At 42.9% G+C, this 72,089-nt stretch overlaps 3 protein-coding genes across 3 annotated transcripts in view; 2 read left to right on the top strand and 1 right to left on the bottom strand.

The window, feature by feature from the left end:
* LOC133896660 (uncharacterized) overlaps positions 1–10,177 on the top strand; it is a 15,157-nt gene extending 4,980 nt beyond the window's left edge. Inside the window, exons 3-5 of the mRNA XM_062337259.1 lie at positions 1–363; positions 707–2,145; positions 9,843–10,177. The exon at positions 1–363 is cut by the window's left edge and continues 842 nt beyond it. Of these exons, the coding sequence (XP_062193243.1) occupies positions 1–363; positions 707–2,144 (1,801 nt within the window). The 3' untranslated portion in view covers position 2,145; positions 9,843–10,177. The remainder of the gene's footprint in view (positions 364–706; positions 2,146–9,842) is intronic.
* Positions 10,178–21,588: 11,411 nt separating this feature from the next.
* LOC133897194 (E3 ubiquitin-protein ligase WAV3-like) lies at positions 21,589–27,351 on the top strand. The gene is made up of 3 exons (XM_062337829.1): positions 21,589–22,131; positions 23,700–23,792; positions 25,771–27,351. The coding sequence occupies exons 1-3, from the start codon at positions 22,003–22,005 to the stop codon at positions 27,118–27,120; spliced, it is 1,572 nt and encodes a 523-aa protein (XP_062193813.1). The 5' UTR covers positions 21,589–22,002; the 3' UTR covers positions 27,121–27,351.
* Positions 27,352–27,996: 645 nt separating this feature from the next.
* LOC133897195 (THO complex subunit 3-like) lies at positions 27,997–35,521 on the bottom strand. The gene is made up of 11 exons (XM_062337830.1): positions 35,355–35,521; positions 34,463–34,558; positions 33,661–33,790; positions 33,232–33,320; positions 32,346–32,414; positions 31,900–31,957; positions 31,646–31,745; positions 29,367–29,453; positions 28,988–29,066; positions 28,757–28,889; positions 27,997–28,306 (listed from the first exon to the last, which is right to left on the bottom strand). Exons 1-11 carry the CDS (start codon positions 35,484–35,486, stop codon positions 28,269–28,271), a joined length of 1,011 nt encoding a protein of 336 aa, XP_062193814.1. The 5' UTR covers positions 35,487–35,521; the 3' UTR covers positions 27,997–28,268.
* Between the last annotated feature and the right edge of the window lie 36,568 nt (positions 35,522–72,089).

Raw genomic sequence — 72,089 nt, 5'->3', positions numbered from 1 at the left:
ACTTCCTGAATACCCTTTCTCAGAATTTGATCGTGGAAAAGTTTTCCCTGACTACCCAAGGAGGCCCCTCCATGATCTGCCGGAAGATGATTTACACACTAGAACTTATCAATTTACTCCTATGCATGGTAGACATCACATTGATCCCTTAAGGAATATAACTCCACTTGTAGATAAACATAAACCATGGTGTGTTCAAGACAGTTTTGCTAGGAATTCAGGAGAAATGGGTAGATCGACTCCTGAACATCATGAGCCTGCTCTAAAGGGAGAATGGAAATGGAATGGTACAATAGCAAAGGGAGGTACACTAATCTGCCAAGCTAGATGCTTCCCTGTTGGCAAGGTCCTTAACTTCATGCTGTAAGTTTGGATTCTTATTTTTCCTATAATTTCCATGTTCTCTCTGAGCTACAGTTTACAACACAACATCTACAGCAGGGAATTTTCATTATCTCAGCAAGCATTTGTGATTTCCTTCATAAGTGACACGACACAGCAGATCTCTTAGACTTCAGATAGTGCATTGCACTTAAGACCTAGTTTTTTGAATGGAGCCATTAGTGCCTAGACTGCATGCTTTGGTATGCACATAATGAGATCACTGGGATATCTATTCATCGTATTCACATGATTCTACATCTGAGCATCACTAGTTCAACCATTAGAATGTTGATATTCACTCTATTGATTCTGTACTTTTCAGGCCTGAGTTTCTGAATTGCACTGCTAGGACAAGTCTAGAGATGCTTGCTAAGCACTACTATCAAGCTGCTGGCAGCTGGGTGGTATTTTTTGTTCCGGAAAATGATGTGCACATGGCAGCTTATAATGATTTCATGAATTACCTTGGTGATAAGCAGCGTGCAGCAGTTTGTAAACTTGGAGAGAGGAGCACCTTGTTTCTTGTTCCACCTTCAGATTTCTCTGAGCAAGTACTGAGGGTGCCAGGCAAAGTCAGCATATCTGGAGTCATTCTGAAGTTTCAGCAGTCAAATCCAGATTATAGCTCACCAAATCGCAAATCATCAGAGAAAATTCCCCCATCCTCTGCAAGTTATTCGAAAACTGATGTACACATTCATGAAGATCTGGATGCACCGAGAAGACTCAATCCATCAGATATCAGGGCATTCCCACATGGTCCAGATTATCTCCACTCATCAGCTGGAAGCTATACTCCAGATTTTATTCTGCCTTACAAGCCAGAGGGTGCTCCTCCATATGTTGGCTCTCAATTACCGCAAGAAAGGCCACCAGCTGACCACCGCATGGGTATAGCACAAGACAAACACCAGCAACTCTCGAACATGTTTCCCTCAGGATGGCCTAATAATAGTAATGATCCAAGTCCAGGTTCTGGTAATTTCAGTTCTTTGGCTCAGAGTGCAATCTCACACGCATTAAATAACAGGACAATGGAGCCAAAAGGGACGACACATGGGTATGCACCAGGTGAAGCATCAAACATTATGTCCTGGCCTCCTGTGGAACCCAAATCCCAGCAGGTTGCTAGACCTGATCAACCTCCTATCCCAGTATCACTGCCACCGGATCAACTTGCACAACTGGCCACCCTTCTTGCACAACAAAACCAACCTGGAAAAGAAATTGGTTTCCCTGTAGACTGTTCAAACAAACAATCCGGATTCATACAGAATTCCAATTCACATGGACATGCTATGATGATGCCTGGCAGCTCGAGTTCCATACTTGTTCAGAACTCTCTGCCATATGTTCCATCATCTGTGCCACAATTACAGGTCCATGCACCACCAATACAAGGCTTACTACCACCAAATTCACCCATTACGCTTGCAGCCAGTGCCCCTATACTTTCTAACTCCACTTTTCCTATACCACCCATGCATGCTTCTGTGAGTCCAGCTCATTCTTCCATGCCTTTGGGATCGTTTGTTCCTCCACTTCCTGAAGGTCCTCCGCCCTTTCACCAGCACACATCAAGTGCTCCTGCTGTGCAACCTTTAGTTCCTTCTGGCCAGCAGCCTAGCCAGCAACTATCCGCCCAAGAAGAACTTGTTGGAGACCCTCAAAAGCGCCTTCAAGCAACATTGCAGTTGGCAGCAACCCTTCTTAAGCAGATACAAAAACAATCAAATCCTGGTGGTCAGAAATATATATGAGGTAATTGTTTCTCAGACTATTTTTACTCCTGCTGTATCATTTAACAAAGAATGCATCGATGTTGTACTTGAACAAATTGTTTATACTAGTGTATTTCAGCGGTCTAGTTGCTACATGGTTTATGTATGTAGTCAAAACTCGTCCTTTATATTGCTTCATTTACACGAAGTTATTGCTCCATCATTTTTTTCTGGGGGCTTGTCATTGTACAAATTATATCTTGCTCTGCCTGCTAGAGAAAGACTTTTCTTTGGAATCCTGATATTTAAAATAGAAATCTTAAGGAAAATTTGAATTAGTTGTGGAAGCAGTTTGTGCTCCGATTCTCGAGATTTACAAGATGTATTGTTTTTGTAGCTAGTAAGACATGAGCAGTGGCACCTTTATTGCTCAATCAGATATCACATGTTAGTTTATATCTTCTCATGTTATGATCTAGGGTTTGTGAGCGAAGGAAATAGGAATGTCCGATGGGTGTTTGGGGTCCTGTTATGTGCAGGAATACTATCTGTGCTCGTGAATAGCTCCCGTGACACTGTAGCTCGGGATTTGGTGCATTAGATGGTTGTTATCTAGTCATCATAAGGATAGTTAGTTGAAAGGTTTAGATTGATTTGTTAGGGGCAGCTCCACATAAGGCACGGAATGTCATCCTTCCATTGCAGATCAATGAGAATGAATCTACCAAGCCTTCTCCTTCTCCTAAAGTCTCTTCCCACTCAAACCGTGCCATGTGGCCTCCATCTCTACAGTAGTCATCCCATGTTATGATACAAGGATTATAACAGGACTTGGTCTCGCCTTTAACTAGGAGCAGTGGCACGGCTATGAGGGTTGTGCCCTAGGCGTGAGAGAGAGAGGTAGAAGGGGAAGAGTTGCTTGTGATTTCTCCTTGCCTTTATTGATGAAAACTCCATTAAATGGAGGATTCCTAACAAGAATATCTGATGGATAGAAAGTAACCTGATCATATAGCTAACCTAACTTATACTTTCCTAAACGTAATGGACAAGAAACTTGGCTAGCCGACTGGCTATCCCTACCTGAACTCCACCATAACATGTTTTTGCAGTTGCTTTGGACGAAGTGTAAGAATTTTTATGAGATACTAGTGTTGGAACTATTTCCAGCTTGGCCGAGGGGTTCTATATCCGAATAAAGAGATGGATGGTGCATGTGGGAGGAGAGAGAGATCTCTCTTCCTCTTAACCCCTTGGGTCCTTTATATATGTGGGGGGAAGAGGTGAAATTTCCTCTCCAACCTTTGGTGGGATACAAATATTACAAGGGGGCCCTTGGGCCTTTACATGGGCTGCTTAGTTACATGGGTGGCTCGGTTACATGGGCTCCTTTGTGGGCCTGGGCCTTTCCCCCAACAGTAGCCCCTCAGCTGTAAGCTCTGATGGGACAACAGGGCGAATAGCTACAACTATGGAAGGGCCCAGGTTTGTCGTCGACATGTACACCTCACTAAAAACTCCATCCCAAAAACCCCATGGGAAAAAAGGGCATAGCGAAAAGAGCGCATACATGACTTTGGCTTTTCTTTACATGACTACTGAGCTAGACACATTCTTATAACTACGCTTCATTCTGCCAGGCGAAGGTGTCTTCGACGCTTGGCGAAGGTGCTTTTCCCTCCATGGCCGAAGTCGAAGGTACATGCTCGGCGAAGAGGATCTTGGCGAAGCCTATGGCCGAACCTTTGGCAAGCGCAGCCTTGAGGTAGCCGACGAAGCAGAGGTGCTGAAGTCAAAGGCTGCTGCCGTTGCTCGGAGGTCGAAGGCTGCTGTCGTAGCTTGCCGAAGTGAATGATGTTCTCGTGTCTGCTCACGTTCGCCGGCCAAACTCTTGGGACTCAGGACGGGATTTTAACCCGGGTACCCCCGTAGCCCCTCTGGCCGGCGTAGCCGAAGTTGACGGATACGTAATCGTCGCGGCCGGAGTCGACGTAGTCGTAACTGACACAGTCGAAGAACCTCTGGTCAACGTAGTCGGAGTCCAAGGAGGCGCAGACGTCGTGGTCGTAGCCCCTCAGGTCGACGTAGTTGGAGTCGACGGAGACGTAATCGTCGAAGGCCCTCCGGTCGACGTCAAAGTCGACGAAGAGGAGGTGGTCGCGGTTGAAGCCCCTCTGTCATCGTAGAAGAGGAGCAAAGTCGACGGAGGCGAAGTTGTCACGGACTCCATCCAGAGTCACGTCGACGTTGTCGAAATCGACGGTGTGGGCGACTCTATTTGAGTTGTTGACGATGCCGAAGGTGACGACGAATCGATGTCAAAGGTGCCAACGCAGGCGAAGTAATGGGCACTGCCATCGAAGGTGGTCGGCGATGCACCCTGAAGTTGAGCAGCATCCTGGTTGTTGGCCCTTCGCCCACCTTTTAAGTCGACTGGTGCGCTGCCTTTAACTAAGGTCCAGCGTCACTCCGACTTCCTATCCTGCAGGGCAATAGGTGCTTCGCACCCCTTTCTAGAGACGAAGTACACATTATAATCCATGTATATTCGTTATGTGCATATTAAAAACAAAATAATTAAATGCATTGATGTAATCCGAAGGATGATTTTTTGTCGCGGTTTTACACCCGTGTAAAGTCGAAGGGTACAATGTCCGATACATTTAGACATTCCGTACCTCGACTCCTTTGGCGAGGCTTCGGCTTGCCTTCCTTCGTCGATTGGTGTGCGTCCTTCCATCGAAAGCCTGCATCACTTTGACGATGAATCGCGCACGGATTCCACAAATGTACACGCTTTGGTGGGGGTAATATCATATATTAATAGGGTTTACAAATGTAACTGCCTCATCTAAAATCTCACACCCTGGCGAAAGGTACCTCTTGAGAGGAAAAGTACAAGCGAAGAGCACATGCTTTAGTACAATGATAAATATAGCAGCGAAGGGTAAAACCTTCGGTACATGAGGGATAAGCCTCATCCTGCAAAGATTAAAAAATTTCTGCATATGAGCAACAAGAGCCTCCTAATGCGAAGGTTAAAAATTTGTATGAGGAATAATTATTCCCTCAAGCGAAGCTTTAGAACCTGCATATGATGAGAATAAACATTTTCGACGCATTTATGTAACAAGTACACATGGGTTAGTGCTTCGGCATTCATGTATGCTTCGCGCGGTAACATAATGGGCGTATGGTAAAGTTAGGCGCTTCGGCACGTACACGTTTGTATGCGAGGGGTTGAAGCCTGCTTATTGCTCGAAAGGTAAGTACAAACCCTTCGATGCATTTATTGCCTTACCCGAAGGGTATTAACCTACAATTTAGGTGCAAAATCATTTTACAAATTTTCATTACCGCGAAGGCGCGTTGCCTCTTATTGAGGTCAACCGTCACTTCGTCTTACAATTTTTCAATGCCGCGAAGGAGCGTTGCCTCTTAATGAGGGCAACCATCACTTCGTCTTACATTTTCTCCTCGAAGGACTCTTTTGCCTTTGGTGCGGGGGCAGGCACTTTTAGTCCCCGTCTTTTGTTTCCCGAAGGACTCTTTTGCCTTTGGTGCAGGGGTAGGCACTCTTAGCCCCCGTCTTTTGTTTCCCGAAGGACTCTTTTGCCTTTGGTGCGGGGGCAGGCACTCTTAGCCCTCGTCTTTTTTTGCATGTATCAAATTAATGCAAGAAAAGTATAAATCGAAGAGTAAATGCTTCGGTATAAGAATAAATGTAGCGGCGAAGGATAAATCCTTCGGTATGAGGGTTAAGCCCCATCCTGTGAAGATTAAAAATTCCTGTATATATAAGCAATAAGAGCCTGCATATGCGAAGGTTAAAAACATGTAAGAGGAATAATTATTCCCTCGATCGAAGGGTTAAAAACCTGCAAATGCGAAGAACAAATGCTTCGACGTACAAAATAAAAGTAAATATTGAATAGAATAAATAATCCCTTTCGCGAGGGGTGAGATTCCTGTATCTGTATAGAATAGATACTTCGATGCAAATAAATAATGCAAGTGTAAAGAGGGCTTTGGCAACTATGCGAAGGATAAACGCTTCGATGCATATGTTATGCGAGCGTTCAAAAAACTAAACATGTGCGGAGAATAAATATCTCGATGCACTCATGCAATGCAAAACGTGCGAAGCATATGCATTCTCAAGTAATGATGCTATGCACATATAAAAATAGAGGCTTTGGAACACATGTAAATGGTGATTACTTTAGTGTGTAGATGCGGTGCACACATGCGTAAACCAACTCTTTAGCACGCATGTATACTCCGTGGAATGCAAGGGACGTGAGCTCGCTGTCTTGATGCAGTGCGCTAAAGCGTAGCAAAACGATGTCTCGAGCTCGAGCCCGTCTGACGCCAGATATTTTGCTTGAAATAAACGGGGACTTTTTTACCTCGTCCGCGGGCGCAAATGTACAAGTGCGCGGCGCAGTCCGATCCGGAGGGGGGGGGGCCTGCGAAGCCTGCCTGCTGAAGGGCCACACACGCGGTCCGAAAGCCCCCTTGCCAGGTGCGAAGCCTCCTGCTCACGGACCATTTTTCCCGCGGTCCGAAAGCCCATGTTGCGGTAGGCCTCCGCGCGCCTGCGCTCGGCCCGAAGGCCCAGCCGTGTGTCCTGCTTGGACCGTGCGCCGACTGGCCGAAGACCTCTGCCCGGCGCGAGGCCCGTCTGTCCGCCCAAGGGCCCATCGTGCAGATAACACTAGCGAATTGGAGATCTTGGCCTGCATGCGCGAAGGCCAACACCGTTGGAGGCTCGAAGGTCCGTGAGCGAAGGCCATCGCTGTTTGAAGCGTGGTAACGAGGCGCGGCGAAGGGACACACATGTTGACGAAGTGCAGCGAAGGCCGACGTGAACAGTGAATTCGCCGAACTCCGGGGGCACTTCACCGGTGAAGCCGTTGAAGAACAGCTGTAGCGACACGAGCTGCGTGGGGGACCGGAGCTCGGAGAGGCTGCCGGTGAGTGAGTTCATGGACACATCGAAGTACTGTAGCTTGGTGATCCTGCCGTACCCCGCAGGGAGCTCACCGCGGAGGGAGTTGTTGTACAACTCGAGCTGCTGGAGTTTGGTGAGCTTGACAATCTCTTTGGGTATTTCGCCGGTGAGGTTGTTGTCGGAGAGTTCGAGATTGAAGAGGTTGACCAGGCTACGGCGAGTGTGGCTCCGAAGGGCGACGCGGTGTGGAGGTACAACGTGCGAGGGCCGCCAGTCTTCCTGTCTGAAGACCCAGCGCGGGGACCAGACAAAGGCCCATGGCGCACAGCGCTAATGCGTGGAGACTCAACGCACGGCGCGAAGGCGTGTGAATGTTGATGAAGGCGTGTGTCTGCTGTCCGAATCCGAAGCTGGGCTTGAGAAGCAACAACTCGGCGGAGTCTGCAATCAACGAAGCCCGAAGTCCCTGCTGCGAAAGTGGGTCACTTTCAGGTGGAGTGAGCGGATGAAATCCGCCCGTCCGACCGAAAGCTGACGTAGCTCGACGAAGGCCCACTCGGCGAAGGTTTCCTGACGAAGCTTCACGCAGAAAGGTCACGACAAAGTCCTAACCGCGGCTTCGGAACGTACCAGCCTCCTGCTCGCCGAAGGGATATGTCAACCTTTGGCTCTTCCCGCACAGCCGCTTCTGCCTGCAGATGTTAGTGAAACAGTGGACTCTAATGCATGACTCTTTGTATCGAATACATCAGAAGGGTACACAAATAAGCTTTCTAACAGCAAACTAGCTTTCCGACAATTAGCACATGGATTATACAGTGATAAAGAAAGGAGTTATCGCTAGTGGCACTCTTGCCAAATGAGTAATACTTCGCAAGATAGAGAACGTGCAAGGATATGAATTTTGCGAACGGAGAGTGCCTTAACCGAAAGTCCCTGTCTTTTATGAACCATCGATCGTACTACCGACGTGCTTGCTCCAGGTCCAGGTCGTCCTCACGACTCCGAAGGGTCGTCATCATAGCGAAGGCCTGTCCGAACGACCACGTACGCGAATGAGGTCCGCGCGTCCGAAAGCAGGCGCGGGGCAAGGCCCGCGTGGTCGAAAGCTCAAACGTTCGAGGCGCGGGTGCGGGGAAGAAGCCGGCGAATGTCCGATGGCACAGGCACGAGGGCAGTGACAAAGCCTGCGTGCCCAGAGTCCCAGGCACGTGCATGTCCGAAAGGCTTGCGGGCGAAGGCGAAGTACGTGTTGTCGAAGGCTCGCACGCGAAGGGAAAGTGCAGTAGAGCGCGCGAATGCTCAGCGCGACAAGCCAAGGCTATGCCAGTCGTGACAGGTGGCCCGCGGCCTCGGCAACCGAAGCCCGGCTGGGCCTTCGCCCGCTGAAGGTTGTATGGGCCTTTACAGCAGAAGCTGTACCTTCGCCAGCCCAAAGACCAACTGAGCCTTCGCCTGCCGAAGGCCTGCTGGTGTTGCATTCCGAAGGCCAGCCAGACGAAGCCCGTGCGTGGTTCACAAATGCTTGGTCTGGCGCGGGGCAAGGCCCGCGTTCGGGGAAGCCCCAGCGAAGCTTGTTTGGTCCGAAGGCCCACTTGGGCGGAAGCCTTCCTCCGGTGGCACACCTATAAAATAGATTTGTAAAGCTGCCAAATCTCATCAACAACGGAACGAAGGTCTAGTGGTTCGATAGGTGCTATGATGTTATGAGCAGCCTACAGGTACTGAGTTTGAAACCCTCGCCTTTTTTTTTGCAAAGGGAATGTGCAGGGTATATAGCTTGCGAGCTGAGAGAGCGGTGATGAGTGCCGCTCCGAATGCCTGACGAAGGGTGTCATCCGACGAAGGCCCGATTGAGGGTTATTCTTCGACGAAGGCCCGACGAAGGGTCCCTTTTCTCGACGAAGGCGTGACGAAGGGTTGTTCCCTCGACGAAGGCCTGACGAAGTGTTGTTCCTTGACGAAGGGTGTTCCTTCGACGAAGGCCCGACAAAGGGCCTGACGAAGGCCCGTCGAAGGGTTGTTTCCCGACAAAGGCCCGTCGAAGGGTTGTTTCTTCGACGAAGGCCCGACGAAGGGCCTGACGAAGGGTTGTTCCCCGACGAAGGCTCGATGAAGGGTGTTTCTTCGACAAAGGCTCAACCAAGGGCCTGACGAAGGGTTGTTCCCCGACGAAGGCCTGACGAAGGCCCGATGAAGGGTTGTTCCCTGACGAAGGGTGTTTCTTCGACGAAGGCCCGACGAAGGGCCTGACGAAGGGTTGTTCCCCAATGAAGGCACAGAAGCGCGGAACGAAATCTGTTTGATCCGAAGACCTCCTCACTCTTTAGAACCCGGTCCCCACGGACGGCGCCAACTGTTGGAACTATTTCCAGCTTGGCCGAGGGGTTCTATATCCGAATAAAAAGATGGATGGTGCATGTGGGAGGAGAGAGAGATCTCTCTTCCTCTTAACCCCTTGGGTCCTTTATATATGTGAGGGGGAGAGGCGAAACTTCCTCTCCAACCCTTGATGGGATACAAATATTATAAGGGGCCCTTGGGCCTTTACATGGGCTGCTTAGTTACATGGGTGGTTCGGTTACATGGGCTCCTTTGCGGGCCTGGGCCTTTCCCCCAACTAGTAAACATCGTTGTAAATTCTCATGTCTTTATCAACGGGTCTTTATAGCCTAATTGTAAACTCACAGGCCCTTAATTTTTAGCATTTTTAGCAACAGGCCAACTGCTTGTACTTTGCAGCAATTACCACTCATTACCATTTGAATCACATCTTATTGCAGGTCGTTGCTAATGTCAACCTGCAAGGATCATATGGTGCTATTCCTTTTTGTCCTAAGGAGTCTGAAACTGATAACATACTTTTCTGTGGTTTTATACCATCACCTCCCGTGTTGTAAATGTGATATGATCGCCTCCTTGTATGCCATTAGGCATTATCTGTGGTCTCTTTCCCTATCTATAAACAGTCAAGCTTAATGATAGAATTTTGTTATTTTCTTTTCTTCAGAACATCTTTTTTATAACATGGACTGGTTTACAATGGTTCCAATGGCTCTGATGTCATATTGTCATGGCTTCCATGAACAACACAGTAATGCAGTTTAATTTTGAAGCTCGTTCACATTCTGTAGCTCTGTTGTCTTATCAGTGACTCGTGAGCTTTATGATGCCATTTATTGTTGCATGCGTCCCTGAATTGCTTAGTCGATGCCTTATCTTTCTCTAAAGTGCGGTTTGTCTGGTAATAAGTACGGCAATCTGATGTACTCAGTCAGGTTACATGACTTGTTTTGTTAGATTTATTTGAACTTTGCACTTAAGTCTTTGGTTCAGTTTAGGCAGTATAATAAGTTTTAGTAGCGTGTTAGAATGAACGACCAAGCCTTGCAGTTATCTTTTGAAAGTGCTTTAGCATGCCAGCAAGGGCTCAAAGCCTGGAACTCCTGCTGTGTAATCTTGATTATTGAGACTGTTTGCTGATTTCACCAATGTGTGTGCATCATTGCACTTGTTTCAGTGCCCCAGCTTTATCCTCTCTGCCTGTCTGCTAAAGAGCAGGACATAGGCTCTACCAGTAATGGCTTGCTAAAAGCTTTCATGGTATCAAGACTTTGGAACAATGATGGATGGCCTTTTTCTGCGACCTTGTGCTTTGTTTCTTGTTTATCTGATCCTGGTCTGTTTTGCTGGTTGAAGGCCAGACAGTTCTGTACGGATGATTCAGGTTGTGTGCTGGTGTTTGAATGCTCTGCTTTTGTGTTGTTTTGGAGGGAAGTTATCAGCAGCTCCTTTTTTTGTCTTAAATCAGCTCCACTATTTTGTTGCAAGTGGCCTGGTTGCCAACTACAATGGCATTTGTGTTGCTTCTTGCATCCAGGACTACAATGCCATTTGTTCATCTGTTAGAACCGCAACATCTGTTAGAATGCCAAGTGCAGAAAGTGCCACTGCCTACGTGCAGTAGCAGGCAACTTCGAATTTCAGTTTCAATCTATTACATATATTAAAGAGCCAAGAATTGAACCAATTCTATGGGTTAAGTTACTGTAACTACTGTTTATGCGGGTCTCATGTATATGTGTGCGTGTATATATATGTATATATGTATAAGTGTGTGTGTATGTATGTGTCTGTAGCATACGTATATGTATTCCATATATGCGTACACATAATTTTTTCGAAATTCCAGCAAATTAGCGAAAGGAATAATAGTTATATTGATAAATCAGCTGAAATAATCTAAAATACATAGAAAAATATCTAAAGCTCAAAAAAATATAAAATAAATTTAGTTAGGTTTGTATTACTATCATTTATATATTAAAATTATGTGCATGCATAAAAGTGTCACTGTTTTTTTCCATAATTAAATGAATGTGTTAAATATTGATAAATTCATAAATAAATATTGAGATATCCAAAAATGGTGAATCTAATTTTTTTAGATTTCTTTTGTCATGATCTGTGCAATAAAAATAGGCGTGGCGTATCCACCTAGTACTCTTGTAGTCACAAATATTTTGACGTTTTGGAAGAGGCTGGTTAAGCTTTTAAAACTTTGGCTATCAATATATTTTGAAATATTAGTTTGAAAATATGAAAATCACATGTGTAGTTTTGTCTTGAAAAATACTATCATATTATTATATTTTTTTATTTTATAAATATATTTTAATAAAAAATAGTAGTTAAAGGTACACATCAGAGATTGTGTAATGTTCAAAATGTTAAAAGTATCTTTATTGAGGTGAGTACGAACAATTTTTAACGGTGAAAATGCCAAAGTGGTAAATTATTAATCTGTCAAGATGTTGAGCATGTTCCAAATATCTACTACTCCCTTTGTCGTAAATACCTATGTTTTGATTAAGATCTAATTACAATTGTAAAACTTTAAATATTAATAATTTTTAAAATATTTCATTTGAAAATTAAAATTTATATGTATAAATTATCTTGAAAAATACTTTTATAATATTATATTTTTATTAGATATTATATGTCACACGCCCTTGTCAGTAACATTATTTCCCCTTCAAAAGATTTCCTAGAGCATGAGCAATTGAGTATTCATTCTAGTACTAAACTGATAAGTGTATATATAAAATGTGAGCCTTACGCGAGTTGCTCCTGTGCAATGGCGCGGGCCCCACCGCCGATGACGCCATGAAACGGGATGGATGGCGTGTCGGTGTGGTGTGATCTGGTCGATTTTCTCTTTGTACAGTACTACGCATGCTAGCAGCTCCATTGTTAGTGCTGGTGGGTCCCACAAGATTTCCATTTTCCGCTTACAGCGAAAGGCAACTATTTTAGATTCTTAATTAGGGCCAGCTCATTCCTACATGTGCTTCTGTATTTCATAGTCCGTTTGGTTGAATGCATAACCCTGGCTCGTATTAATGAGTTAGACTCATTTGAGTTGGATCGTATATATGTAATGTTTTTATTTGGTTGGCTGTATATACTCAATTTAGTTAAAAAGATATTATGTTTGGTTGGTCTGAGTATATATTGTATGAGATTAACATAAAAAACAAGTGCTAATATGATGGTTATTTTGTAAATATACTCTATAATATTTAATTTATCATATTAAGCATTAATCCAATTTAAAATATATTAGTATAAGTTAATACACGCTAATTATACGTTAATACTATTATTAACTGAACTAGACATATATCCCACAAGCTTGGTTCTGGAGAAACACAATCAAAATATGTTTCACAGGAACCAGACTCGTGCAATGATTTTGTATTGATAGAGCTAGATCCCGAAGGTGATAAAGACAACCAAACACCACGATTTTGCATCCCGTGAGTCACTCTAAGCAATCAAACACCAAAATTTTGTATCTCGTGAGCTTGATTGAGACATATACACTCAACCAAACAAGTCAAAAAAAACCATCATTCCTACTTAAAGTGATAATGATGTTATTATAGAACGTAAAGTGATAGTACGAGGCTCTTGCAAGAATTAATTCGAGCTGTTCTCTTTTTCCTCATTTTCTGTCTTGCTAAAAGTTAACCTTAAAACTTTGCTCGACATGGATCCATTATAAATAGATATAGTAAGTAGTAGGTTGGTCAAGAAAGCCCGTCCGTCAATCGCTTGTGGCTACTGCTCTCTTCTCCCGCCCGCTTATTCATTCAGGCACCTGGATTCGAAGATCGAAGATTTTCAAGTCCTGTGCTCTAACCACAAATGTAATGATATGAAAGTATACTTCACGATGAATATACAAATATCATTTTTCATGTATCCAATCATAACGATTTTATATGTATTAGTGACCAAATTTTTTAAAGTTTAACTACGCACATTTAAAACTATATATATTTTAGCACAAAGAGAGTACCGCCAAAGCACTCTGCAACGGTTTTCAGCGATCAATGGGCGCGTGCTACCGTAATTAACCTCCAAAAAAGAAGGCCGATATGCTCTAAGAATAAGTGTTTGCCGTCATAATAATATGCAGCAGCTGTCTAAAAATATGGTTCTTTTGCAGGCAAAAGCTGAAAAATAGATAATATATGCTACCATATTTGTTAAAATAGATAATATATCGATGTATTTATAAATTTAGTATACGTATTCGGTACTTTAAATACCGAAAAATTGATTCCAGTATCTGAGGCACCGAAAAACGATGAACTCGCCTGTATTTGGCAACTGAAGTGCCGAATACGATACTGTGCACCGTATTCGGCGCCTCAGTTACTGAAAACATCATGTATTCGCACTTGAGGTGCCGAATATGGTGAACAGTGTCATATTCGGCACAGACAGACACGACGTGAATGGACGTGAGCACCACGCCTGACCTGTATTCGCCTATCCTACCACCATCCATCATGGGAGCTCCGGCCATCATGAGAGTAAAAGGTAGTAAGCTTGCTCGTGCGAATGGCTTGTAAAATCAAGGGTCTAACTCCTTAATCGTGTGGACACTCCGAGCCAATGGAAGTAACTGCAAAAGGTATCCAATACATGTACTGAGTTAACAGCAAATTATCTTGACAATTAAAAAACACGTATAATCGTGGTACCTACTGCCCTGTGAAAATCATCCGTCCCCTATGGTTCTCGTCGTATGCTGCTGAAAAAGCTCCAGAAGACCAGCATGAGCCATGACAATGATTTCAAGCTACATGGTTCAATAAGTAGCTGAATAATAAATATAAATATATTACAAGCTTCGTGGTTCAATACGTACGTGAATAACAAAAAAGAATATACTACACTCTTCATGGTTCAATAAGTATGTGAATAACAAATTAGAATATGTTACAAGATTCATGGTTTAATAAATAGGTGAAAAATAAGCTTCATGGTTTAATAAAATCCAACAACTCTAAAACACTATAGTTTGATAGTGCATGATAGTTTACTGCCGGGTCAAGCATATCCTCCTGTTATGGTTAGATTGTTTGCAGAGTTTGCACTTGTGTATGTCGTCAACAACATCTGCTTCATCCATGTCACCTTGTAGCCTCATGGATCTAGGCCTTCCAGGATCCGTGCGTCGTGTTCGGGGATAAGGTATCCACGTAGGTTCCTCGATCGCTTTGTAGCTGCTTCCGATGTTGAAGGACAATATCTTTGAAAGCCATGTGCTCCACAATGCATCTATCGTGAAGTATGATGCTATATACTGTGATCTGTCATTGCCGTCCATGTCCCTACAAGTGGCTAAGACATGCGAGCACGGGATATGGTGCAATTTTGTCTTATTGCATGTGCACTTCACCTCGTTAGGCCTAAGTTGATATTACTGCACGGTGTCTCCTACATTATACCCTGAAGCATACCTACAGCGGCATATGATCTCAAAGTCATTGTTGGTCATGTTGTAGATCCTTGTTCAATGAAAGTGTGTCTTGTTTCTCCTTCTAGATAAGAGTGCCTTCACCATAGGAGTGAACCGCGTGCTGCAATTCATAGCAGTATTACCACGATGTCAAAAGTAATTCGCCATTTTATAAAATATGAGCTCAATAATGACACACAAGGGGAGGCCCCGTACTCTCTTTAGGATATTATTGAACACCTCCACTATGTTCGTTGTCAGGATGGTGTATCTAACATGAGATACAATAATTTTAGAAGACCTATTTGCACAAGATATGGTTCAATATGATCATTTAAACTCTAAGTGCTAATCTAGCACCGTGAGTATCATGGATTAGGACACAATGCTCCACCGGCTTTCCCGCTATCCACTGGCTAAACGTAGCATGTGAATGGCTAATGGTAGTTTGTCCCCCCAATCATTTACGTTCGCAGATGGTTCTCCTATTCTTGTTGATCAGTCATTATCTTGCAAGTGGTCTCATTTAACTCTCTCCATATCTCGTTGAACTTCGCATGTTGGTTCTGCAGATACAAACATTTGAATCTTTTTACAAGAGACTTGTTGTGGTACCTTGTATATAGGTTCACTCCCAAGTGACGCATGCACCACCTTATCTCCACATCAGGCCATGTAATGGAGTAGTTTGTGCTATCATGCAGCATGTCTAACGCATGCAGAAGGCCCTTGTTGGGTTAGAGATGATGCAAACTTGTTCCCTGTTGCTCACGACACGTGTCCTCAACAAAGTGAGGAACCACAACCAGCTATCATTATTCTCACTCTCAACCATTGCAAAGACTGGAGGAATGATCTGATTATTTGTATCCGTTGTCATCACTGTCATAAGGGTACCATGGTACTTGCCCCTTGGAAATATAGCATCAACGTATAGAACCGGCCTGCAATGTCTGAAAGCTTCGATGTATTATCCAAAGGACCAGAATAACCTAATGAGGTATTGGTTAGTGGTGTTGTATGACCCATCCTCTAACTTGATCGGCTCATTCACCATCGCCCACTGAGTCCCTAGATTCATCATGACAATCTTCTGCAGTAGTCTCGGAGCATAGTTGTAAGACTCCTTGAAACTTTCAAACAACATCTTCAACGACTTCTGCTTCACTCATCACGCGGTATGGTAATTGATCAGCATACCCGTCTTAGTCTGCACCTCCTCCATAATAGATTTTAGCGACATACAAATGTTCATACCAACAAAGGTGATGAGGAGTTGGGTTTTGAATCTCGCATCAATGGCGTGGCTCACATTCCTAATAGCATCTTCGCTGCATGTATGTGAAGTGTGTCTACTGATCACAAAATAGTTCTCATATTTTGACTTATGTGCTCGTACGAAGTAAGGACAAATCAGGTGCTTGATACACCTGATCTTACACTCCGTGGGGTTAGATCAGGCATACTTGTGGTCCCTTCTTATCATCACAACATAGTTGCTAATAAAGTGGATGACCTCCCCCTGTTACAAAACTGTTGTACAACCTAGATGTCCCTATTCTAGTATCCCTAGTCAGATAAGGTGTTATACTCAACGACAGCACAATCTAGCAAATCAGCACCACGAAAGTATTGGATCGCCAGTACCGGGTCATCATTGTTAGCATCTTCTTCATCCTCATTACCACCGGCTTCATCATCCATGCATCCTGCATCTACATTAGAAGGGTCCACTCTAACTCCCTCCCTACCAGAACTGCCCTCCCCGACATGCCATCCATCCTCTTCATGCATCACCTGCTGACCTGATCCTTCCACGGTAGTCACTGCATCACTATGCACCAATCGTGGCACTATACTTACGTACACCCCCATATCAAAGTTCTCCTCTAATGCCTTGCGTGAGTATAAAGCCTATGCGTTGTTCCTTTTCATCTCGAACAAACGTATGGACAACGATCGAGCTATTTGGAATAACCCATGGCCGCACACCCACCAGGATAACAATATGAAATTGCTGGTTTACACGCAAAAGACTCATAACATGTGATTTTAGGTCATTTAAGTCATTAGGTACCTCAATCGAACTCTCCATGTGCTAACAATTCTAAATTGTTACGAGTCTCCTATGCAAAACTGCGGGACATTCTCCATAATAAATACAAAAAATCATACCGTATCTGCTAAACAAAGGTACATCTAATAAAATTACTACTTAGATGATTGCACGATACACATGCTAAATATTTAGGTAATTAATAATGCTAATTAAATCATCATAATTGAATAAAAATAAAATAATTAATATTCAATAATGAATTAAAATATTATTTAAACTAACATTAAAGTTATATTGAGCAAATATTCAATCTCATTATAAATTGACACTGCACTATTAATCTATTCATAGATTTTTTTGCTGAGTGAGCCGAGGAGAGTAACGGTGCCTACGGTGAGTACAACACACTAAAAACATTCCTATATTTTATATCATAGCTGCTTCTTTTATTTAACTAAGGCTACGAGTTCATATGTGCATCACTATTTTAATTGATTACATTAAAAAACTAATTAAACCGACGCACACCACTATTAATTAAAAATTTCAATTTGATAATTTATCGATGCATTGTGATTTGAATCGAATCTTTCTGTACAACTCAAATTTTTTGACTAATCAAATTCACGCTAATTACTATTATACAATCTACTAACCTAAATAAATAATTATTATCACACATATCACGCTAATTATTATTATACAAATCCACGCTAATTAATATTACACTAACTAAGCAAATAATCAGATTCATATAATCAAACTAAGCAAATAATTGGACAAATATAATTAAATGGATTAAACACTCTATTTACTCTACTTACAATTATTGTTGCAAGTACTAATTAAAAACACAATTTACGTACTTATTGTATCTCACGCTGCTGCTCCTCCTCACCTCGGGCTGATTCTTCTCTCCTTGCGCTGCTGTTACTTCTCACCTCACGTTGCTTCTCCTCTCCTCTCCATGTGCTGCGCGGCTTCTTCTCCTCTCATCTCCTCCTTTACTCGCGCTTCTGCTCTCCTCTCACACTACGGCTCGTGCATGCGCTGATACTACTCCTCACGAGTGTGTTCTCATTTTATAGCGAAAAAGGCAACGCGAGGGTCACTAATTACCGTGGATAGCAGAGACATGAAGTGATAGCGAGACGACATGACGTCACCGTGCGCCGAAAGCAGAGACAGGAAGTAACGAGCGTAGCAGGCCGGTACGTATTCGGCGCATGAGGTGCTAAATACGGTACTGTGCACCATATTTGGCACCTCAGGTGCTGAATATAGCTCGGACCCACCATTTTAGGGGTTTTTTTTGGAATTTGAGGTACCGAATACGAGTGCTAGATTTGTAAATACACTGATATATTGTCTCTTTTAGCAAATACGGTGATATATGTTATTTATTTTTCTATTTTTTCATCTACAAAGTGACTATATAGTACCATGAATTTGACCTACCTTTAATTGCATCATGACCTTGAGTGCACACAAATTCAGAGAGAGAGAGATGCGTGCTGTTTGACAATCCGATTGCTTGCACGCATGCAGGGGGGGGGGGGAGATGCGTGCATGTTTGGTGGGTTTAGTTGGTCTCACGAAATTCTCCAACCTAAATTAAATAACCCACCAAATCGATGATTCTAAACTGAAAGATGTTTGAATATATTAGAGCGGCTAAACTGATCCTAGTACAGTTCTTTCAGCACATAGCACAAAAATAACTCCTGCCCTGGGCACATATAATAAAGTTTGCTTCGATTTTACTATCCTCATAAGTAGGGAAAACTGCAAAAATCCCCCTAAAAGTCACTTGAATTTTGACTTTTCCCCCCAAAAGTTGTTTTGTTGCAAAAAACCCCCAAAAGTTTGACTTTGTTGAAAAAACCCCCTAAAAATTCAAAAAAATAAAAAATTATAAAAAAACTAGAGACAATTCTAAGACCTTCTGTGAAATGTGTTTTCAAAAATAATATCCTTTGCATCATATTTCATGGAGAGGAAGTTTGGAAAAAAAAGAAAAATGTGCAGCTCATTTATTAACTCATGTTATTTTAACTTTGTCATGTCTACCATTATTTTTACTACACAAATAATTGTTTAAGTAAACTAATAAAAGTGGTTTCACTAATTTTGGGGTTGTTATGGATTAGTTATGAATTAATCTATCTGCAACACATTTACTCAATCCTGCACGTTACAATAACTATTTCAAGATTTCATGTATTTTTACAAGATAGAGGATCATGTAAGAAGACGAAATTTTTTTGTTTCATGATCTTTGGATTAGTAAATAATTAACTATGTATTTAACTCGAATTAATAAATGAGTTGCACATTTTTCTTTTTTTTCAAACTTACTCTCCATGAAATATGATGCAAAGGATATTATTTTTGAAAAAAAAAATTCACAAAAGGTCTTATAATTGTCTCTAGTTTTTTTTAGAATTTTTTGTGATTTTTTAATTTTTTTTTGAATTTTTGGGGTGTTTTTGCAATAAAATCAAACCTTTAGGGGTTTTTTGCAACAAAATAATTTTTGAGGGGAAAAGTCAAAATCCAAGTGACTTTTGGGGTTGCATTTATCCCTCATAAGTAAGAGTTAGATAAAGAGTTCCTCTTGGTGCATTACGATTTGAATAACCGTAAGTAGAATACAAAATTTTGGTTAAGTCACAGTGGCGGGCCCAACATTTTACTACTACATAGTAGCAAGCAGCCTTGTAGAAGCATATCAGCAACACTTTCTTCACCAATTGCTTCAACCACTCTAGAAAAGATCACCCAGCAACTTCTGAAAAAGATCAATCAATCCACACAACGTACACAATGCCATTTCTAAACTAAAACCCACCATAATCCACCTACTAATAACTAGTCCTATCACCTTTTGGGTTAAATAAGTACTAATCTACAGTTTTGTAACTGGTTGCAACTAATCCAACCACTGCAAATCAAATGCCATCCTCTGCATGTGCTCTTGTTGTCTCCTTACTCTTTTGAAATGCTTCCTTGCTCTTGCTCACACCACCTCCAATGGAAGCTCTTGAAATGAAATAAAGAAAAAGGCAAATAAAGGAACAAAAAACAAAAGCTCTCAACTGAAAATTTTGGGCGTTGTGCCACTCTGACTGTCTGACTGACTCTGACTGTGTGTGCTGAGTGAGCCCAGCACTTGTGACAGACGAGCGGTTGTGATCAGCTTGCTTGCCAGGGCTGCCGATCAATCAACGGCTGGTATGAGATCGCCGGGTGGGGTACGACTAGTGTGAGTCCAAGGCAGTCAAGCAGGCGTGCACGAAAAGGTTTTTAATTGTTGTTCCCGTGCCCAAAGGAAAAAGGGTGACAGGGCGTGGGACCATGATGAATTGCAGCAGCTTAGAGTATTTTCAACAAACTACTCGAATTACACCCTATGTATCTTTATATAAAGAGCTTTAAAAAAATTCTCCTTTCATATCTTTTCTTCTCTAACAGAGTATTTATATTCTATCCTTTATATTCCACTATTATATATTTTATTTATTTATCTAACTAATTCAACCTAATCTAACCAAATCTATGCACACATGAATGAATACATATTGAATACCTATATTTTCTATATGAAATACACAAGAGCATGATACATGTATTTGGAGTACTAAGATATACATCAAAATAGAGCTGCGCTCTCAATCTCTGCGCTCTCAATCTTTCTCCAATCTCCATTAGCCTCCTACCTGTAGGCTCCTGCTTGTCACTTAGCGCTCGTCTCTCTTCCACCTCCTACTTATCATCGTCAAAGCTTGCCTCCCCCTCTGCCACCTGCTTGTCACCCTTTGTTCTGCTCCATCTCGCCTCCTGACCTCCTTCTGTCTCCTCCTCTCCTCGTTCATGGGAGCACGGGCTCCCTAGGGTGTCTCCGTTGCCATCGCCATGTTCGAACTCTGAGCGGCTCCAAAATCTAAGTGGCAGAGGCTTAGATCTGGACGGTGGCAGCTCAAATTTGGGCAGCGACAGCTTAAATCTTCGAAGTGATAGCTCGGATTTGGGCAACGGCTGGTGAAAGGGGACGTACAGTGGAATCTAGATGGTGGTGCGAGCGCACGGGGAAAAGACAGTTGGAGATGGTGAGGAGAGAGGCACGCCAGTTTTGGTGTGCGAGAAACTAGGTATAAAAGCTGCTCCAAAATAACGAGTGTGATGAAGTATATGTTGAACAGCGTTTTTATTATTATTTTTGACTAGAGCTTCGAACTCAGAATGGAAGATATATGGAAGATTCTCTTAGCAACCAAGGTCTCTCTTTGTATAAAGATCCTGGAAACATTCTGAATTAGAGTTGCATCCTACTTTATATAGAAAAACATTTTCACGTTTGCAGTTTTTTATGAACAGTAGTTGGACACAAAATTCTGAGTATTGGCTACATTAATTTGTTTGTTCCATCATCAAACCTAAAAACTTTCCCTATTGAACTGTAAGAAATGTAACAAATTTTGTACAACGAATTTCTACAACACGAGCCTTATGACCATTTGGTATGCACGATTTCCATATGGAGCAGTCCTATATCCTGAACAGGTTCTGCTATTTCAAATATAGGATTAATTTGTTTAATCGATTGGTTATACGGAAACCAACACGTTGAAGTTCAATCTTTAGTTAACGTTAACTTATTCAACCTTTAGTTAACGTTAACTTATCCATTAAAGTATAGTCTGACCTAGTACACTCCTCCATGTCTTGCATAATAATGTCAGTTGGGATAGTAATGAAGCACCATTTGTTTCCATTTGATGGTGGGTTCAAAAAATCCAAATGAGAAAATGACAAGGGCTACATCGCAATTGCCAACTCTGCTCACCTCACCTGGAGGGGAGAGAGAAAGGATCAAAGGAGGAGAGAGAAAGTGCCATCACCTTGCCCACATTGCTCATGTACAAAGTCCACAGGGCAGCCAACCAGAAGCGTTTACACCTCCACCTTGCGCAGTCTAGGACTGCAAGACCAGAGAGAGGAGCAGGGAGGAGAGAGAGATTATGGTGGTGTAGGAGCTGAGTGGGGAGGGGAGCGAGAGGGAGCAATGGTGGGGGGATGCGCCGGCGGCGAAGGGACGCTCGCGAGGTGGCGAAGGGCGGCGGCCAAGCGGATCGGCCTCTCCTGCGCATCCTTCTTCTCCTACGCCGCTTCTCCCCCCTGGAAGTCTAAGACTGTATGTGCCTCTCCCTCCCTCTCTTTCTCCATTTCGTATCCTCTTGCTTCCGAGGATTTGGGGGGCTTTGCGGCTGCTGTTCTTGGCAGAAGGGTCCCAGAAATGGCTCATCTATCCGCATTTTTCAGTATTTCATCAGGGTTACTCTGTTTTCTCAGTTCATTGTTGATTTATGTTCAAGAAAAAGAGATTATGTGTCCATGTGCAAGTTCCTAGTTAATTTCAGCAGTATTACCAAAAGTTTAAGTGCTCCATTTTTATTGGATTCAATTACTTTCGGTATCCGCCCACAAAATCAAAGCATCTGTTTCCTGTCCCGTTCTTGGCTCGCAGTGTCTTACTTTTTTTTTCTTTTTCCCATTTCACCTCTTTTCTCAACTGCATTTTGTTGTTTCACCTTCATTTTAGGAGTGGTTCTTGCGGTGTGCTTGCAACCAAAGCAGCAGTTCTTCTGTCCATGTCGCTTGCTGTTTTGCCTCTTCCAACAGAAAGATTGCTGCGAATGCCTTACTTCAGAGTTGCTTTCGATGGTCTTTTCCTAAAAAAAACTGTGATTACTGATTAGATTTGCATTTTAACCCCGATTTCCATTTGTTTCTTTTGTCTTGGGCAATCCTATCGGTTCAATTTAGTCTTCATTCTCAAGGTTTTACCAGAATGAAAGTAGCAAAAGCACTCCTTTTGCCTTTCTTTTCTTCTTAGGTGTGCCTTACTAACACTAGTTGATTGGCCTACCTGCTTCTAGTTCTTGGCACTGTTCATCCATTAATGGGAATTATTGTTCTGGCTCTTTCTTCATCTTATCTTGTACTGGTACCCTGGGAGAAATACTAGCACTACACTTGACAATTTTGCTGCACCCTTCGCATTGTCCACCATGTACCATGTTTACGGTCAAATTATTTTTGTTAAAAATTTGACTTTTGACCCAGGCATCTAAGGTTGAAAACTCTGCACAAGTTACATCTTGAATCTATTATCTTTCTCCGAAGGCAATTTTATTTCAGTTCTTGCCTTCTTGGTGAACGGCCCTGCATTCTCACCTTTTCCCTCATTTGAGGATTACTGGTGGTTGTTGCAAGTTGCACTGCATGGGGAACATATTTTTATTTTAGCATTTTGTGTTCCCTAAAATTTTCCCTTTTTTCTTTGAAAAATGGGCATTTCTATTTCTTCCTTCTCCAACATATTCTGTTTCCTTGTTACTGGAGATCCACTTTCTGGTTTGGTATGCCCGTATTACAGAACTGTAGACAAACATGTTATCCTGTAACTTGACTGTTATTTTGCAGTGCTAATGTTTCAGCACTGTAAGGAATGAACACATGGTGGGTGGTGTGTGTCTAGAATTTCTTTCGGAACCCACATGTGTCCTAGATACCATTGATAGATAAATAGTTATACGAAAGTACACACATACAGTAGAGGATAACCTTACCTTTCTTTTCCCCCTTTTTCTCGTATAGCACATTTATTGATGTAACAACCGGAACAGTGTCTTGAATGTAGCTGTATTGCAATGTGCAAGTGTAGACTCCGTAACACATTGCGGTTTGTGATATATGCAGATATCATGCTCAGCAGTGAATAAGCCTGCAGACAGCAGTGATGGAGAGCAGCAAAAGCTGGAGGAACCCACCAGAACCAGAGTGGCTGACAAGGTACCAGCTATATGTCCACTTACATCTCCCTTTTCTTTTTTTTTCTCTAAATGTACGATTTTCGATTTGGACCACAAACACTGTCCTTATTTTCCTCTATCAGTAATGGAGCTTTTTTGTATTTAAAAAACTTTTCAGTAACCAAGTATGAATGTATGATTGTGTTTATATTTGTCCACTAATGAACTAGTGAAGAGATCAGGAGCATGCTTAACTAAGAATGGTTAAGATAGCAAGAGTCAAGCTAATGGTTAAGATAACAAGAGACAAACTGATTAGTTACGGTAGCTGCGACAAACTAAAAGGCGAATTGGGGTAAGTAGCGGTCAGTGGGAAATCTTGATATTCTGGGCTTTACTCTAGTCGGTCTCTTATGAGGCTCATTACTGAAGGTTTGCCTCTGGAGTCATCAACGGTGAAGGTTGTTGGTGCTTAGAGGAATGTTTCTGAGACAAGCTATTTTTTTGAAAGGAAATTAAGATCCTATGAGATGATTATATTGAGGGTTAGGATCTTGAAACAGGAAATATACTAATAATCTTTCAAATATTGATGATCCAGACATCTGGGGTTTCTGTCTTCACTCAGCGGCTTTCTGTCTTATAGTTTGGAAGGATAGCTTTTTTTTTTTTGGAAAAAGGATGCTTTATTAACTCTCATGGTCACATCAAGATGATACAATGTATGAGTTTACCCTTGGCTTGTGTATAAGAATGCACACAGCCAAAAGATAGGAACAAAAGGATGACTCTTGCAACTTGCAAGTATGTAAAAAGGCTGCATACATTTACCTAGTGCACACAATGGGTCGCAGGACACTAATAGTGGCATGTGTACTTGTTTCTGCCTTTTTTAAGTTTCAATAATTTGGTAATATGGTGTCCTGGTACTTTTTAGCAACGGTCGGTGGACACTATGTGGTCTCTCAGATGAGATAATGCTTGTCTCCCTAATGGCACATAAAAGTGACCAACAGGGAATATCTTGATATTATGCTAATTTTTCCCAAAAAAATAAATTTCTTTTGAATTATTAAAAAACCAACTTATAAAGTTGTGGCCATGCATAATCATACGCCTTCCATGCAAATTATACAGTGGTTGTGAATCACGATATAGTTAAATGCACTTGACTTATTTGTAGTAGGTGCCATCAAAATTAGAACAGAGTTTGCATAGACATTAGTTCAATCACGTAGGTCTTTTGGGATTTTCTGCTTTTTTTGTGTAAATCACTATAATGTAGGAACAGAAACTACATTTGTGTGATGTTTTATCTATATTTTTGTAATGTATATCTCTTCGCCAACTAGGTGCATCTTTTGGGATTTTCTGCTAATTGTTTTGTGTAAAATAACTATAATGGAACAGAAACTACATTTATGTGATGTTTTATCTATATTTTTGTAATGCATATCTCTTTGCCAACTAGGTTGCAACGGCATTACAAATTTTCTATCAAAGTGGAATTTTGACTCGAACAAATTCACCTAATGCCTATGATAAGATATGTCTGTGTTAACAAGTAATTTGGAGTTTGGCAAAATCTTTTTTCTTTTTCTTGGTGGGCAGTCCTATGTGGTCTACTGGGTGATAACTGATACCAAGTCATCATCATACACCAGTTTGCAACGTCTGCTGGGTGATAATGGCCATGTATTGGCCTGGCAGCATCTCAGTATCAAAGTAATTAGTCATCTCTGACGAGCGTGCTAATCAGGTTAATTTTGGAGCTTATGAAAATGTGGGTTCCTGCTCATACACATTTATAGTAAGCTTGCTGCTAAATGACGCACTAAATGTAGCATGTATACTCAGGAGCTTGCTCTAGAATGAGAAATTTATTATTTATCTCAGTAAATCCTAGAGGGAGCACTTATTTAATTATGAACGTTCTGGATATGCAGTTTACTTTCTAATCAGTCTCACATGTATTCTGATCTCATCCAATTTACAATAAGTTACGCTGTTAATTTCAGAACCTATGTGCAATATGTTTGGAGCTCCTCAGCACCAGCAGCAGTGACTTTGACAATAGTGAGAGGCCAGCAATCTTCACAGCGCAATGCTCCCACTCTTTCCACTTCTTATGCATCGCCTCCAACATCCGGCACGGCAATGTCACATGCCCTATCTGCCGTGCACAATGGTCTGAGTTGCCACGTGACCTGAAGGTTCCCCCGTTGCTGCACAACCAGTCGGATCCAATTCTTCGCATCCTTGATGACAACATTGCGTCATCCCGTGTTAACAGAAGGTCCTCCATCCGTGCTGCCCGCTACAACGATGATGACCCGGTTGAGCCTTACACTTTGACTGAGCATGTGGATCCATGCCTTCGCTTCGCCCTTATCGCGGCTCCAGTGGCAGCTCACCATCATGTCCTCGGGCATTACCCCTGTGGCTGCATATTGCCGCTACAACAGCACTGCCAGTACAGCAGCTCCTCCATGCTTTCGCCACCACAGATTGCTTCACCAAGCGGGCACACTCGTGCTTACCTCTCTGTCAGTCTTGCTCCACAGCCAGCCATGGACTTGGTACTGGTTGCCAGCCCAAACGGGCCACATCTAAGGCTCTTGAAGCAAGCAATGGCACTCGTGGTCTTCTCCATGCGGGCAATTGACCGGTTAGCCATTGTCACGAATGCCACCACCGCAACCCGTGCCTTCCCCTTGCGTCGGATGACATCCCATGGAAAAAGAATGGCGTTGCAGGTCATTGAACACCTCTGCTGTGTTGGTGGAACTGATCCAGTAGGGGCTTTACATAAGGGCCAGAAGGTATTGGAGGACCGGGCGCATAAGAACCCAAGCAACTGCATCCTTCACTTGTCTGACCATCCAGTCCGCAGCTGTGTTGGGATGGACATGAACCATCCCAACATCCCGGTTCACCAGTTCCATGTTGGGCTCGGTTTCGGGGTGCAGAGTGGCTTTATCATACATGAATTTGAGGAATTCCTAGCACGGTTGCTTGGCGGTGTCATAGGCGACACCCAGCTGAGGATAGGGGAGCATGGGGGAATGGTGAGGCTAGGAGAGCTGAGGGGTGGTGAAGAGAGAAGGATCCCGCTCGACCTCGTGGCATATTGTGGCTTCATACTGGTTGGTTATAGCTACTTGGAGGGTGGAAGAGAGGATCAGTTGAGGACTGGTGAAATTGCTGTCGGGTTTGAAGAGAAAGGCGACAGCAGTTACTGCGGGATGAGGGAGATGGGGCTGAATATCGGCGGCGAGAGGAGGAGCTGCTGTGCTGACAGACGGGACTACCATGACCCTTTCATGGCGCGGCGATGGGCGAAGCATTTCAATGTGTACAGGGCCTGAGTTAAGGCTTAATTATCAGATGCGAAATATGATTCTTTTGTTGGTTTCCTTTTAATATTCCTGCAAGCATCTGAGGGGGTGGTGTCTGTTTTTGGCTTTTGTTGTGGATCTGAATCCCTATAAGATGTCTTGTTTGCATCAAATGTGTGCAGATGTTTTTCTGTCAACCCACTCTGTGTGAATCAGAATGTGAACAGACCATACTGGAAAAGGAAAAATGGCAGTATTAGAGTGAGTTTGCTAATTATGAATGTCGGGAAGTCGGTATTATTCATTATGTTTGCATTGTTGTATTGGCATGCGCTCTCTCATCACTTGTGTTTGTTAGCAAAGTAAAATTCCAGGAAATGATACATAAAACCACCAAGTCAAGTTCCCTTCTAAAATTCCACTGAATTATTTTGCCACAATGTTCTACCTGCGCCACTTTTACAGCTTCACTTTGACCCCTGCAAGGTAAAATAAAAGAGAAGTCCCGTTTCAATTTTTCTCGGCCTTTTTTTTAAGAGTAATTTGGAGGTAGATCTAAGAAGAACGAGGATTGTATTGAAAGTAGCTCGATCTCTTGCACAGCAGCACAGCACATGCAATCAATTGTAATGAAAGTGAGCTTTGTCTCCCGTTGAGGATGCATTTCCTTCTTTTGTAAATACCTGTGTAATTTTGGTTTTATTATTTATGTAATATATTTCAGTAGGACGGTGACTAGGATAACCATTTTTAGTTATTTTCTTCCGCTACTAATAAATTTTAATTTAAGAATGTGACAACAATAAAGACCTTGGATGTCAAGATCTTAAAATGTGTTTAGTTTCCCGTATCCTCTCACCCTAACCCAACCCAGGGAACAACATGAATTAACCTGCTTATACAACCAACAAAACACTTTTTTTCAACAAATATTATCCCATTCAATCTATCCGGTCAACCTGCTTATACAATACAACTCAATACAACTCTATAAAACCTCTTCCGAAGAACCAAACACACCCATAAGCCATAGGGTACAATATAACAATACTGTTCAGTTCAAGCTAGCAGAACATGAATTAACATTGAAGTTACATTAAACGCCCAAAATTGTACAAATGTATAAAGATCGGAAGTGAATCTACAAAGAGAACTTCACGAAGGTAGTATACTCAGCATCAGTTATGTGTTTCAAAGCCAAATATCCGGAAAACACCTGCGAAAACCAATAAATCATAAGAGCCCAACTTGATTAAACCTCTTTGGTCATCACAGCGAACTGAAACAGGTTCATATCAATCAATATAGAACTAGAATCCCTTGTTACATTGGGCAGTTAACAGGCAGAGTTTTAACACTTTTCCCTCGTCCTCATGACGTGGTTCGGGAGCTTATTTCCATAGCTCAAGTAGCCAGTTCAACCGTTCTTAGTTTTAAAGCAGTTTTGTAGAAAACCGGATGGGTCAACCACACATTGACCAGATTAAAGTAGCTCAATTGCCTAGACAGATCCAATAGCCGAACTGGACCAGGCATTGGTTCAGTTGTTTTCTCCGGCTTTAATAATTCTGGTCTCACGCCAATGAAGTCAGTTATATCGTAGCGAGTAAAGCTAGACATTTGTTTCATTAGACAAAACAAAAAGATTGAATTGCGGCAACCAAACCTTCATCAGCCAGGTACTTGTTCTTGTCGTCTCCTGCATAGGCCAGGAGGTCGTACTTAGGGTTCCATTCAACACTATTCATAGCTGCTTTACATGGAATATGATGAATTGATCGTCCAGTCTCAACATTGGCCTGATGGAAGGACATGTTTTTTATAAAAAAAATATATATACTTTTGACAGCAGTTAGCCTTGAATCAGAAGGAAATTACACTACATGTGACCACTCACAATGTCAATGAAAGGATCTTCACTGGCATATGCAATAAATTCTCCAGTATGATTGAAGCTAACTGTTCTTACAGGCCACCTAAAAAGGAAAAGAATTAGAAAGAAATATATCGGTATATATTTCTAAGCTTATTGAAGTAGGGTTACTTAAGGTCACACTCAATGATTTCAACTGCATTGACACTCTTTGGAGAGAAGTGCTGCCACTTCTATGAAAAAAATTAACGAAGTCCTAACTCAAACCTCTCTAAAATTACAGTCCTCCAAAAAAATGAACAATACTGACAACTGAGAACTCAGACTGAAAATAATATAATAATACAAAACTATTGCTATGATGCCATATTACACAGTAAAGGTACAATAGAGGAAAACATACTCAAGTTTTGAGAAGGTTTTAATGCATAGCAACTCTTTGACATTCCAAAGACTGACAAGTGAATCTGCACTTCCAACAGCGAAATACCTGGCATCAGAACAATTTGTAACTGATATCATTAAAACAATTATTATCTCTCTAAATATCAGAGCAAAGCAAATCACACTATTGCCAGAACTGTGTATACATAACTATACAAATGAATAAAACCTATTTGCATATCCTTGTGCTGTGAAACACGGATACTCCCATTGAGGTGCGTGTCCGAGTTCGACACCGTATCCGACTTGGATACGGCGCAGATACGGATCGGATACGTATCTGAGGAGTATCCGGCCAAAAATAATGAGAAAATCAGATACCTCAGGGATACTTCGTGGATACCTCACGGATACGGCCCGGTCTAGCAAGAATCATGTCGGCTCACTCAAATCCCTAATGTACTCTCTTCCCCTCGCGTCTCGCCTAGTCACGACTCGCAGCCGCCTCTCGGTCTCGCATCTCGCCCGCCGCCAACACGTGGGCCATCTTGTCGTCGTCGCTCTTGACCTCGCTGGCGGCCACCCGCGCATCCCGTCGGTAGCCGCCCCGACCTCCAGCCGGCAGACACTCCACCCACCAGCTCAGTCGGCCAGAAGCTTCTCCGCCAGCACACACCTCGCCGCCTCCGGTTAGCAAACCCCCACTTGCTTGCGGCTCCACTCTCCAGCCAGCAGCACCTCGATCTGGTGAATAGCCATGCGCCTCCAGCCCTCCACTCTCCAACCGGCTGTGCCGAAGTGTGACTCACACTAGTGGCTTCGCAATTTCGATCTGCTATGTGCACTGCTAATGAAAGGGGCAAAGGGCCATGTGACAATACTATTTGTTTCTTTAGTCGATTTTTGCTACTTAATCAGTTAATCTACTGATCTACATACTGAATTTGGATCTCATTAGCATTGTGTTTGTGAAGCAGAGTAGCAGCAGTTGTGGGCTGCCTAAATCATTCAGCATGTTGCTCCTAAGCAGATTGTTTTCTATACTTGCATCATGGAACAGCACAGATTATTTTTATTTTGTCTTTTTGGCATGCACTGGCAGAATAAAAATGAATCCACTGCTGTGTGATAGAATGAGTCCACTGAAACATAATACGAGCTGTGCAGTTGTTTCATAGGTGGGCTATGCGAGAACTTGTTATTTTCTTTTTTGCTACCTGTCAGTAATCTACATACTGTCATTATTTTCTTTAGCTCATTCAGTTCAGTTCAGTGAGCTGGTAGAAAAATGATTCTTGTTTGTTCAGCAGTACATATTCTCATATGCTGATATTCACTTATTTATGGTTTTTTTAAATGTAAATGTATCCGCGTATCGGGTTTTTTGGAAAAATGGCGTATCCCTGTATCCATATCGGGCCGATACTGATACCCATATCCGTATCGGTGCTGCATAGTCCTTGTGGACCAGAACTTGCTAGACATAATTACTTTATGAGTTAATTAGCTCAATACCATCACAAAAATGTCTAAACTGGAAAATGTTAGGAATATGCAGCACAGTCTATTCCACAGCCCAAAAGGGAAGATATACAAGTGTACGTATGCAAAGAAACCCTTGTACAGGGGATAAACTACAACCAGGGGCATATACATCTAAGAAAATACCATCCAATATGAGGCGGACATGTCGGGCAAGGGACACAACTTAGAAACATTAGGTGCTTTTCTCCAACTCGATCGTTCAGATGATTTATTGAGCCTCACAGTTTGCAATTCACAGGGTTTAGAATAGATAAGAATCTAGGTCAGGTGGAAAAATAATTTGCACCTTCTCTATGTAAATTCTGGATTCAGTATTGTATACACAGGCCTGGCAGTCATATCCTTTAAAACTCAATTACAGGTAGGTAAAATCCTAGTCAATCACGAGCCCACTGGGTCTACAAAAAATCACTCACCCAAAGATTGCGAGGACAGAATTTCTTCTTTTTATCTGATGAAGCTACAATATACAAAATTACAAATTCAATAGTTCTTGACATCCTAATAGCCAGGATATAGGTTGAATAACTTAACTTGAGTCTATCTTAATCTTAACTTGAATTAGAGTCATTAACCATGCAAGCATCTGTGTCAAGCATTTGTAGAGTTCATTGTTAAATGTTAATTCAAACAGCAGACCAGACAACCCAATCAATATAGTGTAAATATCTAAGGGACGATCCGGAGAGTACCAGGGGCAGGCATATTATGTCGGAATGAATGAAGAAAGTGAAAAAGGGGGAGAATTGTCACCTATCAAGGGGATCCATTGCAATGCAATAGCACCCTGCTGTATGAGCATTCAATTTGTAGGACTTTTGAAAGTCGAGATCCTTAACCACCTCAACGTGTCCTGCATAAACAATAAACCATGTGGGAACATTAACATCAACTGATATGATATGTAACACTTGAAATATGCCAAAATGTAGGTTCCCTGTTTCTTATTCATAATTAATGTGAGATTATTCATGCAGAATTAAGTAAAAGGCATCTTAGTGCCTTACCTAGCCCAGTAGTGATGAAGAATAGATCCCCAGTTTTATTCCATGCTATCTCATTGATCTGAGGAACAAAGCAACAATTCAATTAAGAAATGTCAAATGGCCAAAGCAACTATTGATCTGAGGAATACATACTACGAAAAGTAAATAAAAATGAGAAATGCAATAAATTAAAAATACAAAGCTTAGAAAGGTATATAAATCAGCAATATCGTAAATTAAAACAAAGTACGTAGATTCAACTGTTTGGTAAATTCATACAGCAGTACTCATTCAAAATATTCATAAATAAAAATTTCTGTCTCAGAAAAGCTCATATGTGCAGGCTGCTCAGTCTAGTTCGTCCGGCATGTACACGTGCATGTTCATCCAAAAGAACGGATGGATCAAAAGTTAAAAACAAAGAAGTGTTAGAGAATGTTTACATCCAAACTTGAGTTGGAAAGTACCTCATAATTAAACTTGTGTGTCCCAGTAGCTTTTAGCATCCGAACATCCAATATCGTCAGCTGATCCTCCTACAAATCATTACAACAGCTTTTTATTGTAGTCATAGAATTTGATAAAGCTAGTGATTTGTAAACACAATCAGCAAACACTTTTACAATCACGCATTCATGGTAATTATCTTGTACGATTTTCCCCTAAAAAATGCCTGATTTTGACAATTATTTTAAATTCTTCACATACAATAACACTCAAGAATATTTCTCAAGGGGTAATAACCAATGCAAACCACCCATTTGGTGGAATCGTGAAAACCCCTTCACATAACATGTGTGGAAGTTTTCAAGAACTCTAAAAAAATAACAAATGTAAGGAAGGTCATATTATACAACAATGTAAAATTTCCAGATCAAACTCAACTTTGTTTGAGATATCAAATTAGCAAACACGGAAGAATAGTGATGAAATAGACCAAATGGGTGGTTTCCATCAGATATTTAGCCTACTTTTCACCAACCTAACAAAGCAAAAACATGTCATAGTTCCATCTAATTGATAGAATAATATGTACATATGTAATTCTTCAGATGCATCGGGTCCATTCTATATTGAAATGATACTAGTACATGGTTCAGCAATTGCAGCAGTTCCAGGAAAAAAGAAATACCAAAATGGCAATACGGCTACATATTTGTTTGGATTGTATAATTTTATTTCTAGCATAATACTTGCTGAACTTACACAAGGTATAAACAAAAAAAGAAGTGACAGTAGAACAACTCATATTTTTTATTGTACATGCAATTATGCACATCAAATGTATTTCAGTATTCTAATAAACGTATACCATTCTTGGTGTTACCAGAGAGAAGTTTAGGCAGTATGAACCTTGTTTCCAACAGCTATCGCAGTGCCATCATGTTTATATGTGATGTTAATGTTTTCTCCACTAAGTTCAACAACTCGATATTTTCCACCTGAAAAAACATATAAATTGAGGAAAAGCAGGACAAGAATTATAACTTGACGAACAGGTAAACTGCCACCAAAACAGACCATGATAAGAAGAAACCTAAAAGTAAAATAAGACATCCTACGCCAGATATAAAGTACAACAAAATAACTTCCAGATAAAGTCATTACATAAGAGATCTTTCCACATCAAATTGATTGTAATTGTGAGAGAATGTAGGGAAGGACAATGTCCCGAAAAGAATTCATCAGTTTAAGATAGTAATGGTAAAATGTATTATGTATCAGGAATGCAGAACAAAATTGTGCATTCCAGGACCATCAAGGATGAAGTGTGATACTTACTTCGAGTGTCCCAAAGGCGAATTGACTTGTCAGCAGCTGCAGTAGCAACTGTATCAGGATGCTTTGGATCCCAGCATAGCTGATCTACACTATCTGTGTGGCCTTTCAGTTCAATATCTTTAACCTTGGGCTGTGTAAGAAAATTCCTTGTCAGCACAGGTTGAACTTTAGAACTTACGATGCAGAAATTTAAGTTGAAATTTCACTCCCTCACACCAAAAATGGAACCTGAAAGGCCATGCTTGAGAAACCAAACAAAATTACTCTAGCCAAAAGTTCATTCACAACTGCATAACTTGCTCTCAAGATCCCATCTGTTGAGAATGAAACTATTATCATATTAACAAATTATGGCAACAATTTTTGCATGTTAAAACAAAATTACACACTCAATTACAACAATTAATTAAGGAACTGAACAGATGATGCTGTTGTGCATAGGCTATAGAAACATGAATATTACTGTGTAATACCTGCGATAAAAAATATGCAATTGTCAAGTCAAAAGATACCATGGTAGAAAAGTAGTAGCATTTACCCCTCTTTGGCATATCACACTATGAACCAACATGAACATGTATATAGAAAATGGTCATGCTACCATCTCTTTCTTAAGGTTAACGTCATAACTTGGTGTCTAAGTTCTATAAGATGGGAAATATCCTAATTATGCAGATTATTATACTTTATCAAAATGATGCTTCATAAAAACAGGGACAAAAAACTAGAGAGTATGATAGCAAAAAAGGGTAATCCATTCTGTAAAAATAAAGGTGGTGGCACGTATAGGAGAGGAAGTTACATGGCCATGGGGATCAATGCTCCAGACACGTGCAGTATGATCGATAGATCCTGAAGCAAGCTTTGTACCTAGGCAGTTCCATGCTACCGAGTGCACCTAACAATTAAAAAAAACAGAATTTTCGAATAATTAAGACTGATAAGATTACTAAATAAAAGCAGAACAATGAGCAAGAAAAAACCCCTACAAATCCAGCTAAACTTTGCATTGTCAAGTACTATAGTAGAAGATTTGTTATCATTACGAGGACTATTTATCAACACAATCAACAGAATGCAAGAAACGAAACAAGAGTTCCTCACCACACCATAATTTCTCCTGAAAGGAAGATTCTTCCATTCTATATTCCCTCGTTGCAACTAAAATCTAGACATGCATTAGAAGTCGATATTAGAGAGCACGACCTTGTTCCTTATCATGTTAACACCAAATTTTTTTCAGGACTAATAAAGAATAACAATAAATTGACAAAAAAACGATAATAAAGATTTTTTTCAGCATGCCCTAACATTAACTCCTTTTTTTTCAGAACCAGAGGGCAACCGAGTTCATGGCACCACCCCGTGCCTTTGCTGCAACACAGTCTGCCTATTACATCTAAACTCCCCAAGTAATTGTGGCCCCGGCAAAGATTTTTTTTCTTGCCTCAGTCCTAGAACAAGCGGAGAAACCAAACCGGAAGACCCAAAGATTGCAACTTTCGCATCTTTGTTCATTGTTCTGCTTGTGAGATTGGGGTTTTAGGGCCTCTCCCTACGGACTGGAGCCGGAAGGTTCACAGGATTGGAACTCCGATTCCTTCCTTTGCGGGATTTGGCAGTTTAGGTGCTCTCGAACAAATTTTCATGGCCCCCTTTTTTTTGGATATTGCAGGGGGGCGTGGAGAGGGTACCTTCTTCTTGTGGCCGTAGTATTCCCTCGACACTAGGTTCCTTAGGTTCATCCCCGGGGTCGAGGCGCCGGCGGTGGCTGGGGTTGCGCCGGCACCTCCGCTGCCCTTCCTCTCCTCTTCTTTGCCCTCCATTCTCTCTCTTCGGGAAGGAGAAAGAAAGAATCCCAAGTCCACGACTAGTCCATGGACTTGATCTGGGCCTGATGGGCTGGGCTGCATTAGGACTTCGGGCAACTTCGTCATCCTCGCAGGTTGCACGGGTTCTCCTCTTCTTCCTCGACGAAACAAACAGCAAGCGCGCATATGCATCTCTCACGATTTTGTGCGGCAAAGTTGGAAAAAAAAAAACATAAAACTATTTTTTTCCAGGATTGCTGCTGATGTTTTTTAGATGTATGGCACCGTTGTATCTTTTACTTGTTTGCTTTGTATCACTTCCATTTTGTATGCGTTACTTTATTATACACTTATACGATTCGGGAAAACATATTAGGAAAGAAAGTACTAGCATTTGCATATAGATTAGTAGATATCAGTCATGAAAAATTATGAAAACAATTTATTAGTTTCTGGCGGTCCTCAATGATTCACTGTCTCAGAACAGATTGTTACAGACGGATTTTAAACACTTTCATATATATAACTATAGGTTTTGTCACTGTAAAAGTGTTTTTGATATCAAACTTGTTACAGACGGTTATAACTTCGTTTGTAATAGAGATACATATAGATGGATTTTCTATAAAACTGTCTGTGAGTGGTAAGGGTCATAGATTCGTCTATGAGGAGTAAGAGTCACAGACGGTTTTTGTTGAAACCAGACGGTTTTTGTTGAAACCAGCCTGTATAAAGTATCATAGATAGAAAAAAAAATGTTTGTGTGACCCTTTCACCGCTATAAGCAATTTTGCTTCCTGTCTTCCCTCATGGTATGATATATACGCTTCATGATTCACAAATTAAACAACATCATAAGCATTGTTTGTATATCACACATTTACACATTGTTCAGAACATCGATCATACATTATTCAGAACTTCAACAGTCATTTATATATCACACAGATGCACATCACACATTGTTCAGAACATATAATCTAGCTAGTTATATACAATCCTTAGCTATACATCATTGGCAATGCCGTCTTCCAAAAGGATAAGATGATCAACATCATTGCCAATACCATCTTCTAAAAGGATGAGATGCCTGACATCATTAGCAACGTTGTCTTCCAGAAGGATGAAATGATTAACATCATTGATCAACGCCGTCTTCCAGAAAGATGAAATGATTGATATCATCTCAGTCTCCTGCGTTCTAGCACAATATCGAGAGAAGCATTATCTTCAATGAACATCTCGTTGTCATCCAGACCAGACTCCATTCCGACTAACTCAGTCATGTGCTAGAACCAAACTGCACTGCTACTGCCAAACCGCCAGCAATGGTTAAACAAGAAATACACGTTCAAACCAGTCTTGAAGTTTACGAAAATATCTCCATTATGATGAACAGCAATATAGAACTTTTCATCTGAAATAACATAATAGAGAACACGATTCACAACAAAATATAGTCTATGGAGGGCCCATAACAGTAATGAAGAACACGAAGTCCACACTATAGTACCCTCATTTACACAGATCGAAGCAAACCCTATGCAACCCTATTAAAACTACGATGGGAACCCTACGATACTCACCTCAGTGCAGTCAAGGGGATTCGACGCCCAGATCTCCCTCCTCCCACGTAGAAAAAACCCTAGCTGTGTGTAAAAGATGAACACTCAGATGGCAACGAGTAGAGCAAGGAAAATGAACACTCGTCGCTTTATATTGAGGGGAGATGAGCGTGTTATGTGTGTGAGAAGCCAAAGAGTCAAAGGAGACGAGCGACTTATGTGTGTGCAAAGCTATCGGAGGGTGAACTCCTCAAGCGGGGATCCGGAGGGACCCCCTTTGAGATTCGGCCGAGGGGATGATTCTGAATCTGCTTCGTAGGTGAAATAAATGGGAGTAAATGAGATGCAGGTGGAGGTGGAATGATCGGATGCAGGAAGGAGTAAATGCTTAGGGGATTTTTAGACAGGTTCGGGCCGCACTGAGTGTAACACTCTACTCCTGTGTGTATGCTATAAATGCTCTAAGAATGTCTCTCTGAGGATCTGCTGTATTACAAGAATATTTGTCTAAGTCTAGAGCTTCGAGCTCCTTATTCTTCGGGACTCGTCGATGTGTTCCGTGCTTCGGTCGTTGGTTGTCTGTTGCTCTGATCCTTCCTCTCTGGGGAGCCCGCCCCGCTTATATACCCGTCGGAGCGGTAGCGTGCCCAGAAAGGATGGCGCGAGTTCCAAGGCACCATAAATAGAAAGTAACCATCATGAGCTGTTGCGCGAGCTGACGAGAAGGGTTGAAAACGCGCTCCCGTTCAGTCTTGTTCATCATCATTCGGCTTTTTGGCGAGTGCTGCGGGGAGGGCCCACCGGACAGCCTCCGAGCAGCCCCGCGTGTCCGCCCGGTCAGAGCAGGCCTGACACAGTAGGGCGGCAGGCGGTGCGCCTCGTGCCTTGTGACGTTATCCCAAGACGCGCTGGATGACGCGCGATGGGACCCGTGAATTTAATGTCCCCATACCTCCCTGTCAGGCCGTGGCAGGGACTGACAGCAGACGTGGGGGGAGTCGTTGGAGGTGACAGGCCACGCGCCCTCTTAAATGCGGCATCGGGCCTCTCACCAGTTGACACCTCACGGTTGAGCCCCTGTGAGGACCACTGGCGAAGGACTTCTCAAGCCCTCGGGGAACTGTGAGTGCTTAGGGGCCACTGTTTGCGGCCCTGAGCACTCTCTCCCGGATATGCCCTCTCTGGGTCCTCGGGGAACCGAGTGCTCGGGGGCCACTGTTCACGGCCCCGAACACTCTCTCACGGAACTGACTGTTCGGGTCCTCGGGGAACCGAGTGCTCGGGGGCCACTGTTCGAGGCCCCGAGCACTCTCTCCCGAAACTTAGCTTTTCTTGTTGTCGGGGGACTTGGGTGCTCGGGGACCACTGTTCATGGCCCCAAGCACCCTCTTCCTGGTACTTGGTCTTCTCGGGTCATCGGGGAACTCGGGTACTCGGGGACCACTGTTCATGGCCCCGAGCACCCTCTCCCGGAACTTGGTCTTCTCGGACCTCGGGGAGATAACCCCCGAGGGAGGGCGTCACGTGGCACTCTGCTGTTCTGGCCTCGGGACTCGAGGACCCCCGGTTACCATGTCACCGACAGAAGCCAAAAGAGCCAGAGTGACGAGCGGTCAAATTTAAAATATTATCTGAGATTTTAAGAACAGACGGGGTTTTAGAAAATCCATCTGAAAAAACTGTTTGTGAAAATATTGCATACGAGTTTTTCTAAAAGTCGTTTGTGTTTGTTGGATAGTAATAGATGGATTTGTAAAAATTATTATTGAGTTTAGGCACACCTAGACGGTGGTCTTGTTACATACACATCTATCTTAGCAAAAATTTGAGAGTATTTTATCGGTGGTGGATCCTAAAAAATCATCCGTGACACGCTGTTTGCTTTCATTGATTCTGTGATAGTGATTAGACTATGGGGAGAACGACAACGCTTGGAGATTAAAAAACCTACGACAGAAAAAGCAAATACTCAAAAAGCAGATATGCCAATCTTGAAGTTTAAAATTTGGAGGTAACACTAGTAGATAAATGATTTAGTGAGACACCCTTGTACAGACGGTTCTTTGGAGCTGTCTGTGTAAAGATTATCACAGATGACTCTAAAGAAGAACCGTCTGTGATAATGACGAGACCCCTCCGGAAGTGGTGGGATACTTTTAGTACAAATGGTTCCTAGGAACCATCTGTATTAATATTACAGACAACTCGTATTTAGAGTTATCTGTAAAAAAATAAATATCACAGACGGCTCCAAACACAAGTTATCCATAAAATTAATACAGACGGCTCCAAACATGAACCATTTGAGAAAAATAGCTGGGAGGAGGTAGGACACTTTAGTACAAATGACTCCAAACATGAAGTCATCTGTACTATTAGAAAAGTACATTGTCAAGGGTTAATCCCTGACAATAATTTTAGGGTATGCTGGATAGTGGGTGTGTGAACTAGTATTTTAGGAACCGGATGTGTGTGTAGACGGTGAACTCGGGGACACAGGGAGTTATACAGGTTCGGACCTCTCGGAGGATAATAGCTCTACGTCCTGTGTGTTATGAAGGATCTCAGTTGATTACAGATGATGTTCTAGCTAGTTGCCAGACTTGATCTGCCTCATACAAACGGGTCCTCATCCCTTTATATAGTAGGGAGGATGAGAACTTACATGTGGATCCAAATAGAAAACCTCTGCTCATCCTAATATCTAACCCAAACCATCATTACGGAGGACAAGATGTGCCCACTTGCTTTGAAAGCACCGTATATCATGTCGCTATGCACCGCCGTGCTAGCCTCCAAAGTCCCACTCCGCAGCATTCAATGCTACGGGATGGGACAGTGCCATATCCTGATCGCACAATCGACCAATTTTTGCGAAATATACACCTCTAGTCATCAAGTCCTCGATAGAGCTCGTTAGCTAACTCAATACACTAATAGTAGCCCCCAAGCCTCCCCGTGATCATGGTCTGACCTGTTCGTGACACTTGGGTCCTAGGCAAACATAGTTCACCCAAGGAGTGGTTATTAACGCTGTCAACCTCAAAGTTCAACTCTGAACTTTACATCACGTGGGGAGGTTTAAGTGCCCTGAGAGAGAAAAGAGGGTACGAGAGAGAGACATTGATTGCTGCTGGACCTTAAAGACTCTTGGTTCCTTCTGTGCACCCCCTTGCGTTTTGAGTAGTTTGAATGTCGCGCTGGTTGGGGCGCCGCCGAGGTCTTCTAAAGGACGAGTGTTTGATGGCCTTTCGATCCACCCTCTTGCCTTCCTTCTTACCTTTAGGCCTTTAGTGCCTAGAGTCCATTCGTCTCTATCCCGTCTAGTGTTCTGCTCCGTAATGTAGGCAGGCCTTGAGGCCATGGCGTACTCCCCTCCTTCATCGCCATAGGGGCCGATGATCTTAGATGACTCGATAGAGGCGGGGTCACCTCCAGCTCCGGATCCGCTTGCCGTGGTGCTTTGGAAGGCAGCATTTGTCGTGGGTGCACTTGTGAGGTCGAAGTCGATGCTCGCAAGATTGGAGTCAATGACTATCAAGCTTACGTCCTTCCAAAGGAGGTCGCCTTCTGCTGGTCCATCTCGCTCTCCCGTCTGGGCGGATCCCTTGGCCGAGGTCATCGATATTTCTGATGACGAGGAGGGGATCGACTAGGACCTTCTGGAGAAGGAGATTGATGAAGATGAAGAGTTGGAGATGGAGCAGAAGGGAGGTCTTCAGGGTGCGCTGAGGCCGGTCATCCGCTCCAGTAGGGCTTTTGCGTCGTCCACCTTTTTTGGCCCTTATGCAGGTCGTCTTCCGATCCCTAGAGTGGTGAGCTGCTGCTCCAGGGAGGAGTATGAGAGGTTCCTTGACTCGTTCAGAGACAGATAGAGACAAGAGTATGGCAGACTCTTTCTGTCAACTTCGCGCTTGTTACTTGAGTCAGGGAGGATAGGGCAGGCATGTACTAGGATAGTTTGGCCCGATCGGGGGTAACTAGTTAGCCTATAACCTATCCTCTTTATGAATAGAAAATGCTGGGGCTTTACAATGCCCGTCTTTGCTCCGCCCCCTCCTAGGGCCTCACCGATAGCTGGAGGACCAAATAGGAGTCTCTTGGACCATTGTTTAGAGTTTTTGGAAAACCTTCCCAGTGTTGACGCGATGAGTTGGCTCTGATTGTCCCATCCCGCTCGCTAGTCAGGTTCTTGGGGCATAGAACGGATCATATCTTGACAAGTTCGTTGGTGGCGACCAGCGCTCGGCCTAAGTGAGGACTTGTGACCTTATGGTTGTTATTTTCGGCCGCTCGTACCGGTCATCGCGTGTGCATATGGGATGTGGCTTTGCACTGTTCTGGGGTCTTTGACTGCCTTGTTGTTTGGCGCCTTGGTCACCAGGTTCAGTAGTGGCTATCAAATGTGGTCACGTGCTGTGGTCGGAGAACTAATCTATCGGGAGCCTGTTGCTAGTCGGGTAGTCCTGCAAAATATGGAGTTTGGTCTTTTGAATTTGGGAACTTACAGGTCGTATTCCACGCTCATTTGGAAGGTCCTACAAAATAGAGAAACATGCCCATTTTCGAGCGATCCTACACATAGAACTTGTGCAACAGGGAGATGTTCCAGTAGTTGTGTAATTCATGACTGTCCTCCATGGCTAACTTGATCACACCAGGTTGGGTGACATCAGCCACTTTGTAGGGCCACTCCCACTTGAGGGAGAGTTTATTCCGACTTGCCTTATTCTGAATTTTCCTAAGGACGAGGTAGCTTACGACCAGTGTTCGTTCTCGCACCTTCTGGTCGCGATAGCGTCTGAGGCTCTGCTGATATCGGGCAGCTCGAATCACAGCACGATTGCGGAACTCTTCAATCTTGTTTATGTCATCCTCTCGTCGCACCACCTGGTCGTCGTTCGAGTAGTTGCTGACTCGAGGCGACTTGAGGGCAATTTCTGAGGGGAGCATTGCTTTAGCGCCAAAAACCAAGAAGAAAGGGGTTCGGTCGTAGCTCGGCTGGGGGTCATTCACAGTGACCAGAGTACTGTGGGGAGTTCGTCCACCTAACATCTTGAATAGCTTTTAAGCCGATAAAAGACTCAGGTTTTGATCCCTTGCAGTATTATCCTATTCGCCCTTTCGACCTGTCCATTGCTTTGGGGGTGAGCTACAGACGTATAGCAAACCTTGGTCCCAATTTCTTTACAGTAGTCTTGGAAAGCACTACTGGCAAACTAAGTTTCGTTGTTCATGATTATGCGATTTGGACTACCAAACCACACTACCAGCCCTCGTATGAACTTAACCGCTGCCGTGGCGGTGATCTTCCTGACGGGTTTGGCCTCGATCCACTTAGTGAACTTGTCGATGGCCACGGACAGGAATTCAAAATCGCTTGGGGTTTTGAGGAATGGTCCCACGATATCGAGCCCTTAGACAGGAAAAGGCTAAGAGAGTAGTATGGTTTGCAGTGTCTGGGCTACTGGTTGGTATTTCAGTCGTAGTACTGACACGACTCACACCGTTTCACTAGCTCGCAGGCATCCTGGATGGCAACAGGCCAATAGAATCCTTGCTAGAACGTTTTTCTGGTCTAGGTGTGGTATGAAGCGTTGCTACCACATATGCCTTCTTGGATATCAGAGAGCAATATGCTCCCCTCTTCCTGAGTGATGCATTTTAATAAAAGGCCATTGCTCCCTTTGTGGTAGAGGCATCCCTCTACCAGGGAGTATCTGTGAGCTTGCCGCATGACCTTTTTTGTTGACGCATCCTCGTTAGGGACTGCTCGATTCTGAAGGTAGTCCAAGATCTAATCCATCCAGGTCGTACCCGAATCAAGCAGGGCGACCACATGATGGCTGCCTGAGGTCGACGGCACCGAATGAGGTATTGCCTCCAAAGGTGTTGCCTCGGGCGCTCCATTTCTGAGCGAAACATCCCCTTCACCTTGGCTTGAGACCATGGTGGATGGTCGTTAGAGTCTTTCTTCAAAGACTCTGACTGGGACAGGTTCATGAGAAGAAGCTAGACGGGCCAGCTCATCGGCTAGGAAGTTGTCCTTGAGAGGGACGTGCTTGATCTCAAAGCCAATGAAGCGTTGCTCTAGTCTTCTCACTTCGGCGAGGTATGCTGCCATTCTCGGGTCAGAGCACTGAAACTCCTTTTGCATCTGGTTCACGACTAATAGCGAGTCCCCTATTACTAATAGTCATTTAATCCCTAGTGTAGAGGCTGTTCGCATTCCGGACAAGAGGCCCTTATATTCAGCAGTGTTATTAGTGGCTGAAAAATATAATTGAACTACGTACCGGAGGATGTCACTGGTAGGTGAGTTAGACCCACTCCTGCCCTGACTCCCTTTAGTGTGAACGACCTGTCAAAGTGCATGGTCCAGTGCTCGTCTGCCTCCGATTGCTGTACTTGCTTGGGCTCGCAAGACAACCACTCGGCTACAAAATCGGCCAGTGCCTGGTACTTGATAGAAGTTCGGGGATGAACTAGAGATCGAATCCCTGAACTCTACTGCCCACTTTGTTGTTCTTCCTGTCACATCTTTATTATGGAGAATTTCCCTAATTGGGACCGAGGAAATCACCTTGATTTTGTAAGCCTGAAAGTAGTGTCTGAGTTTGCAAGAAGGCATCAGGATGGCGTATAGCAGTTTTGGAGCCTAAGGGTACTGAGCCTTCGCATCATGTAGGACCTCACTGACATAATATACTGGTTGGTGGAGGCCTTCCCGCTCAACGACCATGACCGCGCTTGCGACATGTGGTGTTGAGGCAACATAGAACAAGAGCTCCTCGTCAGGTCGAGATACAATTAGTATGGAAGGGGAGGAGAGGTACCTTTTGAGCTCTTGGAATGCTGCTTCTGCCTCTGGCATCCACTAAATGTGGTCGCTTTTCTTCAGGAGTTTGAAGAGCGGCAGTCCCTTCTCCCCTAGCCTTGTGATGAACCTGCTTAGAGAAGCAATGCATCCTTTTAGCTTCTGAACCTCCTTTAACCTGGTTGAGGATCGCATCTAGTTGTTGGACCTGATCTTGTCAGAGTTTGCCTCTATCCCTCGATGAGACACGAGGAATCCGAGCAATTTTCCTGATGGAACCCCGAACGTACACTTCTCTAGGTTGAGCTTCATGCAGTACTTCCGGAGATTGTTAAATGTTTCTTGGAGATCTGCGACCAGGTATGTCTTGATCTTGCTCTTGACAACCACATCGTCTACGTATGCCTCGACATTTGTTTTGAGTTGTGGTCGGAGAACGAGTTGAATACACCGTTGGTAACTGGCGCCGGCACTTTTTAAGCCAAAAAGTATTTTTACATAGCAAAAGACCCCAAAGGGTGTAACAAAAGCTATTTTTCCTCATTTTCCCTATACATACTAATTTGATGGTACCCTGATCGTGCATCTAAGAAACATAATAGATCACTGCCGACAGTTGAGTCAACTAGCTGATCAATTTGGGGAAGTGGGAAAAGATCCATCAGGCATGCCTTGTTGAGGTCGGTGAAGTCGACGCACATTCTTCATCCACCATTGTGCTTCTGGATCATGACTGGGTTAGAGCCATTCTAGGTATTGTACCTCTCGTATGAAGCCTGCTTCGAGGAGCTTATCGATCTCCTAACGAAGTGCTTCCTTTCGGTCGGCTGCGAACCGACGTGATTTCTGCTTTATTGGTCGTGCGTCAGGTCGCATGGACAGCTTGTGCTCGATCACACCCCTAGGGACTCCAGGCATATCAGACGGACTCCATGAAAAGATGTCCGTGTTCGCCCGGAGGAAGGTGATGACTGCGAGTTCCTATTTGGGATCCAGGGCGGCCCCTATCTGGACCGACCTAGTTGGGTTGGTGTCATCCAGGCTCATCGCCTTGAGCTAATCGTCAGGGAAGGTGACGATGTGGACTTTCTCCGGCCGCCCGTTGGGTGCCGCGGTCAAGGGATGCGACCTGGGAGTCAGTTCGACCATGTCGAGGCTCCTCTTGTCGCAGTGCAGGGCTATCTTGGTGCTGCCAGTAATGGTGATAGCCCCTGTTGGCCCAGGGATTTTGATTGCCTGGTATGCGTAGTGGGCAATGGCATAAACTAGGCCATTGCTGGTCGTCCGAGGATTGCGTTATACGCAGTCCCAAAATCGGCCACATCAAAAAGGATCCTTCCAATTCTGAAGTTGTTCGGTGAGCCGAAGGTGACGGGTAGCTCTATTTGCCCTAGTGGCTTGGCCGAGGAGCCCAGGTTGATCCCAAGAAAGGTGGAGACATCTTCAACGAGCTTCTCAGAATCTGCAGGGTGTCCAATGCATCGGCGAAGAGGAGGTTGATTAAGCTTCTTCTGTCGACGAGTACGTGGTCCAGCCGGATGTTCTGCACTGTGGGTTCGACCACGATGGGGTAGCGACCACTGTGTCTAACACACACGGGGTGGTCGGCCTGGTTGAAAGTGAGCAGGACCTTCAACCACTTCAAGCGCGAGCTCAGGTCTGAAGTGGTTGCCCACACCTCCCGGACCTCCGACTTGTATTCCCTATTAGAGGAATATATCGTGGTGCCTCCGAAGATGTGATGGATCATGTGATCGGCCTGCTGGTATCCCAGTGTCGACTGGTCAGGGGCGGCCCCGTCCTTATCATCATTGTCGTGCTTATGAATGCGCTCTCTAAGCTCCTGGTCGATGATGCCTCGTACGACCTTGCACTCGGTCAGGTCGTGGGCATATGTACAATGGATTGTGTAGTAGCCCTGACCCTTTTTTCTGTCTTTCTTTTTGAAGCGCTGGCGTGTTAGGTTGATTTGCTCGATCGCCAAGACCTCGGGAGGTCCAGCCTTGCGCTTGCTCTTCTTGTCCTTCCAGTCGACCCCTTTGGAAGGGGCGGGCCGGTCAGACGCAGGTCACGGCCTAGCGTCGAGCTGTCACTCTCGGGCCTTGGAGGCCTGCGCTCACTTGTTCATGATCTCAAAGAGCTTGGTTGTGCTTCAGATTACCCGGGTGGCCAGCTTCTCGACCATTTTCTGGTTATTGACCCCCCGCTTGAATGCTATGATCACGGATTCTCCCGTGATCCTTGGAATGGTGTTCCGGTGTTCCGTGAAACACCGGATGAAGTCTCTCAACGACTCACCTTATCGTTGTCGAACTTGATATAGGTCGTCCTCGACCCGTAGTCGGGCGTAGGTCCCCTGAAAGTTGGCGATGAACTGGTTGCACAGGTCCTCCTAGGAGTGAACCAACCCGCGGGGAAGGTTCATCAACCAAGACCGGGCGGAACCGGTCAGGGCACTAGGGAAGTAGTTGGCCATGACCTTCCCATGGCCTCCTGCAGCTTGCTCTATGGTGGTCTAGATCTGCAGAAACTCTTCTGGGTTGGTCGAGCCGTCATACTTCTCAGCTAGGACCAGTCGAAACTTATCCGACCAGCGCAATTCCCATAACATGGCGGATAGGGCATTGCACCATGTCCCGTAACGGGGAGCCACTCGTTAGGAGGCGACGCACGCCCAGGGGGAGAGACGGCGGTCTTAGGGTCTCGGTGATCGGGTGGAGCCATCTGATGCCTCCCTACAGGGGGAAGGTGTACGGTAAGGCTGCTTGCCCCTTTCCTGCTCCCACCGAGCCTTGCCTTCTTGCTCTCTAGTGGCCACCTGGCTCCGGATCATGCCACGGAGGTCATGTTGGCATAGAGAGTTGTGTAGGTCGGAGGGTTGGCTATCCTAAAGTGGCGGTTGGGAGAGAACGAGACCTATTCCACAGTGGGCCCTGCCATGACCCTTGGCGACCGTGACCCTCACTGAATCTTGCGATGGGCGCGGTGCATGTTGACGTGGCCTGGCGTCGAGTGGTCTCGACCAGGAGGGCGAGATCACACAGCTATGGAGCTCCTGGACTCTGGCTCGGTGTCATATGCCTGGAGCACACCGGGTTCATCCGGGTGGTACCCCATGATGAACACCTCATGGCAGTTGGGGTTCTTGGCATGGGAGTCAGCAGTTGCCATGGATTCAACCACGGGTGGCCTGGTCAAGTTTTTTCAAACTTATTGAAATGATGAAACGCGCCTCCCACCTGGTGCACCAAATATTGAGGGTTAATCCCTGACAATGATTCTGGGGTATGCTGGATAGTGGGTGCGTGAATGGTGTTTCAGAAACCGAATGTGTGTGTAGATGGTGAACTCAGGGACGTAGGGAGTTATACATGTTTGGGCCTCCTGGAGGATAATAGCCCTACATCATGTGTGTTACGAAGGATCTCAATTGATTACAGATGATGTTCTAGCTGGTTATCAGACTTGATATGCCTCATACAAACGGGGTCCTCATCCCTTTATATAGTAGGGAGAAGAACTTACATGTGGGTCCAAACAGAAAACCTCTGCTCATTCTAATATCTAACCTAAACCATCATTACAGAGGACGAGGCGTGCCCACTTGCTCTGAAGGCTCCGTATATCATGTCGTCGTGTGCCGTCGTGCTAGCCTGCAAAGCCCCACTCCGCAGCATTTAATGCTACGGGACGGGACAATGCCCTTCTCTGCCGTCCCCGTCCACTTGCCTGGATGGGCTGCTGATGATGTCCCATCTATCGTGTGCACCATGCCGGTCTGCAACATTCCACCCTACAACATTTAATGCTACGGGACGGGGCAATGCCCCTCGGCGCCGTCCATGACTTTGTCCACTGGAGCTGGTGCCTGGGGAAGGAAAACACCTAAGTGGATGTCAATAAATGTGCTTTGGACAGGTTGTATCAAATCTGGCCTTGCGACTTGTGGGACTGGTCGCTGGTTTATGCTATGGCACAAGGAGACTGGTCGCATAGGCGTTATACTGGTCGCTAGAGCCATATCTTGTTCGCACGATCGACTCATTTTTCGGAAATATACACCTCTAGTCGTTAAGTCCTAGATGGGGCCTGTTAGCCAGGGTATCCCTTTACTCAATACACCGACATACATTATACCCTACCTCCGGATCGAAGCAGAACAGTGGCGGCCGAACAGTAAAGAACAGTGCACAACTTTTGGAGGGAGAGGACGATTTTGACCATAAAATTTGTTAGATTTCAGTGAAAATTTGAAGATTCACTGACATTTGTTACTCCAGGTAAGCATTATGTTCTATTTTGATTTAGATGGTCTAGATTTTGGTTTAGAGAGCTAGCTAGATCTAGACCTAGATTTTTTTCAATAATGACATAGTTTTGTTCTATTCATTAGATGATGTAGATTTGTGTTCTAATTTAGTCTTGAGAGATGAACTATATCTACATCTAGACTTAGGATTTTTTCATGATGACCTAGAATATATTAGTTGTTCTAGGTATATATGAAACTCAAAGTATAGATGAAGGTTTAATTATGTGTTACTATAAATGGCTAGCTTTAATCTAGTGTTGCAGATAAATTTTGGATTTTTGGTATATAAACATAAAATTATCAATAACTATATAATATTTAACGACAAGTTTTGAATTAATGTTTGCCATTATTTTTAGGTATTCATGTATATAATAAATGATAATAATTAATTATTTTTGAATTAATTGTCATTTGTATGGTTCATTCAAGCATGCATGCATGGTAGCTCTATTTTTTGACGAAAGCTTGGTTGCTCTCTTTTATTCGGTTGATTTGACATTAATTTACTTCGTACATTGTAGATGTATCATGACTGGATGTACGGTTCTCATACGAACCAAGGGTACCTTGATGGTGTGATGACTTTTCTGGCAGCTGTCGAGGAGGATCGGTTGGAGAAGGGTGTTGAATTTATATATTGTCCTTGTTGCGATTGTAGAAAGGAAAGATCCTTTGTTAAACAAAACACAACCCTACAGATCCAAGCGCACTTGATTATTAAGGGCTTCAAACCGGACTACACATGTTGGATCAAACATGGTGAAGAGCAGACTGTGTTACATGAAGACGTTGGTATCGTTGAATAACTCAAAGTCGACATAAGAAGAGAAGATGATGAGGAACTTGGTGCAGATGATGATGATTGTAGTGCTGCAGGTGACAATGATAAGTTGGATTAGATGTTGTGCGATGCATACATGAACTTTAGTACTCAAAGAGACTTTAACAAATTCATGGGCTTGATTGAGGACTCGGAGAAACCGTTGTTCCCAGGATGCAAACCAGAATACACAAAGCTATCATCCGTGCTTGAACTGCTTAAATTGAAAGCACGCGATGGTTGGTCGGACAAGGGTTTTACAACGCTATTAGAACACTTATTGGATATGCTTCCAAATGGAAATGAGCTGCCCAAAAGCACTTACAAAACAAAAAAGTTCTTTATCCATTGGGGATGGATGTAGAAAGGATACATGCATGTTCGAATGATTGTATCCTCTACCGTAAAGATCTATCAGACTTGAAATCATGTCCAGTGTGCAAAGCATCTTGATACAAGCGTAAGAGTCAATCAGATGACGATGAGGTGAAGAATGGAATTCCTGCTAAGGTGGTGTAATATATGCCTATAATTCCGCATCTTCAGCATTTGTTTCCGTATCGAGAAGAGGCCAAATTGTTGTGCTGGCACTCAGAGGGCCGCAAGCAAGATGGAAAGCTAAGGCACCCTACCGATTCTCCCTAGTGTAGAAACATCGACATGATCTTCGATGACTTTGGTGCAGAACCGAGGAATATAAGGTTTGCTTTGAGCACAGAAGGGATGAATTCTTTTGGGAACATGAGCAGTAGGAACAACACTTGGCCAGTTGTTCTCAGTATTTACAACCTACCTCAGCTATGTATAAAGCGAACGTACTTGATGATGTCGCTGCTTATCCAAGGCCTGAAACAACCTGGGAACAATATTGATGTATACCTAAGATCATTGATGGAAGATCTAAAAACATTGTGTAACGAAGGGGTGCAAATATGAGATGCGTACAAAAGAGAGAATTCCACGTTATGTGCCTTATTGTTCTGCATGATCAATAATTTGCCTGCATTACGTAACCTTTTAGGCTAGAGTAAACAAGTAGACATGGCGTGTCCTCATTACTTAGATGGTACTGTGAGTATGTGGCTGTCCCACTCGCGTAAAACGGTGTTCATGCGCCATTGTAGGTTCCTTAACATGTATCACCCGTACCGTGACATGAAGGAACAATTCGACGGAACGAGGGAGAGAGATTTATGTCCAAGGCACTACAGTGGTCAAAAGGGGTGCACAATATGGTTAAAAATCTCGATGTTGTGTTTGAAAAGGGGAGTAAAAAATCTAAGGATACCGGTGGCATGTGGAAGATCGATATTGTGGGAGCTACCGTATTGGAAGCACCTTGAAGTTTGCCACTGCATTGACGTCATGCATATAGAGAAGAACATGTGTGAAAGCTTGGTTGATCTTTTACTTAATATTCCAGGCAAGACGAAGGATGGCCTTAACGCAAGGCTTGACTTGGTTGATTTGAAGATCAGGCCTGAGTTGGTACCTGAGCCCTCCAAAAAAGGTAGAATGAGGCTTCCTCCTACCTACTATAATCTGAAAAAGACTAAGAGAACCGAACTGTGCCGGTGCTTGTATGGTATGAATGTTCCATCCAGTTACTCCGCCAACATCTCGAAACTTATTTTGATGCAAGACTTGAAATTAGTTGGCATGAAGTCCTATGATTGCCATGTGTTGATGACACAGATGCTTCCTGTTGCAATCTGAAATATCCAGCCAGCCTATTTTCGAGACACAATCACCAAGTTGTGTTACTTCTTCAACACAATTTCTCAAAAGGTCATCGATCCCGAAGTACTTGATGTTTTATAGGTTGATGTGGTGAAGACGGCTGATGTGGTGAAGACACTATGTCATCTTGAGATGTATTTTCCTCCGTCGTTTTTGATATCATGGTACATGTTATCGTTCACCTCGTGAGAGAGATAAAGATATGTGGCCTGGTATTCCTATGTCAGATGTACCTGTTTGAGAGGTACATGGGAATTCTCAAGAAGTATGTACATAATCGATCTCGTTCGAAGGGCAGCATCATCCAAGGTTACACAACCGAAGAGGTAGTCAAGTTCTGCATTGATTACATGGAGCAGCTCAAACCAATAGGTGTGCCCATGTCTTGCCATGAGAGGAGATTGGATGGGAAGGGGACCATAGGTAGGAAATCAATCATTACTGACTTTGCCACGTTATTTAAAGCCCATTTCGCAGTCTTACAACATATGACTGAAGTATCCCCGTATATCGACATGCATAAGGACGTGCTACATAGAGAGAATCCAGGCTGTATGGAGGCTTGGATCACAAAATAGCACAACCGCAGCTTCAACAACTGGTTGGCAGCGTGAGTTGGTAATAATAGTTCAATAGAGGACAATATTGGTTGTTTGGCAAGATGACCATGTTACGCAGTCGTGACATTTGAAGCATACGACATAAATGGTTACACCTTTTATACCAGAGCACGAGATAGTAAGAATACGGTATAGAACATCGATGTGCACATAGATGCCTTCTAGGACAAATGTGGGGTCTGTGCGTACTATAGGTACATAGAGGATATTTGAGAACTCGACTATGTACGTTCCAAGATCCCCCTCTTTCGGTGCTATTGGGTCGCACTCTAAAGTGTTAAGGTAGACAAGTACGAAATGACTACTGTCGACCTCGAACGTGCCGCATACAAAGACGAACCATTTGTACTTGCCAAACAAGCTGTCCAGGTCTTTTATGTGCAAGACCCGGCAAATCTAAAGTTTCACGTAGTCCTTTAGGAAAAAAGAAGGATTGTTAGAGTTGAGAATGTCATGGACGAAGAATAGTACAATCAATTTGATGAGTACCCTCTTGGAGCTGGCATTGCCCTTAACGAAGAATAACTTTCGACCGGGGCCGCTTGTTATCTGCGCATCAATCATCAAGAAGGGTCGATTGTTAAAGCTATATGATGTTACTCGATTATTATATACCTATATTTTGTAATTGTAATATGTGAAAAATGAATTACTTATGATTTTACTTAAAAATTCCATCTCATTAATTTGAAGTTCATATGAATTAGTTATGAATTTTACTAATTTTAGTTCAATTTTGATAGTACATATTTAATCATAAATTTACATATAAATTTCTTCTGATTTGGAGTTTGTATGGATTATTTATGAATTTTGCAAATTTTAATGTTTTGTTTGGAAAATCAATAATATAGACGATTCTTTACTAAAAGCCATCTGTAGTATTTTTACAGACGACTTTTACTAAAAACCATATGTATTAACAATATTAGTATAGACAGTTCATAGTTATAAACTGACTGTACTATTTGTACAGACGACGTTTTACAAAAAAGCCGTATGTATTAATGTGGCTATAAATACGGTTTCGTCTAACCTGCGTCACACCAAGTGCTTTCCTAAAAACCTAGCCACCTCAATCTCCCTCACAACCCCAGCGACCGTGCTCCTCCATCCTCGGTGACCTCCCTCCCTGGCGACCTCCCTCCCCAGCGCTCCTCCCTCCTCAGTGCTCCTCCCTCCCCGGAGACCTCCCTCCCCAGCGCTCCTCCATCCCCGACGCTCCTCCATCCCCAGCGACCTCCCTCCCCTTCATCACCCAGCTGCCCTCCACTTCGCCGCCAGCCACCGGTAAGCCCTTCACGCAGTTGTTGACCCGCCTTCGCGTGGTTTCATTTGAATGGATCAAGCTTGGTCTTAATGCTTTCGGATTTGACCGGATTTGTATGCTCGATGATGATCTGTATAGTTTGGTTGTTTTTGTAAGCTCGATGATGTAAGTACATTGAAATTGGACTAGTTAATTGAGTACAATAAATGAGGTCCTGTTTAGTTCTCTGATTGTTGAAAGGCATAGGTAGTAACTGGGTTTTGTACTTTGCTTCTAGTTGATCGGTTCCTGTATACAGATTTTGGAATTCTGTAGTCTTTTAGTTCACTACTGAGTTGCTTTGAGCTCCTTGACATGTGCTGTTGTTGCCTATAGTTTGAGATTAACCTGTTTGATTGATATATGGGAGAGCAGTATGTGTTGATGGTCTGGTCTGTTGTGCTGCTATTATCGTGTTATATCGGTGCTTGTTTCTTTGTAGTGTTTGAGCACTTGCTCTGCAGCCCTGTCCAGAAAGCTATAGTATTTTTAGAGAACTTTTGTTCAGAATCTTTATCTAGGTGTGATCTCAATTTACTTGTATAATTTGTGATATGACTAAAGATTAGCTAGGGAGCAGAACTCTATAGTTCTGGGGCCAACTGTTTACAATCCTATAAGAGCAAATTTTAATACCTCATTTTACTGTCCAGAACTACTGTCTACTGATATAGTCAATTTGATACATTTTTGATATTTATTGGTTTCATAATGCCATGATGTATGCAATTTGCAATTTGCACCATGATGTATTGGAACCTTCAGTGGGGAAGTTATCGGTATGCTGACATCAATGTCTTGCCCTACCATGGCAAACCCATAATTTGATATTGATGCAATGATGTTCCTGATTATTCATAATTTTGTTTCTTTCAATAAGATACTAAGTACTTTGGATCATGTACATTTCGATCAAAAGTTTTGGCATTGCCCATTTATATGTGTCTGGGAATGAATTTAGCATCCATACTGATGATTTTCTGATATTGCTTGAACTTGGAGTATGTCGTGTGAAAATCCATCTATTTTTATCTGGAGCATGTAGCCCCTTTAGTTTTTGAATCAAATGGTTGGTAAGTGCTGTGTAAATTTATGCTACCTGCCACTCCCATACCTCTTGGAAGGTTTGTCACGCAACTAAATGTTTCTAGGTAAACATGTAGCCCAATGATCATCCCTTGTAACACTTTACGGTGAAGAAGAATGGCCTACTTTTCCTGGTACTAATTCATTCATTTGACAGTAATGGGGGTGTGAAGTGTTGTAGTTACCATGCTCGCTCTGTTAAGTGTTGTAGTCACTATACACTAGTCTATTATATATTATAAAAATCAGTCATTCTTGCTAACTTGCATAATTGATTTTTTTTTATCATTGTATAGATATTTCAGATGCTTTGATATTGACTTCATATCTTATCTGGAGGATTTTTGAATTATGCTATGCTATAAAGGGCTACGGCCAAAATGTAACCGCAAATGTGTCCATTGAGATAATTATGACTGTCCATTGAGATACTTCCGTAGTGCTTCATTATTTCCTTTTAGGAACATTCATCTATGATTAATCTGTAAGGTCCTTCATGTTTTCTAACATAGGTACCTGTCTATCTCAAGATAACTCTATTTTGAAGGAATCTGAACTCAAGTCATATTGTCTTATAATCACTTCCTAAAATTGAAAGGAGTATGGCGGACTTGTATTCTATGTGTGGCCTTTGTTTCTTTTCTTTCATAAGGTGAATTTTGGAAATTAGCAATATCTTAGTACACATAGCTAGAGCTTAAATTATGGATTTGTTTATCTTTTGAGATAAGATAACTTTACATCAAAGTTATCTTTAACTAGTACAAAATCTAATACACATGTTAAATTTAATTGAAAGTTTAAAACACATACCTTGATTCCTTTTCTTTCCTCTATTTCTATGAATAATCTTCTACCATTAATACAAGTTTCTAATAAGCATGTGACTTTTCCTATTTTGAAGATGGCATCTGGAGATGAACTTGAACTGCTTCTAGCCTCTTCTCCTCAACAACAAGAGGGGGTGACTGCTCAACAAGATTCGAAGGTCACTTCTCAGGAGCAAACAGAAGAGGCATCGGAGCAGCTGCGCATTTACACCAGATAATGATCCAGATAACATGCTCGATCAACATGAGTTCCCTATCAGCAGATTTGAAGGTGACCCCCCACCCCGTGTCGATGACATTCCAAAAGAGGTCCTTAGCAAGAGATACCCCATCGACGATATAGAGGTGACCACCAAGTGCAAGCTCTTACTGCCCACTACTGTTGGCTCTGATAACATCATTGAGGTTGGTTCGGGCTTGGCGTTCCTATGTGGTGGGGAACAGACGATTCACGGAGTCCCGCTAAGGTGTCAATGGACATGGTCTATAGGAATTGCACGTCCCTCCCAATTCCTATTCTCCCAGAGGACAATGTTAGGACACTTGAAGAGGCCATCCACTCCTTCGTCCAGTGGCCGAAGAAGTTCATAACATTGTTGCTCCTCCACTGCCTTCGCTGCCTCTATCTCCAGTACGCGACGACAGCGACTTCTCTTTTCGTTGTGCTCCGCCGAAGGTTAAATCTCCTTCTGCACCACATGAGCAACAACAATTGTCCAGCAAATCTGGCCAACAATCCTAAAAAATAGCACCTCTCGGAAAGCGCAGAGCCAGCAAACAAAAGGGCAAGAGCAAGGAGGTAGAAGAAGAACCTTTGTCAAACACCTACGTGGCAGGCGAGCCGTTACTGAGCAAGAAAGTGTTAGAGCAATTGGGCTGTGCAAGTATGATTCTGCATGACATGTACATGAAGAGGTTTCATGAGGAGAAACATCTTTCTCTTTGTTTCAGTGCCAAGTACCAATGGCAACATTTCCTAAAATCAGGTGGAGCCTTTCTCGTGACCTTTGAGGATTTTTTCCTCCTCTATCGTCATGATTCGCCGGACGTCAGCCTAATGAGATGCTGGACACTATAAGTGTTATTAATTGCGGTCTATGATTAATGAACCATCTAACTCATTGATACACTCATTCATCTACATTACTCTTATGTGTAGATATATGATTCAAGAATCTAGGAGAGAGAATCCGAGAATTAGATTCCTTGACCCACAGGTCGTATGTGGGTCAACAATCACTTGATCTCCAAGGGAGGTCGAGAAATACATCGTGGATGCTATGGTCGCTCTCTGTGGATCGAAGGACCTTGTTCTTTTACTGTACAACTACCAAGACCATTGGATGCTAATTTGTATCTATACACAAAACAACACTGCATATACCTCGACTCGATGTACTACAATCTAGAGAGGTATTCAAATTTGACAGACTTGCTGACAAGGGCGTTGGAGAAGTATGCTCGTGGGCTTGTACGGAGAGTGAACATAAGTTTCTGGTAATAATTCCTCCGTTGCAAATCAATTTACTATTATAATATGCATTCCATATAACTAAATTTACTGTGAACAAATTTCTACAGTGTCATAGGCAGCCGCAAGACACCAACCTCTGTGGGTATTATGTTGCCTAGTATATGATGCAAATTGTTGGCTCTAGCCTATCAGTATATCCATCGGTTAGTATAATTATAGTATATTAAAATATATTGTTCATCGTTGTGCCTAACTAGTTTAATTTTATTCTACAGACATATAAATTTCCTACAAATAGTCTGGAGAAGGTGGATCTCATGTATATTAAAAAATGGCTCATCTATTTCATAAATGCGGAGATTTTAAAGGACACCGGTGAATTTCATGGTAGTGAGAACTTTATGAGCCAAGGTTTGTAATCTCAATAGAAGCTGGTTAGTCCAATATATTAAAAATGCTTGCATCTCGCAGTCTATTGATGTATTATAAGCTAAAATAAAACAAACTCATTACTTACTTTTAATTCAATATGCTAAAGCTAATTTGTTGGTTTATATATTATCAAGTACGGGGTTAATTTAAGAATGAAGAATGCTTTGCAAATGTTGTGAGGCTTTGTAATATTGATATTTTAATTCTGTTTACGTGTATGACTTTGTGACATGATATTCGTATGATTTTGTGACATTGAATGAATATGTTCATCTACTATGTGTACAGAGTTTGAATGTAAATGAACTGCTTGGTATATGATATTTTACTGCTATATGTATAATCTGTTGTTGATATGTCAGTTTACATTCAGAAATATATAAATTCAGTATTGTATATATGATAGTATAGATGGCTCTAGGCCTGCAACCGTTTGTACAAATTAAAACAAACGGCTTTGTTCCTATATCATAGATGGCTCCAATAACGACAATCTGTACTATGGTACAGTATAAATTGCTTCAGTTTCGAGCTTGAATTGCTACAATATTATGGACGGCTTGAAAATTTGAGCCATATTTACTGTTATAATATCACAAATGGCTAAAAAATTTGAGCCATATGTACTGTAGTATAGTACAGACAGCTCGTTATTAGAGCTCGTTATTAGAGCTGTCTGTACTATTACTATATCACAGACATCTCAAAACTTCGACCGTATATGATATTCCACAGTACAGACGGCTCGTGATTGGAACCTTTTATACAATTTTTTTTATAGATGATTCAAAATCCGTCTATACAAATCTGATTTGTAGATTTATAAAAAAAATTTCACAAATAATTTAAGAAAATATTCTACCCAGGAATTCCGAACTATCTGTATAAATGTTTTATTTATTAGTGTAACTCCCGTGGCTCCTTGAGAAAGCACACCGGTGACTTTTTGGTTCGTCGCTAGGCTGAGCTAGCCCATTGAGAAAGCCACGCCTCGCTTTGACTTGGCTAACCATTTGGTTTGAGACAAATAAGACTAGCTTTTGGAAGAAAAGAAAAACATCAACAAAATCCACATGCTTCTATCTCTCTAGCTAGAAACATACTCGATCGATCGGTACATGAATCAAACGGTGGTCCTCCCTCCAGGGGCAAGACAAGATAGAGGCAGGATCCCTAACTCCAGCCCCGTCCCTAAATTGAAACTTGCATAAATTAAATTAGGAAAAAGTATCCCAAAAACAACTTAAATTAAATTTATATTTTGAAAACATGCACAAATCATACCATATTGCATTCTGGAGTTTTCTGGATATTAATATTTGTTTTTGTTGGCAGTTCAAATGTGAACTCCTATAAAATCAATTCCCTTCTCCAATTCCATATCAGGCAGAAAGAAACTCCTCTTCACCTTTTTCCATATCCTCCTCTTCTCATTTTCCTTTTTCCATTGTTTTGCAAACGGGCTGAAACCCCAACTCTCTCTAGTTCTGCGGCCTAACCCAATCTGGCCGAGCCGACCTATTTCCAGCCCAACTCCACCACAGCCTATCACCGCACCGCCACGCGCGCTGTCGTCTTCCTCGCGTCGCGACACGCCCAGTCCCCATCTCTCTGTCTCTTCTCTACGTCTCTCCTTACCGGCTGACAGGTAGGCAAAGTCAGAGCGTTTTTGGCGCTGATCACTTGCAAGAGCTCGCTGCCACGCCAATCATGGCGCCGAGCCCAGCATTAAATCCAAGAGTTCATCGATTTTGTCTTGGAGGTTTGATCCTTCTATGGCATTCACCCTTCTGGATGGTCTTGATTCTCTTTCATTGTGTCATTAGGAGTGGTTTTCATAGACGTCTTTTAGCAACTGTCGTGCTTCTGCAAGGGTCTTGTTCATGAAGACTACTTCGGCTGCGACATTTAAATGTGTCATGGATTCTTGATTAATGGCATAATAAAAAGTATGTAAGATCATCCAATTCTCTAAACCATGGTCAGTGTACAATGGCATTTTGAAAATATTTAGAACAATGGAATTCATGATTCTTTGCAATGTATATATACTTATATACATTTGTGAATACAACAAAAATGAAAAAGGGAAAAAGAAAGAAAGGAAAAGAAAAGAGCAAAGAAAAAAAAGGAAAGCCAGGCCCCCTCTCAGCCTAGTTGGCCTAGGCCTTCCCCCTTCTCCCTTCCTTCTCCCGGCCGGATTGGCCCAAGTCGGCCGAGGCCTGTTTCCTCTCCACTCTCTTTCTTTCTCTTCTTATAGGTAAATGTACTTATATACATTTGTGAATATATACTTATATACATTTGTGAATACAACAAAAATGAAAAAGGGAAAAAGAAAGAAAGGAAAAGAAAAGAGCAAAGAAAAAAAAGGAAAGCCAGACACAAATGTATATAAGTATATATTCACAAATGTATATAAGTACATTTACCTATAGAAGAGAAAGAAAAAATATATGAGGTCCATGCCTTCTCCCTTTTCCCCCTTCTCTCCTTGTCCCGGCCGGATTGGCCCAAGTCAGCCGAGGCCTGTTTCCTCTCCCATCTCTTTCTTTCTCTATAGGTAAATGTACCAAAAATTCATGCAAGATAAACGTAGAAAAAATAGATTTAAGACATAGTTAACACATGAAACGAAAGTACAAGGGCAGTTCTATTTAATTTTATTACAACAAGGTTTAGAACGGACCTGCATGAGGGTTCTACACAGTAGCACAGACATAAGACTAAGTAGCGGTTCTCTATATTTGCCAAATGTGTAGCTTCCAATAATTGTTAGAAGCAATGGACTGTGGTACTTTCATACGGCGTATGATCGGAGAACAAAAACTGACAGAAATAAGAATTCACAAAACGTAAAGGACAAATCTGTGTGAGATCAAGCTGATCACTCTTAATAATATGTCTGATGATTATACAACCTGAGACAGTACATTTTCATATGACCCGTGAGAATCTTGTTGCCACAAGTAACACTGTATCTGTATGCATATGACTGAGTACAAAATTAAAATAAACACACACCAATATTTTCCAGTGCCACATTCATACAGGTTGCATGCTGAACAGAAGTAAATATGCTAAATCTTTTGTTTTATTATGGAGGAGCACACGCTTAACTACGTAGGAACTAAGAGCGCCTTCGGGGGTAGGTGCTGAGGCTCGAACCTGGATCGCCCACCTTGAGAGCTGGCCTAAGGAGCCAACCGGGCTCACCAGCTCTCTAAATAACTCAACTTTGCAATGAAACAAAAATACAAAATACCATATTGGATCACTTTGATGAATGTGTACCTCAGCTACTCCAAAATTCCAGAGTTTTATTTGAGTGTCCAGCAGTCTGAAACTTCTTCTAAGATAAAGAAAAACGCGCACAATAGATGATCAGAAGGTAAAAAAAAAACAGAGTATAAGTGTATTATCGTCACCTGCTTCGTCGAAGGTGGTCTAGTAATGGAGCAAACGTCAGAACCACATAGCACCTTACATTGCAAAACCTGAATGAAATATCTCCTTTCTGGAGCCCCTGGCGAGATATCATCCCAGAACTGTATACAATACTGCAGCGTGCTGATGGAGGCTTAAGTATCTTTGATCTCAAAGAAGAGCATGTGCTATCGAAACCACCACAACTCCGCAATACCAACAACTCGATCCACTCAGTAAATCAAGAGTAGTCCAACATATTGGCATGCAAGTTCTTCCAACCATATTCATGTATCAGTATATTGTTGTAACCAAATTCTTACTATTTCAGAGGAAAAACATAACAAATAGCTTAACATTTGTAAATAATCCACACCACCGTGAACCATGTGGTTCATAAAGATTTGCTAACAAATTATATTTTTCATAGCCCATATATAATAACAGAGCTCAGAAGCAACAGATTTCTGCTAGGATACATTTAACAATAGCAAGTGCTGAAGATATGGAAAATTAGGAAAGGAAAATATTTTCACACAACAAAGAACATACTCAACAAATGACACTACCATTGAGCGATTTCAGACCTGGAAAGCTTCAACCACCGCGAACCCACCTATGACCGTGCAACTCAGTGGAAGGCTTGATAGCGTGCGACTGCTGGCTGGTTGACAGACACATCATGTCACAAAGCTTGATGCAGGCTCCATTGCTCGTAAAAGGAACAAAGATATATTAGATGATCATTGAATAAATAATAATTTGATTGTAAAAGTATGCAATGACGTTATGGAACCATGATATAAAACTACCTATTGGACCTGCAATTACGATGAGGCACTGAGGCAACTGATAATGCCATGTGAAATAGAGAGTGTCGAGGGTAAATTTCTGACAGTGATTTCGGTGTATTGGATGATGGGTGTGTGATCATTGTTCGGGAAGTATATGTTGGATCTGGCTGTGTATGTGTGAATCAAAAACATCGGGATTTATCCAGGTTCAGACCCTCCTCAGGGTAATAACCCTACATCCTGTGTATTCTTCCTCTTATTGTTTAAGTGAGGTACAGATGATGTTCTTGATCAGCCTTCCTCTCCATCTCTTTCACCTCTAGGCCTCTTTCCCTTCTACGTCTCTATATTTCTCTATCTGTTACAAGCCTGATACTTCTCCCTTTATATATTAGAGGGATAGAGGATTTACATTTGAGTTGAGACATACACTTAGGCCTAGCTAGAGCTTCCTTCCTAGGCCCATCATCACTAAGAGCAGATGTATCCACTTGCTCTACTGCGCTACAGAGTCTGTCCCATCACTCCACCGCTTGCATCATCCCGGTCGCCTGGACTACCTTGTCCCGTCCCATGCGTCGCCTACGCACCTGCAAAAAGACCTCCTGCCACACCCGTTAGGCCGTCCCGTAGCTTTTAATGTTGCGGGACGGGACATGACAGCTCTGCGCCGGCCATGCTTTGGACGACCCGAAAGAGGACCTGGGGAAGGGAAATACTCGAGTGAAAAGAAATTTATTATGATTAGACTGCTTGGACACATACCTGCCCCGCTACCAGAGGAGACTGGTCGTGGGGTTCGCTCTTGTGACCTGGGGACTGGTCGCGGAAACTGGTCGGAGAGCCTGGTTGCATGGTTGTAGGCTGGTCGCGCAAAGCGGCTATGGTTCAGGACAAAACGTGACACGCAACACCTGCCGATATCTCACCGAAGTGGATCCGCTCGCGAGGGGACCCTACTATTCTTTACACCGACAGAGAGCATCATAATATAGATTAAACAGGAAGAACACTCCACTACTGCGAATAAACTAACCTTAGATAACAAGTACATTTATACGCAATTTCCCCAGCCTATTTCCTCAAATGAAGAAAAGAGGAAAAAAAAAGAAGGATCAACACAACATTAGGAATAGAATGGCATTCGAGAACAAACTAATCATTCTTGTTGTAAAAAGTAAAAACAACAGATTACAAACTCCGCATTTAAATTATAAGTATTACTCGCCAAGAAAGTTTACTAGCTCTGGAGCATTTGTGATCAAGAACATCACTCTAGTTGTTCAGTTCCTGAAAGGAGAACCCTCAAACAGAAATACCTCAACAACATCGGGTATTTGGGTAAATCATGCGCTTCATGACTCAGGTTTGCACATGAATATAGGCTTTTCAATGCGAATCACAATCAAACACTTGTGAAAGCACGATTACAAGCAAATTTCATTTCGTTTTGGACGAGAAGATGCATGTCTCGCCGATTCGCAAGTGTCTTGGAAGGGCATTGGCAAAGTCTTGGAGCAACATGTCTAGGGGCACCCAGGGCGCTCATCTGGACTATGTAGGCTTGGCCCACTGCTCCTCGACCATGACAGAGGGCAGCATGGATCAGCTCTGGAGGTCGTGACCATCATGAAGGGGAGCAGCGGTAGCATTGCATGGGAGACCGAAGGAGGTGCGGTAGCGGCGGTGCATGTGGGAGGGAGGGGAGAGGTATTTGGATGACAGGGGGTGAGATGCAGTGGCGGCAGGGTTCTGATTGGATCTAAGACCAGTGGAGGTGCGGTGGCACTGCATTGACAACAAGATTTGGTATTTATAGTGGCAATTGCAACGACAATTGGTTTAATGGGCAACTAGATGAACAGTACCACGATCTGACCAGTGAACAGTAACATTGACAATTGCAAGGATAATTGGTTTAATGGGCAACTAGATGAACAGTACCACGATCTAACCAGTGATTTTCGATCAGGGAGCAGTAATTTCCGACAATGAACAGTGATTTGGAGATCATGTTGTCCTGTTGATTGTTGGGCATAATTGTTTGTTGATTAGCTAATGGCCAATGATGTTCATTGAGGCCAAGAGAGGAAAATTGTTGCCTTGGTTGCCTAGTGGCTATGGCCATGAAGCTCTGTTGTTTATTTATCGATCAACGTCCTATTGTCAGTTGCCAAATAGTGGTATTGTTGTTTTGTCTCTTGAGGAACAATGATGTTGGGCTAAGGTCAAGGGATAGATGTGAGAGGTTAATGATGCTATGCAGATTGTCATGCTCCTGGTTGCAGGTTTGCCTACGACACTGGTGAAGCTGTGTGAGACGTTGTGCTCTTAGTCCCCTTCCCCCCTTTTGAGTTATATTGCCTGAGACATATGATGATGTTTTCGTGAGGTTGATGATGAGCGATTGAGTATTCTATGATGTGGTCAATGATGTAGATCACTTGAGACCAGTATTGTCATTCAACAACCCATGAGACTATGTTATATCACTACTATACTTCTCTTCTTTACACCTTATGCAGGCTTGGAGACCATCGAAGATGATGACCATCATAGCAGCTTAATTATAGGTAGCCTATGTTGCGAACGTAATTAATCAGAGGTTTCACGAAGCCTTGGGAACCAAGAACTATGTAATCACCAATAGTCAGTAGTCAAATGCTACATAGCCTAATATGATGTAAAGTGGAAACTTATACTTTGTAATTCTGAAAAGAGTTAATAAAGATCAGTGCTTCCTTTAATTTTTTGTTCCCTACTTATTTGTATATGTTGTGTATACTTGGACGTCCATGATTTATACAATTCTAAGAGATGAAGTTAACGAGAGCATGTTTCTCTTATGCGAAACAATTAGAACACTCACAGAGAGCTTCATTAAATCTCTACCATGTAGCACTAAGAAATTCATTATTTTCTTGTTTAAAGAAATAATTTGAGTACGAAGATATGCTATGTTGGAAGGTGGATAATATTTAGATAAAAGAATAGAAGTGCACCCTGCCCAATTCATGATACTACCGTTAGGTAAGTTGTTCAGCCATTCTTTGGCTTTCCAATAAAGGGAAAAAGGAAATAACTTAAGTTAATTATGCCTGATTCAACACCTTCTACATTCACCATTTGACATAACTCAGAGAAAACTTTTATATGTATCATTGGGTTCATTAGCTCTCCCACCGAATTGATTCTATTGAATTAGGCTTAACAGGGCAAGTTTTATTTCAAAGTTACTATCAATGACCTTTGACTAGCTTTAGTCAGACTAGTGAAACAACATAATTTGGGACTTACTTCTCCTATTTTTGCTAGTCTATGTATCTTTTTTTTAATAAGATTAGCGAAAGATAAATTAATGTTTACAATACCAGTTGATGACGTTTTTGTGTTTTCAGTATTTGGAATATAAAGTTAATGTGATAAATAAATACTAAAAAAATAAAGTAAATTAAGATAGAATTAACTACTACAAAACTGGACTTATATTCCGGCCCATCACTACCGGTTCCTAATGGGCCGGCAGTGATGGGGCATCACTGCCGGTTCATAAGCCGCGTGGGAAGAATCAGCTATCGTGGCTTATGAACCGGCAGTGATAAAGGTCATCACCGCCAGTCAATGGATTGAGCCGACAATGATGCCCTGCTCCCTCATTACTGCCAGCTTAATTCACTGACCGGTAGTGATAGCATAATATCACTGTTGACTGGTTAAATGAGCCGGCAGTGATGTCCCGGCTATATAAAAGTTGCCCTCTCCTTCTGCAAGCTCGAGCACAATAGAGAGGAGCTCTGTTCTTACTCGGTGGCGGCCATTTTTGCTCACCAGGACCTTGGTGGCTTCAAAATTTTGAGGAATCCTCATGCCCTAGGTGTTCCAAGGTGTGTAACTTCCTCTCCAATCCATTTCTATTTGAATTTTATTTGCTAAATTGCTCTAGATTTTTGAAATGATGGAGATGAACCTATGGCCATGATGTTTTGAGACAATGTAGATGCAATTATACATCATTTATGATACGGAAGCTTCAATTTTGGTGGAAAGTATCTTTATTATTGATTTACATTAGCTATATGTATGGGCGTATTTATTTTTGGTTTTTAATGAATTAAGAAATTTAGCCATGATATTAAGGTATATAGCAAACTTCAATTATATTTTTTATACTTTAATTAATTAGCAAGCTCCAATATAGAAACTTTAGGTATGAGCATATTTATGGTTGATTCTCAGTGAATTAGACAAATTAGCCATGATATTTAGGTATGTAGAAAGCTCTAATTATATTTTTTTCTATTTTAATTAATTAGCATGTTCCCAATATGGAAACTTTAGGTATGAGCGTATTTATTTTGATTTTTAATAAATTAGAAAATTTCGCCATGATATTTAGGTATGTAGCAAGATACAATTATATTTATGTATGAGCGTATTTATTTTATTTCCTTAATGAGTCATAGATAAGGTGTTGAATAATAAATAAAATTTCTACGGATGACACCAACAAATACTCATCAGAAACGGATGCGAAAGCATGCAAAAGACGGCTCCTCTAACCTGGGCCAATTGCCGGTTGGAGATGACGAGGTAATTTATTTGTTGGAGATCGCAAAATGTTCTAGATGTTATGAATTTGGATTTATAATAATGATATAATTGTAGATGGACAGAAGATGGATGTAAGATGCGAGCCGTGTGAGCGCAGAGTACAAGAACGACGTAGATTGTTTCCTGGTACAAGCCGCGACACATAAGTTAAATACACAGTCTCAATACATGTACTGACCATAAAGATTGTGAGAACAAGAAGCAGTTCTCCATCACCCAGTAGATACATTCCCACTTGATGTCAAGGGGCTTTATACCTGGCTATACCCGTTGGACCGAGCACAGTGAAGCTGAGATCATACAGGAAGGGCAATACATTGAAAGAGAAGACGAGGTTGGGCTAGATGTCTAAGTGCAATATGTGTTAAATCTATTTGTTCTCTGTTGTTGGATCGGCACAGATTGCCCTGATAGTAGTGGTGCATTTTGTTGTTCAGTCCCTGTGCTTATTGGTGGTAGTCTATACATTGATAGTTAGGCTTGATTTCTGGACTAGGAGCTGCTGTATTTGTTCATTCAATTCATCTTGTTTTGATTTAATTCTGGAAGAGCAGGAAAACCTTTGGTACTGCTCTGGTGTTTTGCTACTCGGTTAGTGTTTGTTTCTCAAAGAGTAATTCTCTCCCTGTCAGCTTTTATGTCCAGCAGCATTGTCCTAGAAGAAATCTCAATTTCAAAGAACATTTTTTTCAGTTTTACATCTAGTTGTCATCTTAGCTTCTAGCCCAGCTTATGATGTGTCAAATGGACAATTAGGGAGTAGGATATCGTAGTCCTGGGGCCAATTGTTATATTTATCTGAGAGCAATTTTATTCAATCATCCATATGCTGTTCAGTTCATTTTCCCGCTTGATGGTAGGTAGTTTTGCTTCTATACTTATGGCACTTATATGTATGTTCATGTTCAGTGTATATGAACTACTTTGTTTCTTGATTTTTATATTCAGGTGGTCCTCAAGCATATTTTGCAATCGCAAATGATGAAAGGAGATAACTATTTACCATACATATGACTACAAAGCTCGACTGGGATGGTTATAACACATGCATCTTGCACGTCTTTTCACTGTCTCAGTCGAGCTTGCAGTCCTATATAATTATCTCCATAATCTGATGCGGATCAATCAAATAATAGTGGTGATGATGATATGACTCGATGCCGTATTTTTTTATTACTTCTAGGACTTTAGTACTAATTTTGTGGGTTCGGAGAGGAAGCATTCTTCCCAAGTCATTGTAGTATACTTGAGAAGAATGCTTTCTCTGTGAACATGTAATCAATATTGAAGTCCTAATAAGGCCATTTGCTAGAGCCACTAAGCCTCACTCCCTCCCTCATCAGATTTATCTCTACCTCCCTCCTTTTTCAGCTCTCTATATGTATATTACTCAACCGCTCGTCGTCATCGTATGCAGAACTTCCAGGAAGGAATGGCACCACCAACCACCGATCCGGCCCAGGTGCCAGAAGAAGATGTAGCGTTGTTGTCAAACATTGAAGAAGGTAGCCCGAGCTACTACCTCAACTTGGAACAAATAGGCGCTTGTGGAGTAGATGAGGTAATTCGTAATTAGATGAATGCATCTCTTCTACATATTATCGTATAGGTTCTCAATAGTTTTTTCGCATCTGCGCAGATGCTTGATGCTCTGTAGGGTCATGACAATGAGCAATCCCAGGCACGACATCGTGTCCGAGGTCCCTCGAAGATGCCTACCGGGCGATTTGTGATCGCGAAGGTCTCTCCCATAGGGGAGCTAACTCACCTGAGAGAGTTCTGGGGCCATACAAGTCAGTATGTGGGATTGCTGTTAAGGATCACGTGCCCATTAGCTACAGATTGTGGACTAGCGAACGAGGTGATCCGCATGTGGTTCTTGGTTCGATCAAGAATGACATCTTGTGGCCCAAGATATTAGGGAAGTTTGACTGCCCTGAAGGGACAGATATGGAAGTAGTTAAGTATAAGATGCTAATGATCATCGGCCTTTCATTTAAGAACTGGAAGGGCACACTGAACAGAACATATGTGCAGAAAGGTACAACGTCAGATTTTCACAAGTGGCCACAGCTGCAAGATCATTGGTAATCCTTTACGGAGTACAAGTTATCGGAAGAAGCACAGAGGTTGAGTGCGGTGAACAAAGCGAACTCAAAGAAGAACATCTACCCACACAATGTCGGCAGCCGTGGGTACGTGACGAAAGAATGGCAGTGGCAACAATAGCTAGATCAACTGTGAGAGAGAGGTGTCACGCCTGAGATGGAGAGCTGGAATGATCGATCGATGCGCGTCTTTCTTGGGAGGGGTGCTTCTTACTCGTATGATGGAAGATTATGCTTTACGACCTCCAAAGACCAAGAAGTGATGCAAATACTTGCAAAAAAGCTTGCGGAAACCCACGAGCAATTTGCACAAGGCTCTTTTGTCACACCTGGTTTTAACGGCCAAAACCAAGTGCGGCTTATGTGTGCCCAGGAAGTTTAACACACATAAGGACGTCATAGGTGAAGTAACAAAAGCAATACTTTTACTTATAATCGTCAAACTCTTACACAAAGTCTTCACCTAAACAACTCAACTAACCAATCTATAACTGTTGAACGACGGCAGCGGAACGAAAGCATCGGCGACCAAGCACTCCACAGGCACCGACTGGAAGACACACTCCTAGAAGACCAGGTCGTCATCTTGAAAGTCTTGAAAGTCTTCCACTGAGCAGCATGTGTTTTGTGGGAGATAGCAAGGGTGAGCACATAGAGTACTCAACAAGTGTGGGAAGATAATGATATGCAGGCTTATATCAAGGATAGGCTGACACAAGGTATTATTTGCGTAAATGCGGGTAATGAAAACACATTTGGACTCAAAAGCATTAGACAAGTATTAAATGAATGTAACCCAACAATCCATCATCTAGCATACAAGGTTCCCCACCCTGCATACCATAACCGTCTAGTACTCCATGTACTAAGACCAAGACCCCACCATCTAGTACTCCCTGTACCAGAACCAAAACCAAACCACCATCTAATCATGTGAGGATCCAAGTCTCTCATATCCGTGAGCACGGCTGTTATAACAGTTTTACACTCTGCAGAGGTTGTACAACTTTTCCACGAGTCGTGATTTCATCACCTGCAAGCAGATGACTAAAGTCTCCATGTTGCAATGCCGGCCAAGCACTATACACATGCCAGTGGTGTGTTGCCAGGAGATCACTACGAAGCCTTTACAAAGAATCCTCCCAGTATGTGTCACCAACACTCCAGGTTTCACCGCTAGGTTCTACCACCTAGAAGCCCCCTCTTGTGCCATTTGGTTTCTGAGAATTACCTTCTCTCATCCACGCTTCCCCTCTGGCCCACACAACACTGGAAGAACCCTAATTAATCAGCTAAGCCTTCTCATATCAGTCTCGTGTTTGTACGGAACTCCTCGGGTTGTCACTCCACGAACCGGTCCTTACTTAGGTTACTTGAGCAAACACTAAACCAATGTCATAACCATGACAACCATCAAAACTACCTTGCTCAAGGCCTAAGGTTCCATGTTGCTAGACCATTAACCAGTTAACCGCTATTGTTGCATATGTTCATTAGTCAAGTATATGACACTCCCCAATATCCCAAAAGCATGGCTAAGCAATCTACCCATAAAAGACTTCTAACCAAAAACCATCTAGGTTCCAAGGGATGATAAGGGAAAATCTAGGGAAAACCCTATCATAGGTGACTACCCATCATATTTACAGATATTGCATGCAGTTTTGTAAAACAAAACATTTAAAAACATGGGTTCAATATGATCAAGGACACTTGCCTTCTCCTTGCTACTGCTCAGTGTATTCTTGCTCCTGGTCTTGATGTTCTTCAAACTGATCCGGGGCGTTGACGACTAATCGCACAATAACCGGAAAAGCACACAAACAAAACATACTAAGAACATAGCACAAACCAGAGAAACAACAAGACAAAACCTATCTAGAAAGATAGAGCTCGGAGAAACGAATCTATCGGCGCAAGAATCGCTTAAATTGGAGCTACGACGGAAAAGATATGCTAAAAACAAGATTAGGGTTTATTTTAATTAAGAAAAGGACTTAATTGTAATTATGGAAAAGTATAGGGACCTTTTTGTAAAAATAGAGGGACCTATTTGTAATTATGAAAAAGTTCAGGGACTAAACTGTAAAAAGATAGGGGCTTTTAGGTAATTACAGAAAAGTCTAGGAGTCTTTCTGCAAAATTACCAATTAAAGGAATTATCTTTTTACTGGAAAAACTTGAATTGCTGACTGGGTAGATGACTGGGCATAATGGCTGACGTGGCGCACATGTGGCACTGATGTGGCAGGGTGACGTGGCTAAGGCGCTGACTGTGTTTAAAGAGGCGACACGTGGCAACTTGCTACTGGCTGCTGAAGAGGTATTCTAGTAAGTAATCGGGACCATACGCTATAGATCGGACGGCTTAGGACATTTAGGGACAGAACCGGCGGCGGCACAGATCAAAGACGGCGGCGCCGGCTCGGGACGCGGCGGGGGCTTGCTGGAGCGGAGGGAAAAAGGTCGTCGCCAAGTTCAGACTTTGACGACGAGCGGTGGATAAGCTTCAAGAGGGTAAGGGGATTCCGTTTGAGCTCTCACCTCGGGCGGCGCGACACGGGGAGGTCCAGCGGCGGTGAGGGAGGCAGTGGCGCACAAGAGCTCGTCGGCGGAGGGGTTCCGGCGGCCGGGAAGCGAAGACAAAGGCACCGGCGCGTTCAGAGGTCAATGGAGGAGCTGCTGGGTAGCTAGTCGGCGGCAAAGTGCGATGGGATCGGCGAGTTGGCGAGCTCGATCGGCTCTAATGGCGGCGGCGGCAGGCTCTCGGTGATTCAGCGATTTTGGGCTCGGGTTTCGGCGGTTTTGGCTATGGGAGATCCAAGGGGGACGGCCGGGGTTATATAGACGGCGAGAAGAGGTCGGGACGGGCCAGGACTCTCAAAGGTGGCGGCGGATCGACTCGGATGTGGCGGCGGAGTCCGGGTTGAAGACGATTCTGACGCGCGAGCCCCACTTGGCGGCGACTCGGTGAAAGCGGCTCGGCGGAAGGCGCGTTCACAAGCGAGCGCGGGCGTGTGCGGCTGGGCTGGCTTGGGCGTGGCCCAGGCGGAGCGGCGTGAGGCGGGGAAAGGAATGGGTCGGCATAGAAGAGTGGGCCGAAGGAGGAAGGGCGGTCCAGGAGGGAGTTTTAATCTTTTCTTTTCTTTTTATTTCTTTCTCTTTTTCCAAAACTATTTTCTATTATATCTAAACTTTGCTAAGTTTTTTCTCAAGCAAACAATTCAAATAAGTCAAACAGAAACCTAAATGCCTAACTCCAGCATGAATGCATCCAAACAAATAATACTCCTAATTCAAATTTGAATTTGAATTTAGAAATTAGGTTTTATCCTATGCTATTTGTTTAAACTCAAATTAAATCTTAGTAAAATTTTAGAGAATTGCAACATTTGAAAATCAGGGTGTGACATCTTTCAAGCCAAACAGGGATAGGTATGAGCTCACTTTGGCCCTGGGAAACAAGGAGCACGGTGGTCGCACACGAGGCATTGGGATGATGGGTTGGAAATATGGATTCCCAGGCGAAGTCGACAGTTACAAGAGCCAAAAGAGATCCCAAAAAGAGCAAGATGCAGAACGAGAGATAGAACAAGCTAGGATTACGAAAAATGCTTGAACAAGCACTAAAAAGGAGAGGGAACATACAGAAGAAAAAATAGCATAAGCAGTAGCACAAGCCCTCATGCGTGAACGAGGCACCATTGTGAGCCAACAAGAATAGCCGATAACGTCTCTTGAGGTTGTCCACTCCAGCCCCGGTGGTCGTCGGAGTAGCTGTGCGTCCACGAGAGTTCTGTGAGCTGACTCCATCACTTATCCCATGGACCTCATCACAGCACGGACACCGTGTGAACTACACATTGGTGCTAGGAATATTACCATCAAGGTGGCTTCCGGGGTGTGTCGGAGAGTTAACTCCTGTCCAGGGATCCTGAGGGACCCCTTTTTAGAGATTTGGCCGGGGGATGATCCTGAATATGTTCGCCAGAGAAATAAATGGGTATGAATGCGATGGCCGGTGGGGTGGAACGATCTAGTGGGGAACGGAGTAAATGCGCTGGTGTTTAGACAGGTTCAGGCCGTACGGAGGCGTAACACCCTACTCTTGTATGGATACTATAAATGCACTGAGAATGTCCCTCAAGGATGTTGCTGGTTACAAGAATGTTTGTTTATCTTAGAGCCTGAGGCTCCTTGTTCTTCGGTCTGTGTGTATCTGTTGGCTTTGGGTGCTCTCGATCTTCTCTTCTCTTCGCTGCTTTAAAGCCTATTCTCAGTTTCTTCAACTTGCTCAGAGATTTCAAAGCTTCAAAACACTTGTCTTTGTCCGTGCTGCCGGCTGCTTTAAATACCCGCCGGCAGTAGCGTGCCCCGAACGGGAGGGAGGGCACGAGTTCCAAGCTACCATAAATTGAAAGGGCGTCATCATAGCCTCTGTGCAAAGTGACCGGGGGTGGAAAATGCGCCCCACGCCTGGTCATCCGTCACCATAAATGCACTGGTAACGGGCGCCGTGGAGAGGGCCCACCGGGCAGCCGCAGAGCGGCCCGGCGTGCCCGTCCTGTCTTGTTCTCCTGCCACAGTAGCGCGGCAGACGGAACGCCTCGGCCCTTACGACGTTATCCCGAGACGGGTCGGATGGCACGGGATGGGACCCGTGCATTTAAT

This window comes from Phragmites australis, chromosome 17, assembly GCF_958298935.1.
Source record: "Phragmites australis chromosome 17, lpPhrAust1.1, whole genome shotgun sequence".
In the NCBI taxonomy this organism is placed as follows: Eukaryota; Viridiplantae; Streptophyta; class Magnoliopsida; order Poales; family Poaceae; genus Phragmites; species Phragmites australis.
The sequence above is the reverse complement of the archived record's forward strand: the minus strand, read 5'-3'. Positions and strand labels throughout refer to the sequence as shown.

Bases quoted from the DNA above. Each gene is read 5' to 3' on its own strand.
- LOC133897194 (XM_062337829.1), top strand. From the start codon at position 22,003: ATGGTGGGGGGATGCGCCGGCGGCGAAGGGACGCTCGCGAGGTGGCGA. The intron at 22,132-23,699 runs GTATGTGCCTCT...TGATATATGCAG, and splicing joins CCCCCTGGAAGTCTAAGACT to ATATCATGCTCAGCAGTGAA. The intron at 23,793-25,770 runs GTACCAGCTATA...TGTTAATTTCAG, and splicing joins GAACCAGAGTGGCTGACAAG to AACCTATGTGCAATATGTTT.
- LOC133897195 (XM_062337830.1), bottom strand. From the start codon at position 35,486: ATGGAGGGCAAAGAAGAGGAGAGGAAGGGCAGCGGAGGTGCCGGCGCA. The intron at 34,559-35,354 runs GTACCCTCTCCA...TTTAATTGTTAG, and splicing joins ACTACGGCCACAAGAAGAAG to GTGCACTCGGTAGCATGGAA. The intron at 31,746-31,899 runs GTAAGGCACTAA...TTGTTTATGCAG, and splicing joins CTTCATCACTACTGGGCTAG to GACACGTTGAGGTGGTTAAG.